The sequence below is a fragment of the Eleginops maclovinus genome, chromosome 9, assembly GCF_036324505.1.
Source record: "Eleginops maclovinus isolate JMC-PN-2008 ecotype Puerto Natales chromosome 9, JC_Emac_rtc_rv5, whole genome shotgun sequence".
Classification (NCBI taxonomy): Eukaryota; Metazoa; Chordata; class Actinopteri; order Perciformes; family Eleginopidae; genus Eleginops; species Eleginops maclovinus.
In genome coordinates this window covers 2,588,525-2,660,613 of record NC_086357.1, presented here as the reverse complement: position 1 = coordinate 2,660,613, position 72,089 = coordinate 2,588,525, and the positions used below count along the sequence as shown (strand labels likewise).

The 72,089-nt window shown below is 41.9% G+C and overlaps 2 protein-coding genes across 3 annotated transcripts; one reads left to right on the top strand and one right to left on the bottom strand.

The window, feature by feature from the left end:
- The first annotated feature begins 30,768 nt into the window (after window positions 1-30,768).
- On the top strand, window positions 30,769-40,851 carry LOC134870066 (kynurenine--oxoglutarate transaminase 3-like). Of its 2 annotated transcripts, none has more exons than XM_063892078.1 (14): window positions 30,769-30,878; window positions 32,571-32,661; window positions 33,072-33,133; window positions 33,491-33,635; window positions 35,384-35,533; window positions 35,636-35,722; window positions 35,847-35,969; window positions 36,066-36,186; window positions 37,513-37,589; window positions 37,665-37,754; window positions 37,842-38,028; window positions 39,896-39,969; window positions 40,068-40,154; window positions 40,250-40,851. In XM_063892078.1, the coding sequence occupies exons 2-14, from the start codon at window positions 32,572-32,574 to the stop codon at window positions 40,304-40,306; spliced, it is 1,350 nt and encodes a 449-aa protein (XP_063748148.1). In that variant the 5' UTR covers window positions 30,769-30,878; window position 32,571; the 3' UTR covers window positions 40,307-40,851. The 2 variants fall into 2 exon arrangements, with proteins under 2 accessions (XP_063748148.1, XP_063748147.1); XM_063892077.1 differs by having other exon boundaries at window positions 30,799-30,934.
- Window positions 40,852-42,198: 1,347 nt separating this feature from the next.
- On the bottom strand, window positions 42,199-49,388 carry LOC134869722 (kynurenine--oxoglutarate transaminase 3-like). The gene is given in 8 exon segments (XM_063891596.1): window positions 42,199-42,218; window positions 42,322-42,448; window positions 42,573-42,659; window positions 42,762-42,836; window positions 42,838-42,912; window positions 48,209-48,353; window positions 48,711-48,772; window positions 49,184-49,388. Coding segments are annotated over 8 exon segments (732 nt in total). The 5' UTR covers window positions 49,325-49,388.
- Between the last annotated feature and the right edge of the window lie 22,701 nt (window positions 49,389-72,089).

Here is a 72,089-nt window from a genome sequence, read left to right as displayed (position 1 = left end):
GTTTCTCACCTCCTTTCCTCCAGTTTCTGAAGCCAGCGTGGGTGAAGCTCTTTTCTGAGTGACCAGATGTCCGAGCATGGTGGGGAAAATGCAGCATCAACTGACACCGAGTATTCCAGCCACGCGTATTGTAAACCACGACTGGCAACAACTTCTTAAAGTTAGCTGGGAGCAAAATGCCCGACGCGGGTAGGACTTCAGCTGAGGCTGCCTCGGTCCCTCTGCTGGGTCTTGGCTTAAATCCACAGGGCCAGGTTTCCCGCCACCCAAGATCGGAGCTACGGCTGTCGGTGAAGCTCTCCCTTGTTATCGGCCTCCGTCCTCCTCCATGGCACTGTGCATCCGCAAATCACCGCCGCCACCACCATCATCCACTCTCATCCACTTTCTGAAAATTAACGTTACAAAACGGTCCATTTTGCTCTGTCACTCGCTAATCTGCTCTGTCGTTAACTAGCCGCTATGCATCAACCGCCGCCAACATGAACGTCAAACGCACGTCTGCGTGCCGTCTGCGTGCAAACTGCCAATCAAATCGCACTACACATCCTAACCCTTGTTACCATAGATACTAAAAAGATACAGACGCTTCTGTAATACGGACCACTACAGCAACGTTATAAACAATTGTTGTCGGACGATTACCTATGATTGTTATGTCTCGGTGGTGTCTTCATTTTTCCTTTATCCGGATTATAGTTTGTAATGCTTATATGTTTCGAGGGCAGGGGGGGCAAATGGGGGGGGCAAAGCCTTTGACTGGAGGGTCTTAAGACCCTGCTTGCCCTCCCCCCCAGCGCCGCCATTGGCATAAACCCAGAGGTGTCAAAGTAACACCACAGACAGAAATAGGCTACCCATCCTCTGCCAATACAACAACCAAATGTATAGATTGAAATCACAGAATACTGAATAGTTTAACTTAACTGTAGGGTTAAAGACAAAAGTCTTACATTAGAACACACAAAAGTGTGCCGGTCGATCCTTGAGGGGTTCAGCTGAGAGTGAGGTTGTCCACAAAGTTTAATCCACAGGCGACAATATGCCTCATCCCCCTCTATTTCAGCCCTGTTCCTGAAGTGCTGATTCTCGGACTGAAGCTTTAAATGAACTAGCTGCTGCTGGCCACGCCCCTTTGTAGCGTCATGATATCCCCTCGTTTAAAGTTTTCTACCGGGAGAAACTCAGCTAAACGCTGCCGTGATTAAACGCCATATAACGTTCCAAACCACATCCAGCATTATTTCTGAAACACTTCAGTGTTTACCACTAGAACAAAGACATTATGTGTATTGTATACAACAACTCTAAGTCCCTCCTGCAGACATCTTGCTGAACACACAGACAGACAGAGGTGCTGCAGAGGGGATTCAGCTCGCCGACTATATGGGGGACGATAGGTTGGGACGTGTCCCGTGGGTGGGACGTTGCCAGGAGTTCAATGTAAAGCCAGCCCACATTTCGGTTATGACGTCACACATTTTGTATAAAAGACATCAAAAGTGCATTTTGCATAATAGGGGACCTTTAATATTTGTACTATCTATATACGTATGTATATTTATATTTTGTGTATGTATAAATCCACTCTTTAAGACAAATAAATACATTTCCTACCAATTTAATAAAAAAGCACAATTATGTTAGTTCAGTCAGACAACTCACTTGTGTTGCATTAATATATTTATTAGAAACAGTATATAGTTGAGTTTGGCATCTAGGCTCAGGCCCCATCACTCCACATATTAACATCGAACATTGAGTGCAGGCCCAGCACCGTGGGAGGGCCAGGCCCTCCCATTTGACATTTCTGCCCTCCCCCCAAAATATCCGTTTTAAAAAAAAAAAAAAGTTTTCATAAAATACATCCTACGTCATATGTAGACTGTTGTGATTTGTGATTAGCCCACATTTAGACCAACCACTATTCAGAACAGATCACGTCCCAATACTACGTCCCTAAACCAATGGCGGCGCTGGGGGGGGGGGCAAGCAGGGTCTTAAGACCCTCAAGTCAAAGGTTTTGCCCCCCCCATTTGCCCCCCCTGCCCTCGAAACATATAAGCATTACAAACTATAATCCGGATAAAGGAAAAATGAAGACACCACCGAGACATAACAATCATAGCTAATCGTCCGACAACAATTGTTTATAACGTTGCTGTAGTGGTCCGTATTACAGAAGCGTCTGTATCTTTTTAGTATCTATGGTAACAAGGGTTAGGATGTGTAGTGCGATTTGATTGGCAGTTTGCACGCAGACGTGCGTTTGACGTTCATGTTGGCGGCGGTTGATGCATAGCGGCTAGTTAACGACAGAGCAGATTAGCGAGTGACAGAGCAAAATGGACCATTTTGTAACGTTAATTTTCAGAAAGTGGATGAGAGTGGATGATGGTGGTGGCGGCGGTGATTTGCGGATGCACAGTGCGATGGAGGAGGACGGAGGCCGATAACATCCCCGAAAATGTCGGGCAAGATTCGGGGAGTGAAGGGAGAGCTTCACCGACAGCCGTAGCTCCGATCTTGGGTGGCGGGAAACCTGGCCCTGTGGATTTAAGCCAAGACCCAGCAGAGGGACCGAGGCAGCCTCAGCTGAAGTCCTACCCGCGTCGGGCATTTTGCTCCCAGCTAACTTTAAGAAGTTGTTGCCAGTCGTGGTTTACAATACGCGTGGCTGGAATACTCGGTGTCAGTTGATGCTGCATTTTCCCCACCATGCTCGGACATCTGGTCACTCAGAAAAGAGCTTCACCCACGCTGGCTTCAGAAACTGGAGGAAAGGAGGTGAGAAACTAACACAACACCATGCAAGTGTTTCTCATAAACTAGCAATGGAAGGCTGGTGTGAGTTTAAGGCAAGGATGAAAAATGGTTCAAGGATTATGACTAAGCTTGAGGCTGGACATGAGAAAACAGTACAAGAAAACAGGCAGTACATGAGAGCAGTCATAGAATCTCTGCGGTTTACTGCTTGTCAAACAATTGCACAGAGAGGGCACAGGGAAGATCAGCAGTCCACAAACAGAGGTAATTTTATTGAACTGTTAAATCTGCTGGGAAAGTTTGACACCATTGTCTCAAAGAAATTGTCCAGTGGACCTGGGAATGCCAAATATGTACATCATGATATCCAGGATGAGCTGATTGATGTTATGGCCAGCATGGTGAGGGAACAAGTGAGCAACGAGGTTAAGCTGGGAGAGCATTTTGCTTTAATGGTGGATGAAACAAAGGATGTGAGCAAAAAAGAGCAGATATCTGTTGCTCTGCGATATCTAAACAATGATATGATTCATGAAGACTTTCTGGACTTTATTTCTGCATAGGGCCTGGATGAAGAGTCTTTACACAAATCAGTTAAACAAACACTGGCTAAGTGTAGCATAGACAAACATGCATGCATTGCACAGTGCTATGATGGGGCCTCTGTCATGTCCGGGTGCAACAATGGTGTCCAGGAAAAGTTTCGCAAAGAAGTGCCACATGCGCTTTACATCCATTGCTATGCACACAGATTAAACTTGGTTTTAGTTGACTGTGTACATAATGTGAAACCAGTTGCAGAATGCTTTGCAACGGTCAAGATGTTGTACAACTTCTTTTCTGGGACAGTGACTCACAAGGTGTTCATGGAGAAGCAACAAGAACTTGAGCCCACCAAACGCACAGTGGAATTGAAAAGACTATCAGATACCAGGTGGGCCTGCCAATATTCTACACTGTGGGCAATAAAAAGAACTCTCCCTGCTCTCTTAGCAACTCTTGTGGATGTGAGCAACCAGACGAATGCTCATAGAGCTACTGAAGCAAGATCACTGATTGGACTGATTGATGCACAATTTGTTGTGCACATCTGTATGCTGGAGAGCATATTCAAGCTCACAAAGAACTTATCTGATCATCTACAGGCCACAGATTTGGAGCTGGCATCTGCCATTGATCTGGTCTTTGCAGTTGTTGATACCCTCAATGACAAACGCAATGCTGAAATGTGGACTGAAATCTGGGAGTGTGCCAGTGATATGTGTGAGACAGTTGGCATTGACATGCAGCGCCCACAGGTAAGGAGAAAAAAACAGCCCCACCACCTGCAGGACTTTGTGGTGAACAGCCAAACAGGATCAAAAGAGCCGCTGGAAACCTCAGAAGACTATCAGAACCACTGCTATTTCCCTGTAATCAATCGATTAATCAGTGAATTGGACAGGCGGTTTTCCTCTGACAGCTGTCACGTTCTAAAAGGAGCAGCAGCTCTTAACCCAAAACACGAGACATTCTTGGACAAAGATACTCTTTTGCCCATGGCTGAACATTATGGCGTATTGATTGAAAACCTCTCAGCAGAACTTCACCAGTTAAAAAGACTGATTGAGAGGAAAAACCAAAGGGGGACGTTGTCAGCACCACCCATGATGTGCTGGTGCTTTTGAGGCCATACAAGGATGCATTCGTTGACCTGTTCAAGCTTGTCTGTATCTCTATGACACTGCCTGTCACATCGGCTTCATATGAGAGGAGCTTCTCCTGCTTAAGGCGTTTGAAAACCTACCTGAGGAACAAAAGCGGAGATGCTCGTACCAGCAATCTGGGTGTCCTGGCAATTAGTTCAAGCAGGGCCAAAGCACTTGATGTCGAGGCAGTGATTAACCGCTTTGCAGCCAATCACAACAACAGGCGGATCGTTCTGTTGTGAGTGACCAGTGAGTACACAATTCTTTTTTGACAGATTTTAATTATGCTACCGGTACTTATTGTTTGCCTCATATTATGTCAACTGTAAGTGTAGTAATTAGCCAGTGTGTCTGTCTGTGTGGTTGTTCCAGCAGTTTCAGTGGAGTCCAGAGGAGGAGGAGAGAGGAGTTGAGAGCAGAAGAGAGGAAGACAGAAGTGGAGAGTGAAGGAGAGGAGAACAGAGGAGTTGAGAAAAGAAGAGAGGAAGACAGCAGTGGAGAGTGAAGGAGAGGAGAACAGAGGAGGAGAGATAGTGAAGATGAGTTTAGAGAGGAAAAGAGGGGAAGAAGAGAGGAAGACAGGAGTGAAGAGATAGTAAAGAGGAGATCAGAGGTGAGACAAAAGATTCAGTGAGTTAAGAGACAGTGGTAAGAGTATACTGTGTTGCACTACACACTGCTACAATTCTGTTACACTAGTAAATCCACATGTTCTCTGTGGTGGCTATGGTTTGAATTGTATTCTTGTGCTTGCTTGTTTGTTGATTCATTAAATACAAGTAATTAAATATGCTTGTGTTTGTTGTATATACACATTTAGTAACGTGCATTTCAATGTAGTGTATTAGCCCGGGAACAGTGGTGTTTGGTGTTCGTTATGTCAGAATTCACTAGCACCCCCTATAAAAAGTCAGACCCCCCCATTGCCCCCCCAACAATAATTTTCTGGAGCCGCCCCTGCCCTAAACCCAGAGCTATATAGATACTAAGAGTTGCGACACTCTCTGATGTGCCGCCAGGGCAGTCACGTTGTTCATGTAAACCCGGATAGTTCCAAACAAACGCCGCGCTGTCATGTTATTCTATGGGACAGACAGCAGCGATTGCATTATTGAATGGTAAATATTAAAGAAAACACACACACATAAGCAGTTTTTCAGCTGTTATTGCACTATTGCATATTTGTTAATGTCAGTTTTGCATTTGGAGAGGCAGGGTGACAACAAAAAGCTGTGTATTACTTAGCTAGATTAGTTTAATTTTTTGGGGGAAAAGCTTAGTGTTCGTGTTAGCATGGGTCACTACTGGCTTTAGTAGTTCTAACTTAACTTTTCCTGTCAATATCATTCATCTGATGATAGACTTCTCATGATTTTCATTTTAACGTAACTGGGCTGTTTTATTGATTCGTGATTTTGCTTATAAATTCCGATTCAACCATTAGCCTACCATCGTGGTAGCGCTAAGAGGTTTGCCGTGTATGGCAAGCCCTTTTAACATTTAATAGCTACATTTGATTATCCAGAATTAACCTTGTAGATATCAACAACGTCTTTCTGACTAGTTGTAATTACATTTTGGATAGTTGGAATTGTCATTCAAGATATCTGTATCTGTATCTGTCAACTCGTCACACATCTTAAATGACAATTGCAGATATCTGTAATTCAGTTTTGACTAGGCAGAATGAAAGTTAAAGACATCTCCAACCTCATTATGACTACTTCAATTTATTGTGCATGACGTTGCTCTATTTTAGATATCCACATAGGCTACATCATTTCCCCTCCCCGCCGTAATCAAAGAAGTGGGTTAATTTCCTCATTTCTATGAATGGAAGAAGAAACAAACAGTCATGGTGTACAAAAGGCTCTAGGCATTTAATATGTTGACTTCTCTGTTTCAGGTTATGGACTGTTACTTTGTTAATTATGGGACCTACGTCACACTGAGCACGACGCGCATCGTTTACGTTTTATTCCGGCGCGCTCTTGGTAGTAGCACATGTCTTCCCGTGTTGCTGAAAGAAACCCTGTTTGTTAAAGTGTGCGTCCATGCGAGAAAACACACACACACACACACACACACACACACACACACACACACACACACACACAAACATATACAAACCCCCTGTAACCATACGTCTGTTGCCCATTGGTGTCTTAAACATCAATACAAGTGGTTAAATCATCCTGTCGTTGTCTCCTTGCCTTCTCCAACGTACACCTCATACCCTGAACATCCTGGCCGTGAATCAGTGTTCTGGCCGACACTCCAGAGTGTGTGCGATGACAAAACTTGAATAGCCCCTTTACTGTCCTACACATCCACTAACCTTCACCCACACATGGCGTTGGCTGAAATAAAAAAAACCACCAGAAAATGGCATGAAATTGAAAGAGCCCTCAACCAGGGGATTTGTCGAGAGAGAACGTTGTTCTGTTGAAAGCTGTGAAAGAAATCTTGGAAGAATTGAACATTTGCTATCACCAGACACAAAGAATGAACTCAAAAGCAGTTTGGCTGAACTGAAAACTCTAATACACGCACATTTCCAGCGTTCCATCTTCTGTTCAATGATCTACAGGCGTAGAAGAACTATAAATCAGGCTATTGTGTGTGTGTGTGTGTGTGTGTGTGTGTGTGTGTGTGTGTGTGTGTGTGTGTGTGTGTGTGTGTGTGTGTGTGTGTGTGTGTGTGTGTGTGTGTGTGTGTGTGTGTGTGTGTGTGGTGTGTGTGTGTGTGTGTGTGTGTGTGTGTGTGTGTGTGTGTGTGTGTGTGTGTGTGTGTGTGTGTGTGTGTGTGTGTCTTATGAAAGTATAGAAGATATAAAGTAAGGTCATATTACAGTGATAAAACCATCTTTTATCCAGCTGGAAGGCTAACTATGAAATAAAAGGCTGTCCCAGTTGCATCATGTTAAAACATAATGTATATCTTCACACAAATGAATTGTTTAGCAATAATTGTTTGTATTTGTTAATTTACTGTATGTATCCATGTGCTTATTTAAGCAGTCATTAAATGTATTGGTCTTGTCCACTGTTATGTCCACTGGTCATAGCAATAAGTAGCCTACTGTATTTTTTGCAATTCCTCAAGTCTCTGAATTTCCAGCATAGCCTACTGGCCTATTCATTAACAATATGCAATTTCAATGCATGTATGATAATTGTTATGTTGATATATACTATAAATTACATATAATAACAATGCTGCTAAAACATTTAAACTTAGTTGACTTTTTCTTTTTGTAGGGAGAAGAGGCAGACCAGCCATTACCAGAGAACACATTGAATTTCTGCTGAAGCAAGGCCATACAATTGGAAATACTGCTGAAATACTGGGATGCTCCTCATCCTTTCTGTACAAGAAGTCAAAGTTGATGGGTATACCTGTCAGAAGTATGCTGTCTGCAATAGATGATGGTGAACTACAACAAGTGTGTGAGGCAACTTCAGGGTCAATATCCTAATTCTAGAAATGGGGTAATTGGTGGTATTTATCTTTAGACTGTATTTAATTCACATTTGTGTGCCATTGTTTTGTGAATATCATGGCAATTTAGATCTTTCAAATATCTGTTTCAGATCATAAGAGCCCTGTTGCACACACAGGGTGTGCTTGTTACAAGGTCCAGGGTGCGTCAGATGTTGACACGGGTGAATCTTACTGCTGCTGCAAGGAGATGGAGCCAAACAGTTGCAAGACGTGTTTATCGTGTACCTTAGCCCAACAGTTTATGGCACATTGATGGGAACATGCGTCTCATAAGTTTATTATTAACAGACTTGTCATACATTTTTATATTTTGAAAAGAACTTCAGCAAGTGAAAAACTGGAGTTTACACCTATATTGTTTCCAGACTACTCTCAATAGTATTATCATTTTCAAGTAATCATTTTATTAGTTTTTCAACCTTTCTAGATGGGGTTTTGTGATTCATGGTGCAATTGATGGATACTCCCGTCTGATTACTTACCTCAACTGCAGCTCAGACAATCCTGCCACAACAGTGCTTTCTCAGTTTTTGAAAGCAACATGCCTCTACGCCCTACCGTCAAGAGTCAGATCTGACCATGGTGGTGAAAACATCCTTGTGGCATTCTTCATGCATCTAGTTCAAGGACTTGAACACAGAGGTTTCATAACCGGAGCATCAGTTCACAATCAGAGAATTGAACGCCTTTGGCGTGATGTACTTTTTCATGTGTTGCAGCACTTTTACCTTATGTTCTACTCCTTAGAGGATTCAGAGCTTCTAAACCCAGATAATGATGTCCACAGACTTTCACTGCATATTATTTATCTTCCTGAGATTCAAAAAAGACTGGAGCAGTTTAGACAGGCAAGGAACCTCCATCTGTTGCGAACAGAAAATCATTACACACCAACTCAACTCTGGACAGAGGGCATGCTCAAAAACATTGCAACAGACAGCACAGCTGTCAACAATGTGTTTGGTGAAAATCCCTACAGCGACCAAAACATTGATGCCATCCTAGCGCGGTATGGAATTCAAACACTGCCTACACTTGACGAGGAAGAGTTCCCAGCTGTAAGTGTAGAGCCACCTCAACTCATCCTCACTCAGCAACAACAGACATATGTGCACAATGCAATCCAACACATTTCTGATTTAAACATAAAATATCAGGCTTGCTGTACTACAATTGTCAGTATTTTGCAAACACGGGTATAGTCCAATTCCAAGCCCAGAGACAAAAGTGTATTGGTTGCAAGCATATATTATCCAGGACAGAAAGACATTTTTAGTTTCAACAGCTTTAAGTAATATTTTCTGTTAAAATAAGGCGGTATGGGCGATGCAGCTGCAGTTTTCTACAGACATTGACAGTAGCTAACAGCACTATTGGTTTTGTGTTTTCTATTGTCTTGTTTGTTTTTTTTGTGGTATTGTTGGCTGACATTATTTGTATTGTTCCTTTCTAGTTCCATTCTGTTATGATTCGTAGAAAAAGGGGAAAAGCATCTAATTACTATGAATGAGATTTAAATGTTGAATAAAACTCTTAATGTATGAAACAATTTCCCAAATTATCCAAAAAGTAATAACGACTAGTCAGAAAGACAAAGTGGAGAAGGATCTAACTATTTTGAATGGGATTGAAAAGTGAATAAACTGGTAATGTATGAAAACATATGGAATGTTTAATGGCTTGAATGGGGATTTTAGATGAACAGTTAACGAGGACAGAGGTTTAACTGGCAAGAATACCCTAACATCAATCCACTAACAAGAGACATGATGGGGACAGGTTACTATGGTGACACTGTTGAGCTTGACGACCAGAGGTGTCTGACAGACGCTGGAGGGACAGAAGTCAGTATGAGTGAATGTGATATAATAATATAAACAGTAGCAGTAAAGGTTTCATTCCGCAACACGTTATACAGTTATGTTCATTATTTCACATTTGCTTGTACTGACTTCTGTCCCTCCAGTGTATGTGCAAACTGTTCTGGTCGTCCTCCTTCACCTCAGACCTCTTTACAGCCCTCCTCTGGTCAGACTGCATCTTCCAGCCCTGACAGAAGCTGTGTATTCATAAACATGTATATAAAGGGTATGTATTTCATTAGACCAACCTCAACAGTCTCACCATAGTAACCTTGAATTACAAACCAAATAAATCTATTGTAAAACCTAAGGAAAATAAATATATGTTTTCAAAATAAATAAAATAACATTTAACATTTTAAATCATTATAAAAAATAATAATAAAAACAAAAGCTAAAAACTACACAATAAATTTGAGTTAACTGAAAAACTCAATAATGAATGGCCTCCAATCAACTGAAGTAAACTGTTACTCATTAAGTGAATCTTAAAAAAAGACTGTGCAGGAGATTCTAAAATTACCATCTGAACCAGTGACTTGCTTCAACACAGCATTCTATCAAATAATATAATATAGCTCAAGTGAAGACTGAACCTCCATTAATACGTTTTACACACATACTGTATAGTGACATCATGCAAGTCCAGAGGTTGGAGCTTGCAAAATTCCCCCCATCATGTATAGTTTGAAGGCTTCATAGGAAGAGTGCAGTGGCAGGCGGAGTACAAGAACACAAGTATTTGCTTCTGGGAAGATTCTGTTGCCCTCATGAAGGAACTGAATTTCTGGACGGTGTGGAAATCCCAGTGGAGGCTCCAGATGTAAACTCCAATACCTTCTCAAGGGTACTGGACTGCATTTCTCCTTCTGTAACACAAGAAAGTGCTGAGGAACAGTAATTCAGGCCCCTTAAACGTATTAATATGTTGTCTAATATGACTTCCCTACAGTTATGAACAAAGTCTACAATATAAATGTGAAGAGTAGAAATCAGCAAATTGCTCTATATGTATTTTAATATATAAAAGAAATGTCAGTAGTGAATGTTATTATAACTGGTACAATAAATAGTATACCTTCAATATCAATTTACCAGTCACGCCAAAAGCATATTGTCATGTTTTCTCTGTCTCTCCTGTTGCTGCCCTGCACAGAGAAGTCCACGTCAAATAAACTGCATAGGTCCTTAGCCTGTAGTAGAATCTCCTCACTGACAAACATGTTGTAGTACACTGACGGACTCTTCCTCAGCTCCTCCAGTAAACCAAGGGTTTTTAACCCCTCAGCAAACCTACACAAACATGCAGGGTGCGATTTGTAGGGGGGGATGGTGAGGATTTCCCCCCCTCTGGTTTTCCTATCCCTACCTCTGCTAAATTATTTTTATCTCCGGTGGGGACAAGGATTTCCCCCCCTTGATAGCGATGAATGCAACTTAACTGCTAGCCTACTTAAACTCTTGAAATCTAACGATCTTCAGTGTCTTTACATCAGAGTAGGCTATTCAGCAGCCTTCTGACAGACGGTGCATATTTCTGAACGTCATCGAACACAAAAACATTGTAACATTTTAGTGCGGGAACTTCGCAGGAAAAACAGCGCTGAACCAAACATGAAACGCGTTCAGAGCAGCATATCATCTTACTTTACAGGACCCATTTGCAGAATTGTGGATAGAAGAGGGCCGAAATGCTGCAGACAATGCCCCGATAGGAAAAACGAAAAAGCCACCACAAATTTGTCACCAGAGCCGACTGTTTACTTTGTCTAGTTTTCCAGACCTGTCCCTGAGTGTTGACAGCACGTTGTGCTATTTAGTGAATTATTTTGAGTGTTTGATTTAAGTTAATTGGAGGGTCTTTTCATGGAGAGCATTGATGCTGTTCTATGGTGCTTTCTGCCTGTTAGTGCGTACGCATGTTTTTGTGACGTTGAATAGAAATCCATGTATGGGTTATTAAAAGTTTTGCCATGTTGTGATGGGGACTAATCCACGGACCCGAAAAAAGGGCCTGTCTACTTTTTGCGTTTTTTTCTCCCTAGTTATGCAAGTTAAAAGTCCAATGTTCTTGTCTATGAATAAATAAAAAAAAACATCCCCCCCTCTGTTTTTTTGTCAAATCGCACCCTGCAAACATGTGACATAATGTGTGAGTTGTCCTGGGCAGGTGACAGTTTCATTTTTCAGACAGGTGAGGCAATTTCTTACTGGTCCAGGGCAGTCGCCAATCTTCCATTCACGAAGAAGTCTGCAGCTGACTGGACCAGGGAGTCCTTCTCCTCCAGGATGGACACATGTCTCAAGGCACCTATGATGCTGAGACTATCTGCTGCCTCTGCTATTGCACAGTTCGCCTCTCGGACTGTTGTTGCTTCCTGTATCTGAAAAGAAAGAAAGAAAGACAGAAAACACAGAATGAAAGACAAAACTAAAGACAAAGAGAAAAAGAAAGAAAGAAAGAAAGTGAGTGAGTGAGTGAGTACAACGTGCAGGAGTCTAGAATCCAAAATTAATAATAATAATAATAATACATTTTTTTAATATAGCGCTTTTCTAAAAACTCAAAGACACTTTACAGAGATACAATTCATAAAAACATAATTAAAAACAACACACTGAAAACACAACCTTCATTTACAGTTTAAAAGCAGTTTTGAAAAGGTGAGTTTTGATCTGGGATTCAAACATTGGGAGGTCGGGGCAGTCACGGATGTTTTTGGGGAGTGAGTTCCAGAGGGAGGGGGCAGCGACAGAAAAGGCTCTGTCCCCCCAGTGTCTGGAGTTTGGTCCTGGGAGGAAGTGAGAGGAGATTTGCGTCTGACGAGCGGAGGCTGCGGGAGGAGTGTGGTGCTGGAGCAGGTCTGTGAGGTAGGAGGGGGCCTGGTGATGGAGGGCTTTGTGGGTGAGGAGAAGGATCTTGAAGTGGATGCGTTGTGGGACGGGGAGTCAGTGGAGGTTCTGCAGGACAGGGGTGATGTGGTCATGGGAGCGGGTGTGGGTGAGGAGACGGGCGGCTGAGTTCTGGATGTACTGGAGTTTATTGATGAGTCTGGATGGTGTACCATACAGGATGCTGCTGCAGTAGGCTAGTCTGGATGAGATGAAGGCATGGATCAGGGTTTCGGCAGCAGAGAAGGAGATGTGATGGGCGGAGACGGGATATATATTTTTGAGGTGTAAGAAGGCAGTTTTGGTGCTGTGCTTGATGTGGTTCTCAAAGGACACGTTGCTGTCGAAGATGACTCCAAGGTTTCGGATATGGGGGGAGGCAGTCAGCATGGTGTTGTCGATGGTGAGGGATAGGTTGTTATTGTTTTTTTTGAGGGATTTGGGACCAATGATGACCATGTCAGATTCATCACAGTTGAGTTGGAGGAAGTTGTTCTGCATCCAGGATTTTATGTCAGTGAGGCAGTTGGTGAGAGTTGAGATGTTTGAAGTGGTGATGGATTTAGTTGAGATGTAAAGTTGCACATCATCAGCGTAGCAGTGGAAGTGGAGGCTGTGGCGGTGTATGATGTTACCTAGGGCAAGGAGGTAGAGGATGAAGAGGAGAGGACCAAGCACCGAACCCTGGGGGACACCTTGGGGCAGGGGAGCAGGGGGGAAGGGCAGTTGTTGATGTTGATGAATTGCTGTCGGTTTGTGAGGTAAGACTGTAGCCAGGACAGTGCAGTGCCAGTGATGTTGAGGGAGGTTTCGAACCGGGAGAGGACAGTGGTGTGGTTGAAGTTGTCGAAAGCTGCAGTGAGGTCAGGGACGATGAGGAGGATGCTGAGGTGTGCAGAGTCTGAGGCGAGGAGGAGATCGTTGGTGATTTTGAGGAGGGCTGTTTCTGTGCTGTGTTGCAATCGGAAGCCAGATTGAAAGGGTTCAAACAGGTCTTTGGAGTTGAAGTGGGCTTTGAGTTGGATGGAGACTACACGTTCGAGTATTTTAGACAGAAAGGGGAGATTGGAGATGGGCGGAAAGTTGGACGTGATGAGTGGTGAAGGGGGGGGGGGATTGGAGGGTGGAGGCAGAAGATGCAGATGAGGTGATCAGGTTGCTGTAGATGTTGTTGATTTTGGTTTGAAAAAATGAGAGGAAAGAGTTGTCGGTTGTAAAGGATGTTGTTGTGGTGTCGCTTGGTTTCAGGAGTTTGTTAATGGTGGAGAATAGAGCCTTTGGGTTGGAGGAGCTGGAGTGAATGAGTTGGGAGTAACAGGCGGACCGACCGTTGCTGAGGGCAGTTTTGTATTCTTCCAGGTAGTCTGTGCATATTTGGTGATGTTCTGTTAATCCAGTTTTCTTGCAGAGTCTTTCAAGTTGGCATTTTCGGGATTTCATTGTGTGGTGTTCAGGATTGTACCAGGGTGCGGAGTGAGTGAATGTGACCATTTTGGTTTTTATGGGAGCCAGCTGGTCGAGACAGGAGGAGAGTGTGTTGTTGTAGAAGTGCACAAGATCAGAAGGATTGTGAGACATCAGTGGGGGGGCGGCGGATAATATTGTAGAGATGGCAGCAGAGAGAGCGTTGGGGGAGAGAGATGTTATGTTTCTGAAGCGTATTTGACGTTTTTCTTTGGGGGCAGGGACTGGTATGTCAATATTGGCTTATAAGGATACCTTCCCTATACAAATTAGATGTCAATAGTTGTACACTATGAAAGGAAGTGTTTCATAAATATTAGCAAGCAACTGGAGGGCTGTGTCATAGTAGACTGTACATTCAATGTATAACACCTTTCTCCTGCTTACTTTCATTAACTGTTGCCTGAAGGTATGGTCCCCAACTTCATCAACCGTGGACGGGGGTGTTGGTATCCCACAGATTTGATGGAACAGTCTTTCGGAGAAGAAATGTGGACTGACTTCTCCATGAATGACACACACAGCTATCATTTGTGCCACCCATTTGTACAGTTTAGTCTGCAAATGCTTCTTAAAAATGTAATACCTTAAAATGCTATGATTAATATTAGTGCTACTATGAATAATAACTTTTTATTGCACTTTTCAAAACATGTAAAAAGAAGTTTCACTACATTAAAAGAAGAAGCAGTAAAGAATCATGGAAAAATCCTAACCAAGAATTAACAAATCAAAGTAAGACGATACACAGACAATAACACAAGATGAAACCTGGCCAACACATAAAAAAACTAACAGAATAAACACAATAAAACAGACAGGACAAATAAGGGAGAGCAATCCTTTTTAAATGGGTTTCCTTGTTTACATTTCTAGAATTCTGCCAGTTGAATGAGTACAGTCCTACGAATTTGGGCTTCCTTACCTTGAGTATCAAGAGACAACTGCCGGTCTTTCTCATGTCCCTCAAAGATGTTTGACTGGTGGACGGCCCTCATCAACAGCCTTAGGTACTCTCTTACCAGGCCGCCTTCGTCAATTGCCCCTTCAGCATTGTCATCTTCATCCACAAACACAACATCCAATTTTGCTTCAGGGTTCAAGTACCTACGTTTGAACGCCCGCAGGCTACACAGTAAAGCATTATCCCTGCACACATTTATTTGGTTGCTTGTTGGACAGAAGCTTCCATCAACTTTGCTGACCAGTTTTTTCAATATGGTCTGTAGATCAATCCTGCAACCAAAGAAGTTCATTCATTTTATTCCTATGCCAAATATGTACCATGTTTTATAACAGTTTTAACCACCTGATTAAATGTAACAGGATATAAGCATCACACTGACTTTGGTTTAGTGTGAGCTGACAGTGTAGCCTGCGGGCGAGAGGCTGGGTACACCCTGGACAGGTCGACAAAAATAACAGCACAGCAATAAAAGAGAATTACAATTAAAACACTGCAAATAAAATCATTCAATAAAATCCCCAATAAAAATATTCACCTTGTGACACATTCCTTAACAGAAGTGATGTGTAACATGTAAGGTTTATTGAACAAATTATTTTTCAAATGCATTTTTTACATAACACAACAGAGAACAGTTTTTGTTGGTCTCCCTTTTTAGCCAGCGCATCAAAGTCTGGAGTTAGTTTTGTTGTGGCGATTCTCAGGATGGATCTGAGGTGTTGGTCTGTTAACTTGGATCTGTGGCTGGCTTTGTTGATGTTCATGATGCTGAACGTCTGTTCACACACGTAGGTCGAGCCGAACAACGCCAGCATCTTCTTTGCCGTCCTCCGGAGGTTTGGAAACGCGGCTTCATTAAGTGAAGCATAAAAGTAATTCAGCTCAAGAGTTGAACTTCTCTTTTAAGACAGGGTCAGACTGCAGATCGATTAGTTCCAGCTGCAGCTCCTCTGGTGCTGTTTCAGGGTCTTGTGACAATGGGCAAGCCACCAACTGAAGCGACTTGTCAATTTTTTCAAAATCAGAAAACCGACGGCAGAATTCTCCGAGCAGCACATCCAGTGACTCGCTGTATTTCTTCACTTATGCGCCGGCCTCTTTCAGCGTGGCTAGTGTGGGAAAATGAGTGAATGACTTATTTGAAATTTGCCTGGAGAATAAAGCCAGCTTGGATTTGAAGCCTTTCACGTTTGTGTACATGTCGTGCACAAACTGATCCTTCCCCTGTAGCTTCACGTTCAGCTCATTCATATGTGAAAATATGTCCACAGTAAACGCAAAGTCACAAAGACAGTTCTTGTTACTCAGCTCAGGAAATTCGTCGGCCTTCCCCAGTAACCCCAGAAATGTACCAATCTCCTCTTTGAGCTCCCACACACGTTGAAACACTTTGCCCAAACTTAACCAGCGGACACGGGAGTGATAAAGTACCCAGCAAACAGGGTACGTTTATGACGTCCCCCATTGGTCCCCACCACAATGTTCTCTGCGGCACGTTACTGGGACGTTATTGACGTTCAAAGCAAGTTCTAGTTTGGTCCATGTATCTACTCTGGACTGGTTATAATGAACACGCCTCTACTGATGTCCACAACGACTTTATTTTCTCCTTCAAGATACGGAACACCTTGAAAACGTGTGCACCTAGTTAACCAATAGTAGACAGTTACACAGTTCTCTCTCGTCTCTTTCCCACAATTCTCAGCTCACATCACTCAAACAGGAAGTGACCTCACAACAACTCAACAAAATCCAACAAAGCGTCAGCTACACTCCCACCAAATTACCTTTGATTAGTACAACTTAAAGGACTTATGAAACGAATTTTAATTGTTGGAATTTCACAGTTTTGGGTGCTGATTCTAAAGGTTCTAAGCCTTGCGATTAAAATGAGATATTGTCTGGATAATAATTTATCCGGGAAGTCATGTTAAAACGGGCTCAAAAGGAGCCACATTTTGTCTTTTTGTGCGAATTCATTTTTTATGCGTGACGTCATAGGGTTGACACAGAAGTTCTAGTAGTCTAACTGTAATGGCGGCGTCTATGGCTAAGACATCAAAGCACGGTGGAAAATATTGTGTTGCTGGAGGGCCAAATGGTGTTAGTTGCAAAAATAGCAGCTTCACTGAAGGCATCTCTCTGCACATGTTTCTGAAACAAAAAAATACTGGAACTGAGGCTGACAAGGAGAAGGCAAAGACAAGAGCACGGTGGATACAGTTTGTACGGAGGCATCGTCGAGATTTTGAAGTGTCCTCAACATCTGTGTTGTGCTCCGTACATTTCCATCACAACTGTTTCACAAAAAATGTGGAGATCGCGGGATTGGTTGGGAATAGGAGACGTCTTTTAGCTGAAGCTGTTCCAACTATAGACATCGCTGGACCTGGCTAACGGCTCATCCTGGTAGGCACCAACATAGTCCGACTCCACAGACTCACCATCTGTATCTGTAGGCCTACTAGAACTATCTGTCTCGCTCCTTTCACTTATTTCGGAAATTTCCAGATCTGACATTACTGGACTTGTTTTTTTAATATACATATAATAGTGTTCGCTTACTGTTCGCTTCTGAGAAAATACTCTTGAGCCTGCGTCAAAGCAAAGCATCTTCCTTGTCAACCGTTGCCATAAACAAAATGAACTAAGGTAGATGTAGCTGGTTGATCGATACATTTCGGCATAATAATGGGGATAACGCCATTGTTTATTAAGCTTACATTAAAACCATGTTATTATCACACAAGTTTTTTTTAATTGGCTGGATTTCAAAGTGCCACTTCGTTAGGTTTCAACGTGTCAAAGACAGCGCAGCAGAATGCCATACCTGCGAAACCGGCATGTTCAAATCTTTTCCAGTTTACCACAGCAAACATACACTATTGTGTCATTTGATTGATAACATCTTAATAATAATAAGCGTGTAGTAGAAGCGATGGCTGTTTTGTGCCCGCCGATCCTGTGCCAAAAATGGTAACTTTCTTTCATTTCCATTAGCCTACCCATAGCCTACGGGAGGTGCAGAGAGCCTCTACAATATAGATATTAAATCGATTTGTGTGGCTTAAATTCAACGAAAGTTTTTCCACATAATGTTAGAGGTGTGTTCTTTCGACCTGCTGATGTTTGTATCAGAATTTTGGTTCCTTGATGAGATATAGGTCCATCAAATGTATGTTGTTTTCGCAGCCAGCCATACCAGCAAATAAGGGAGTCAACCCTATGACGTCACGGTCACATGGCCAATTTCGCACCCAAGGCCACATAATTCACACTTTTAAATGGCCGTTTTAACAAGTTATGCCCGGAAAATTTAGTTCAAGTTGGATTGATGGTTTAAGAAAAAGTCAAAATTTCATTTGAATGATAGATGAAAATTCATTTCAGTTGCACTTTAAGATGTGGAATACACTTACACTCTACATTAAATAATAAAGGGTAATTTCCAAGCTCTGGTCTGTTGTTTCCTTTAACATTCCGACATTTGAAAATTAACCGTATGATTTCCACAACAAATAAATTCAACACAGATAAACAACAGCATTCATCTCTCAACACATAAAGAATACCCAAATGAGAATGAACCACAGTATAAGGACCACTTTTAGCTTAGAAATGAGACATTCAATCAATGTCTAACCTTTTCCCCCTTCTTGGCTACTCTTCACTAGAACCACTAACTCCTGGATGGGTCTCTGAATGATGGATGGCTGGTTGAGGCGTTCACCCTTTTTGAAGGCATGTTGCTGTGCAAGCTTGATAAGAGTCAGTGTGGCTTGCCTCCTCTCCTCCACATTTAAAGGTTCTGTGTTCTTGGTCAACCGCTGGATGGGAGCAATGACATTGACCGCTGTGGTCCATCTTGAGAACCGTATCAGGTGTCCTTGGATGTCAAACTGCCTTGCGGCCTCAGTTTTCAGCACCTGTGTAATCCTCACCTCCGGATCCCCCACCAGCAGCTCTGATGGAATCTGGTTTGTGGTCATATCTCTCTCCCATAAGAACTTAGGACCAGAGAGCCAATTTGAGTTGATGAGGTCAGCCACCTTGACGCCTCTGGAGGCGTGGTCAGCAGGATTCTCTCCTGTGTCGACGTAGTGCCATTGCCTTGTGTCAGTGGTTTCTCGAATTCTCTCGAAACGGTTCGCAACAAAGACATGAAACCTTCGTGCTTCATGGTTGATGTAGCCGAGAACCACTTGAGAATCTGTCCAATAATACTCCTCATCAATCTTGAGCTCTAGCTCTTCCCTTAACATGTCGCTCACAGCTGCTGAGGTTACTGCAGCAGTTAGCTCTAACCTTGGTATGGTGACTATTTTGGTTGGCGCGACTCTCGCTTTGCCCATGACCAAGGAGCAGTGCACTTTCTCTTTGCTCAACAACCTGATGTAAGAGCACGGCAATACCCTTGGCTGCTCGCATCACAAAAATGATGCAGTTCAATTCTCTGAACCTCACCATAGTTATCAGGTATGAAGCATCTTGGAATCTCAATCTTCTTAAGGTTTTCCAAATCCTTCATCCAAGTCTCCCACCTTAGCTTCAAATCCCTGGGCAGTGGTTCGTCCCACCCCGTACCTCTCTGACACATCTCCTGCAGCACTCTCTTTCCATCAAGGATGAATGGAGCTAGAAACCCCAAAGGGTCGTATAAAGAGGCCACGATTGAGAGAATCCCTCTTCGTGTCGCTGGTTTCTCATCAAGTGTCACCTTAAAGGAGAAGCTGTCGCTTTCAATGTTCCATCTTATACCCAACACTCTTTGCACTGGCAAGTCATCATGGTTGAGATCGACATTCTTTACCTCCATAGCACGCTCTGCTATATTGATGGAATCTAGTACCTCTCGGTTATTGGAAAGGAATTTGTGGAGGTGCATCTTTCCTTTAGCACACACAGCTTCCTTCACTAACTCAATTGCCTCACCAACTGATTTCACGCTTATGAGGCCATCATCAACATAGAAATGCTTCCTGATGAAGCTAGCCGCAGAGGGGCACTCTTTCTCATTTGGACTGGCAAGGTGTTTCATGCCATAATTGGCGCAGCCAGGAAAAGATGATGCTCCAATCAGGTGCACCTTAATGCGGTATTCTGTGGGTTCTGAGTTTGTGTCCCCGTTTTCCCACCAGAGGAACCGCAAATAGTCTCTATCTTCTTTGCTGACATGAAACCTGTGGAACATTTTTTCCACATCGCACATGACTGCGATGGAATGTTTACGGAAACGGCACAGTACAGCTGTGAGACCATTTGTAAGGTCTGGTCCTGTTAGCAGATGATCATTCAATGAGGTGCCTTCGTACTTTGCAGAGCAGTCGAAAACCACCCGGATCTTGTCTGGTTTCCTCGGGTGGTAAACCCCTTGATGTGGGATATACCACATTTTCCCAGGCTCTGGTTGGGTGTCTACTTTCTCTGCATCTCTATCCTTGAAAACACCTTCCATGAACCTCACATAGTCGTTTTTGAACTTGGGATCTCTGTCCAGTTTCCTTTTGAGGTGCTTCAGCCGAGCCAAGGCCAGCTTCTTATTGTCTGGGAGGTGAGGACGTACTTTAAAGGGAAGAGGCATCTCAAGGTGGCCATGCTCGTTTTGCTGGATTCCTCCTTTTAAGATCTGCAGGAAGGAAATATCATCTTGAGATATGCTTTTGTCGCATGATTTTGTGTCTGGGTATCTCTTGAGCTATGTTGACAAGGTGTTTCCATTTGTTGGCTGTTTGATTAGTGGGGATATGCGCGCGGTCAAGAGGAATGAAGTCTCTCGTGTAGGCTGAAGGTAAGTTGATGGAAATGTTTGAGGAGAAACCCCTGACTTTGAGATCACATACTCTTTGACTCTTCACAATTGAATCTTTCCCCATCATTGTGCTTCTCATCTCTGCTTTGCTTCTGCTGGGAAAGGATCTTCATGCAATGGTGTTGGGTGACTCTTTCTGCATATGCCACACATGGCTCTGTTTCTACAGTCTTTAGCATTGTGACCTTTTCTCAGACATGCGAAACACAGCTTATTTTCATGTATGCATTTTTTCTTTTCTTCTACAGACATTTCTGTTAGCCTTTTGCATTTGTGTATGGAGTGGTTTTCTCCACAGCAAATACACTTGCTTATGTCTGAGTTTTGTAATGGTGTGCTCCACTTCCTTGGTTTTTCAGCAACTCTTGACCTGATTTCATCTAGGTCTGGTGATGTGGAGCTCAATGAAACTGGGGCCTTCACATTTGTGGCAAATGTGTTTGCTTTGGAGCGCTTCATCTCTCTTGCTGGTGTCTCTGCAAGGTGCCTTAAAGTGTGCAAGGATGACACTGGATTACATGCAATGTGTGCCTCTTTAGCGTTGAATGAAGCAAACTCATTAAAGCTTGAATAGTCATGGCCGCGATCCAACTGCTCTGTGACGTAGCGGTTCCACCTGGATGTCGCCCATTCAGGAAGCTTGAGCAGCATTTTGTGGTTCTCCTCGCATTCATTCAGAACCTGTAAACCCTTTACATGAGACATGGCATTACTACATGTTTGGAGGAAATCGCCGAATTCTCTCAGCTTGACATACTCATTTCCACCAATCCTTGGCCACATATTTAGCTTCTCTCTAAAAGCCTGTTGCACTACAAAGAAATGGCCATATCTGGCATTCAACCTATCCCATGCTTGTTGATAGGCTTCCTCGTCTTTCCTGTAAAAGCTGCCCTCAAGAAAGGATTTTGCCTCCCCTGCTATGTACTTTTGCAGGTAGAACAGCCTATCTGCAGGGTTGGAGCATCGTCCCTCTATAAGAGCTTTCACCTGAGAATACGGTAGGTTCTGGGGTTGGAAGGCGAGCGAGAGTTAATGATTCTTGTAATGCCTGGACTAAGGATGTCTCATTTTTTGCAGCTTGCTGTTCTTGACCTGGAATGGAGTGAGTGAATGGGTTTGTATCATTTGCTTTGCTGCATACATGACTGCATGATCCATCCTTTCCCTTTGTCTCTTCTTCAGTGTAAACATTTAGCTTTGCTTGAAGAACATCAATGTTCAGCTGCTGACGTTGAGCTTCAATGGCAGCTTCCATATCAATTTCAGCTCTCTTTGCCACCAACTGAGCAGCTGTTTCTGCCCTCTTAGCCGAAATGCTAGGTGATTCTGAGAGATGGTCAGAATGGTGGCAGCTGCGTGCAGTAACTCTGGAGACTGTGGATCCATATATGGACCTAGCATATTCATTGTCAAGCAGCATGCGTAACCTTGATCCTTCTGCCTCAGCATCAAACTCACCTCCTTCTTCAGTGAGACGCAATCTCATCAATTGCAGACTTACTAAGTAAGTCAGCTGAGCATGCATCAACTTTTCTCCAAAGTTCTTGACTTGGTGCAGTTTGGAGTCGGATGCTATCGTACAGCTCCTTTATCTCGGAGTCAAGCTTCTCAGCTTCATCCATCATGTTATACATGTCACCTTCAGAGCACACTTGCTTCAACCTTGTACGAATGCCTCTTGCATTATTTTTCCATTTCTCATATGTTACTTTAAACTTCTTATCCATTTGAATTAATTCTTGCTCTTTCAGTTCTTGCACCCCATACTCCTGCAGCACCTCCCACAGTAACTCCCTGGGAACCCGGTCATACGCCTTCTCCAAATCCACAAAGCACATGTAGACCAGATGAGCATACTCCCGGGCCCCCTCCAGGATCCTTGCGAGAGTGAAAAGCTGGTCCGTCGTTCCAAGACCAGGACGAAAACCGCATTGTTCCTCTTCAATCTGAGGTTCGACAATCGGCCGGACCCTCCTTTCCAGCACCTTAGAGTAAACTTTCCCAGGGAGGCTGAGTAATGTGATGCCTCTGTAATTGGCACAAACCCTCTGATCCCCCTTTTTAAAAAGAGGAACCACCACCCCGGTCTGCCACTCCTTCGGTACTTTTTCTGTTTTCAATCAAGATCAAAACTAAGATGAAATTTAGTAAGAAAAACCAAAACAAGGGGAAAACCAGTGATGTCAATTTGGTACATCATTTTCCAGTTTTTTAGTTTGCCAGTTAGAACATTCATGTCCTTGGACGCTTGATTTCAACAATAAATGAACACACATTAAAGTTGTGCAACGTGAAACAGTCAACTCAACAGGCACCACGAGTCCTGAAATATTGTTTTTCACTTTCCTGAAAAATGAACAAATATGTAATTGTTTGGATGGATTTAATTGCTATTACTAATAATTAAGAGGTATGGACACAACCAAGCTGGTATGCTTTAACTTGACATTAATACACTAGCTAAACAATAGGAAAAAAGTAATCAGAACAGAGAGACCTTACACATTTGCCACTGAGAACAACCACAAAGCCGACTTGTTATGACGAGTAAACTTTAAGTAAGCCTATCTTAAGCATAACAATCTATAATACCTTATTTGTGTTCTCCAATACAAAAAAAAGGAAACAATCCCAGCTGAAACGTTTTTCAGCCCATTTTGAGAAACGTAAGCATAAGGATTTGTAATGTTTTTAAAACACACTGATACAATGCTGATAAAACATTGTACCTGCTGGTTTGTATACTGCTAAGTTATGACCCCATTAAAGTTTTGAGGCAATAATATGTCAACTGGCAACTTTTAACAGTTAACAGTTACATGTTTTATTGGTGATCACCTCAATAAACAGATTAGGACACACGTGTACAAAATACAGTGAATGATATTTAGTGTGCGTGTGTCTCTGTGAAATCAGGTAGCGCTCTGTTGTCCCGCATTCTGTCCAGCGGGTACCGAAAGCACTTTTTCACTGGCCTCTGGCTGCCTTGATGTGTTTTCCCTATAAAAACAACAACAGCAACAAACAACATTATCAGACTTAATATCATTATCAGAGTCAAAAGCAGAACTATGCAGAGATACTTTAGATTGCCATGAGTTAGATTGACATTACCGTGATCAGACTACTGCCCATATTGTAAGGATCGATTCAAGACTAAATATGAATATGTTACATTCATGTATATTTACAGATGGTCATTCTTAGGGTGGATTCTGCCTTACAGGTTAAAACAACACATAAACATCTGGACTCACATTCATCAAAGGTAAATCCAGTGCCTTGCGAAAGTATTCAACCACCCTGAAAGTCATCACCATTTTCTCACTTAGAAAAGATACATGTCATTTCCTTCTCCGAATCTGTGAAACATACTAAAGCATAACTGTTTAGAATGAAAATGCTGGTTGAGAAAGTATGTGCAAGTATCTTTTGTAAACCAGACAATGGGGATGATTTTCAGGAGTTAATACCCGAGTCATTTTGCTTTAGCTGGTTGACAAAGAAGATGTTGATGGTATTACTACCAGGGGCATTGCGACAGGGGAGGCAAAACAGTCGGTTGCCTGGGGCCCCGAGCTGGAAGGGAGGGGGGCCCCCTAAATACAGCTACATTACTCCACAGCAACAACAACTGCGTGAGAGAAACCCCCTCGAAATAAATGATTTTGTGCAGGACACTACAATGACAATGGTTAAAAACCCCCTTCGGAGCCCCATACCATTAACCTGCTACTAAGAGCTTCAAAAATACAGCTCGGCAGCACCTTAAAATGTGATAACCTATTGTTAAACTGTGTACCCTCACAAAACTAACACAATCAGGGTGAACAATTATCAGTGTAAAAGATGCTGCTGCTTGGGACTGGCTGAATGTACAGGGGAGAGTGATGTCTTTCCTACCAATTGTACCCTGAAAGACAAGATGAATAACTTCAGAAATCATGAACAACGGTCATAACATGACAGTACCTTGGGTGCACTTACACTTCCAGAGAAAACAAAACAATGAAGAACCAATTGTGAAGAACTAAAATTCTGAGACAGAAAAAAAAAAAAATCAAGAACTTCCCAGATAAATTATTTTGTTGTACATGGATGCTAAGAGTGACAGATCAGAAGATGCTCGTTTGGACTCCGTCCAAGAGATACATCCTTGCCATCTGACATGTAAGTAGTCTACATATATCTAAATTCATTCATGACATGGCATTGTAATACATTGAGTTACATGTTTTCGCCTACATAATCTTATAGCCTATTAGTATTGTTGCTAGCTGAGGGAGAGAGATCTGTCTGTGTTCTTACAGCTCACAACTCCACCAGGTTTGAGCTCAGACACCACAGGAGCACAAGGGGGTTGTAGTAGTTGGTGCTTATGTGCCTTATTTACATAACATACATTAGATTAGAAGTAGATTTTATGTGCCTTCTCACATCTAATGCTTAAGGCTTAATATTTTGCTTGGAGCATATTTTTATAAAAGATTGACGTCAACATTTCAAACGTGTCAATAATAACAGAGCCACTAACTTCCTAGAGGGTGTTGTTTCTTCCAAGCTTTTGTTTTACATCTGCCCACACTGGGAGACATCTTCAGAACCACAGAGCCAGCAGTATTCTGAAGGATACAACTCACCCTGGTCATTATCTTTTCTCTCTGCTGTTTTGGGAACTACACAGCGAATTTAGTTGTACAATAATGTGCAATGACAATAAAGGCATTCTATTGTATTGTATGCACCAGAGCCCACACTGCTAGATTGAGGAACAGTTTCCATCTATAGTAAATGTTCTTTTATTCGAAGCCCAGGAGTCGATTTAAAAGAAACGAAGTGAAGCTCCTCTTGTAAGTTTTAAAAGGAGTATTTAATAAAAGGATGCAGCAGTAGGTTTTACAAAAGTTTCACAGCTGTGGCTCAATAGCCCGGTACACGCGTCCACAGGCCGCTGAATGAGTGGAGCTCATCTGTAGTTACTGTCTGGCAGTCCGGAACTAAGAGATCGATTTCACAATACAAACATGTTTTATAGAACCATCCCTTTCCGGTCATACAATAAACAACTTCAAAATAAGACGTGCTCCGGTCTCGTGCTCTCATTGGTTGGTAGCGGGGGGGCTGGATCCTGTTGGCCTCTTGTTACATGGGGTTCTCCGGATTCTTCTATAGGCTGACGTCGTCGGGGCGGGTCCTCTTATGACGTCACCGTCGCCATCTTGTTAGTGATGTCCTGAAGCTCTCAAGTACAGTATTCTATTATGCAATCCTTCTGAAGTTTATCAGGTATTAAACACGCAAAAATATCATTGCAGCATCACTGAGTGAGAGGTAGAGGCGGTGTGTTTAGTATGCAACTCCACGCGTCCTTCTCCCTCTACTCATATATACAATACAATATTAGCTATATGCTATCTGAGGCTAAAAACAACATCCGGTAATACTACCGGAATTGGACAAATATGATCCGTCCAGAAACAGTGAATTATCTTTTAATATTCCGCTCCAATATATTGATTATTTCTAACACATCCCACAGCAATAAACCTCCTAAAGCAATCTGCCAAGACACCACAGACTATAAGACTATATGAAGCTGCTACCTTACCTGCACTGTACTGACATGTTTTCACTTAAATTGCATATTATACATGGCAATGAAGGTTATGTTTTATATATAATAGTGTACTGACCGCACTGCCACTTTAAAGTCACTACTTCATGCACATACAATATGCTCAATGTAATGCCCTCGCAGCGCGTTTCTATGCAAAGCTAGACAGGTAGCTAACAACTTGAATCCTCCAATAATCACAAGGCTTTGTCTTTTCTTGAAGTTTACTGTAAGATTCTCATTGTGAAACTAGAAATATAATACAGAAATAAAGCATACATTAGTAAATATATTACTGATATACAAACATTAATTCAATTAGTCTCCATCTAATACACACACTCATACATACACAGTATCTGTATGTCATCTTTAAAGAAAGGCAACACACTCAATTTTACATTCAGACACATCTAAGGACGAGACCTATGCACATACACCATACGCACACTGTCTGACTTCTTTTCACAAACCTATTTACACTTGATATTTTTCACATGCAATTCCTTCTATGTAGCTTGGTACTGCACACTGAATCTGGTTGTAAATTTATATTAGCATAAGCCCAACATAAAGAGGTGATTAGCTGGCCCAAAACCACATTCCTTACAACCTCAGATGCCTCCTGTTTCTGAGGAATTCTTACTATTGGTTTGAATAACAGTGTGAAAGTAATGGAAAAGGGGTAGAACGCCTAATTTGATAAGAACCTTCCATTTTTCGACCGTACGGAGATAGCCGACCCCTGGATCTATTGTGTCACGTGACAGGGGTCGGCTATCTCGTGCTCTATAGGCCGTATAAGTACCCTGAGATGATGGTTGAGTTTGTGGGTTTTGTCAGTCGGACGGAGTGATATTGAGTTTTGAGTAGAGAGAGTATTGTGTAGCTTTGTGTAGTTTCGCATAGTTTTGTAGTATATTTGTTAATAGTGTAAGAAATGTTCGTTTATTTGAAGCCCAGGAGACGGTTTAAAATAAAGAAAGCAAAACTCCCTTAAAAGTTATAAAAGGAGTGTTTAATAAAAGGATGCAGCGGTAGGTTTTACAAAAGCTTCACAGCTGTGGCTCAATAGCCCGGGACACGCGTCCACAGGCCACTGACTGAGCGGAGCTCATCAGTAGTTACTGTCTGGCGGTCCGGAACAAAAGAGAGCTCGATTTCACAATCCTTACATGTTTTATAGAACCACCCCTTTCCGACCATACAATAAACAACTTCAAAATCAGACGCGCCCCGCTGTCGTGCTCTCATTGGTTGGTAGCGGGGGCTGGATCCTCCTCTATAGGCTGACGTCGTCGGGGCGGGTCCTCTTATGACGTCACCGTCGCCATCTTGTTAGCGAAGTCCTGGAGCTGTCATCTACGATATTCTATTATGCAATTCTTAGGAGGTTTATCAGTTATTAAACAGGCAACTGTATCATTGCAGCACCAATGAGTGAGAGGTAGAGGCGGTGTGTTTAGTATGCAACTCCACTGGTCCTTCTCCCTCTACTCATATATACAAAACAATATTAGCTTTATGCTATCTGAGGCTAAAAACAACATCCTGTAATACTACCGGAAATGGACAAATATGATCCGTCCAGAAACAGTGAATTATCTTTTAAAGTTCCGCTCTAATATATTGATTATTTCTAACAATAGTAGTGTTAGTTATTTATGAACCTTAGATTAGTTTTATTGTAAATAGTTTTTATATTGTGTTTTAGTGTTAACGTTATATCGTTTAACACCAGTGTAACATTAACGTTACATTAGTTTTGACTTTAGGTTAGTGATTAGTTTAGGTGCCAGCCACCGTCTGACTTTCAAGGTGAGTAAAATTATCTAAGGTCAAAGTTTCATGAGGATGAGTTAAGTTTTTCTTAACGTTAAGTTATTTTGCCTAAATAGCTAACATTAACGTCAGCTTGATCCATGTAGCTCGCGCGCATTTATGGCAACGGCATGGTTAGCTGTGACTAACGTTATGCTTCTACGTTAGCTGATCCATATGCTATTAACGTTAAGTCTATTTATAAGTGTGCAACCTATAATATAATATAAAAAAGACTTGTGTTGGACTTAAAAAAAGCTTCTTCTTTCTAGCTAACTAGCGTTTGCTGGTTAACTTCCTAACTTAACGTTAGCTAATTAGCAGTGATGGAATGCAACTCAGTAGGCAAGTTACATTTAGGCTACTGTTAGAAATAATCAATATATTGAAACGGAACATTAAAAGATAATTCACTGTTTCAGGACGGATCCTATTTGTCCAATTCCGGTAGTATTACCGGATGTTGTTTTTAGCCTCATATAGCATATAGCTATAGGGATAGAGGGAAAAGGACGCGTGGAGTTAATACTAAACACACCACCTCTACCTCTCACTCATTGATGCTGCAATAATACTATTGCGTGTTTAATAACTGATAAACCTCAGAAGGATTGCATAATAAAATATCGTAGGTGAGAGCTTCAGGACATCGCTAACAAGATGGCGACGGTGACGTCATAGGAGGACCCGCCCCCGACGATGTCAGCCTATAGAAGAATCCGGAGAACCACATGTGACAAGCGGCCAACAGGATCCAGCCCCCCCGCTACCAACCAATGAGAGCACGAGACCGGAGCACGTCTTATTTTGAAGTTGTTTATTGTATGGCCGGAAAGGGGTGGTTCTATAAAACATGTTTGTATTGTGAAATCGAGCTCTTTGTTCCGGACCGCCAGACAGTAACTACTGCTGAGCTCCACCAAAGCCCGTCTACGGAAAGCCCCTTCACTCTCTATTCACCCCCATTGTACCGAATTTGGCTGCAGTTCACCTAGGGGGCGATCGCGGGCGAGTGCAGAATACATGGACCCCTATGGAGCTAGGCGGCTAGCTACATCATTCTCCTAGCATATCGTCTACAAAATCCAAAATACTACTGTGGTTTCCGAGAGGTCGACAGGGATTTTTCGTCAAAAGTGGAATAATCTGGGGGTCATAGCCTTTTGTTTTCTTACAGGTTGGGCAGTTGCGACCCAGGTTCTGCTAGCATCTGGCTAATGAAAGCCGATTGGTCAATGAAGAACTCACGACTGGTTACGACCGAAGAATACGCTTTGTGGTACCTGTCCACAGAACATCAACAACGATTTGTAAATTATGAGTATCAAATAATGTCACACCTTTTCAAAACATGTAGAGCCGAGTTCAAATCAGTCCCACGGAGCCAAATCAGCTGCGATCGTATGCAGCTGTTGCTGCGAGGGAAAGGAAAGGGAAGGAGAGACACAAGGTGCCGTAAAGCAATTTATCACGCATGACGTCATCTGATTTACAAAAACCTAATTTTAGTCAAAATCAAGCGAATATAAAATACTAGCTATGTGTCGTTTGTGAGGATTATCCATTCCATGTTTAAAAAACTATAGCAGTGATTTAAAAAAAAATTATATCCAAAGAAATGTAGGAATCTATGGGTGGGGCTCCATAGGACCACATTCATTCTGCACTGGCCCACCAGCGCCCCCCAGGTGCAGTACCATACCGGAACGGTTTTGAGAGTGAACGTTCTCGTCAATATTAAAAGTTCTCTGGCTCCACTCAGTCAGCGGCCTGTGGACGCGTGTCCCGTGCTATTGAGCCACAGCTGTGAAACTTTTGTAAAACCTACTGCTGCATCCTTTTATTAAATACTCCTTTTAAAACTTACAAGAGGAGCTTCACTTCGTTTCTTTTAAATCGACTCCTGGGCTTCGAATAAAAGAACATTTCTTACACTACTGAAGTGTTTTTCCCGTACTTTAATATTATATTCCATTTTATGTAACTTTATAGTTCTGCTCCACGACATCTTCAATTCTGTAATTCTTACCTTTCCGATGGATTCGATCTGAATGCAAGGAATTGAACCTCCAGTTCTCAAAGATTGTTTTTATGTATAAATATTTATGGCTATTTCTTTGGCATCTATGGTTACTTGTATCCTCTATTTATGAACACACTTTTTGTTATAGTATTGTATATTGATATGGAGTGTAAATATGTTCATTGACATTTAATTAAATTATTGCAGTGCATTGTCATTGCTGCGACCTCTGCTTGTATAATTGTTTCTCTTGTTATTACTGCAGTGAGAGATGTTATACGTATGTATGATGACAATAAAGATATTCTGATTCTGATTGTATGTACCCTTTACGTTAAATACTACCAGTCCGATGTTCGACAACCGTGAAGGCAGCACGGCTGTGCAGCTCTTGGTGCAGTCTCCAGTCTCCTCCTCCTGACCTCTCGCTGCTCTGTGTGTTTTGGCATTAAAGGGCACCGACAAGTAAGTTGTGGTAGCTGACCTGGTGGTGCCTTAACTTCTAACAGTACTCTTACATGGTACGTGCTTCTTAAATAAGGACTGAACGCATTTGCGGCCATAACCTTCTATCATTGCTAGAGAAAGCTAACACAACACTCAGCTCGTCCAGCAGTAATGTTGTTAGCTAAAGCTAGCTAGCATGTGTTAGCCTTAGCAAGAGAAATAGCTGTTCAGTGTTGTTCGGCTGTAGATAACGGTAACACATGCTTACTGTTGTTCAGTGGAGCAATACAAACCTGCTGAGGGTAAATAACAGCGTAAGCTTTCTCTTGAACTGGCACTCTTTTATCAGTTCACAAGTCCAGAGAGTTTAGAACAGTCCAGTCTTGACCTTTGGTCAGCAGGTGTCTTTATTAGTGTCGCAGTGTATTTACTGTCTGCTCTATAACCAAAGCACATCTTATATTCCATCAAACACACTGCACTATAGTTATCTCAGTTCCAGAAGTGATCTGGTACTTGATTAAAAGTTAAAATACCAGATTGTAGAAATACTCTTGCAATTAAAATGTTACTCAAGTAAAGGTACAAAAGTATCAGTTAAACAAGTATAAGTACTCATTATGCAGATTGACCCATTCCACAATCATATATATGATGTGTTTTGAAACTGTACCTAGTTACTTAATAGTATGTCTGTTTTCATAGTATTTCAATGAAATGTTTGAATTTAATATTACTGTTGTGTCTGTCTTTCTCATTTTCGATCCAAATGTCTTCTGTTTGTGTTGTAATTAGTTTTGCTACATTTGCTTTTTCGTATAGAATTAATTTAAGAATTGTTGTATAACGGCAATAAGCAATAGCTGTGACTTTGAGTGCATGTGTATTCTCTGAGGGCTCCCTATTATCTGAAGCTGTGTGAGGACACTGCAGGTTTACGACAAGCCAATGGCGCCATCTGCTGTGTTAGTTTAGCAGACTTTAATAAAATGTAAATAGTCGGAATATGCTACATATTTGCTGGAGCCCAGAGTGATTTTTTCAGATGCATTTTGAATGACTACCAGTACAAAACTCATATGTCTTTATTTACACTGAATATAAAGAGCGTCTGTATTTGAACAGCAACTTTCATACAGGTGAGTGTCTTCACAGATAACTGAACATGTGAGGCAGGACAGGTGAAAAGATCTGAAAATAAAAACAATTCAACAGTATGAAAGTCCCAACATGGGAATATATAGGAAGAAGAATAACAGCTAACAGTTAAATCAGAGCAATTTTCAAATAAAAATGAAGATGAAATTCCATACAATTTGACAACAGTTAAATTAGAACAAAATACAACTTTAATACGATAATGTAAGAGAGTAGTTTAATATTACCATAGAACACAATTTTACAACTAATAAATAAATGAAGTCATTCATAAAATAATAAAATATAATTCCTTATTACAACTCAAACTCAGCGAAGTAAAAATGAATAATAAAACAATAAAATAGCATATTACCACTTATAAAGAGGAAAATAAGCACATCATTAAATACAGTTAAAAGGAGATTTAGAAATTTAAAAATGACTAAATAACAATTATGAAAATCTAAACAATGTCTTTAATTCATTCTGTATCAAAGACCGGGTTCAATATTATACTTTTATGCTATGGATTTGGGTTACTACATTTTTTAGTCTTTCTTTTATGTGCAGAATGAACGCAGCACGGCATGTCCTGAAGTGCTACAGGTTTGCATGCCATTCAACTACGTTAAACTGCAGCAGGAGCTTTTCTACTTCACAGGTAAGTCCACCTTAAAACTATCAATTAAGACTGCTCATTTATTTGTGGTTGGTGATGAACCATTTCAAATCAGACACTGTTGAAACATTTCAGATGCTTAGGTCGAGAGGTGGGGATGTATACGAGTTCTAGTGCTCTGACTTAAGAAGCTCAGTATGTGAACATCCGGGCAATGAGGGCATAGTGCAGTTGGGAAGGGGCATAATAATGCTTTAAAAGTATGCACCATTATGGCCACAATGGTTAGAAACTGCTGACCAAAGTCGTGGTGTGTTAATGTGCACTGGCTGCTGATTTGTTGTAGTCCCACCACACAGCTTTGTGGACCTGCAAGGCTGCAGTTGAGATTGCTAAATGTAAAAGAACACCGAGTCAGATATTCATTAATCTATGTTGGTTTTGTGTTGCAGTGTAAAATGACAACACGGCACAAGAACTCCAAAAGAATCGAGGGACTGGACAAGAATGTCTGGTAGGTGAAAAATAAAACATTTCTCTCTTTGGTTCAGATTCGATTCACATTTTAAACCATTTTGTTATTTGATAAAAAGCCAAACATATTGCTGGTTTTAAACAAGAGCTTGATCAGTCTGTCAGTGAGGGTGTTAAGTACAGTAGAACTATATATTTATGCTGTTGAATTTTAATTTGACATTTGCTCAATTTAAAGAAAGTGGGGGATGTCTTTGTACTACCATAGTTCACTTTGTCTCTTTCATTCTGGTGTGTTAAAGGGATAGTTTGATGTTGGGTTGTATGATGTGCTTATCCGTAGTTGCATGTGTTATGTCATGTAATAGCCTATTTTCATATATGTATTTGTTATCAGGGTGGCGTTCACTTCAGTGGCAGCGGACCCGTCCATTGTTAACCTGGGTCAGGGCTTTCCAGATATCCCTCCTCCTTCTTACGTCAAGGAGGCTCTAGCAGAGGCTTCTTCAGTGGACCGGATGAACCAGTACACCCGAGGCTTTGTAAGGTCGCATTCACACCTAATAGTCAGCTTTTTTGGTGCGAACCAGACCAACGTTTTTTCTCCGAAGGTTTGGTACGCGTCCACACAGGCAAAACTCAAACAGACTATTAACTGTGAACAAAAGTCATGTGCAAGGAAATGCTGTTCAACAATTGGTCAGACATTAAGCGGGTAAAAAACGCAAATCCAGGCAATTTCTAGCATAGCCTCCACCATGGAGCATCGGCAGGTTATCTTTATGCTGCTGTTAATCTGGAGAGATATCAACAGACTCTAGCAGACTGCACACGATTATAACATCAGACAACAAGCGCTAAAAGACATAACAAATAATGACAGACGTCCTGCAGTAAGGAGGAGGTTTCATCGGTGACAGGGGGCTGTGATCAGTTTGTTTTATGTATTTTTGATGCAGCTTTTCTACTTTTACACCACATTGTTCAACACTCCAGTGGAATCCATTCTGCTTCATTGTGTCGCTAAATATTTTGAACACCTCCGTGTTCTTGTGCAAATGCTACACTTCTTATGTTTTGGCGCGGACTGCATTCACACCAGGGAGGAACCGCTCCAGAGTTCACTTGCAAGCGGCCCAAGAACACCTCTTTTAGGCAGATCAGAGTCTAGTTGTTTAGTTCACATCAGAGGTCTGGGACTGCGTTCACACCAACCCAAACGAACTGCACCAAGGGGTTAAACGCACCAGGGTTCAATTCAACCGGACTAAACAAGGCTGATGTGAACACGACCTAAGACTAATAAACTAAGTGTACACACGATCCACTACTACAAACACAAAATGCTTTTAGTACCCGTTATTAAACTATTTTGTATCCGTTTAAAAAGGAAAAGTGTTGCTTAGACAATAGAGAAAGAGTTTAATACTTACTGTATTACCTCTAAAGGCCCCTTTAGACTGGGATTTGTGGATCTATATCCCAATCGTTAAAAACAGCATTATAAACCAACTGCAATGTAGCTATCAGTAATTAGTATGACAGTGCTTAGCTGTAATTTTGAATACTTTTAGTGATTAGGCTGTACAGTGTTTTTTTAATCTAAATTTGAGACTTCTATAGAGGTTTTCAAATGAAGCGTTGAATATCTGTTGTCATATTTAATGACTTCTTCTACATAACAAAAACACCGTTGTCATTATATGGAAATTGTCATTTTTTTGTACAGTTACATCGCTGCTAGACCACCCCGTTACCCGTCACCCCGGGTGCTGCACAATAGCTGCCCACTGCTCCTAGTACTAGGATGGGTTAAATGCAGAGGACCAATTTCACTGTGTGTGCTCTGCTGTGTGCATGTATGTGACAATAAAGAGGGTTTCATCCTCCGATTCTAAAAAAGTTAGTACAGGTGCAGCAAACCTCAGAACAAAGAGTTTTTAAACCCTGACAAATATGGATTGAAGCAGGATATTTTGTTAGATAAATACATTTTGTTCCATCTTTTTTCTATGAAGGTCTACTGAAGTCGGAATCAATCTTACCACTCACCAATGGAAACAATTCAAATTTTAATTCTAATAATATAAGTGCAGCCTCATCTTCATCTGCAACTGTGCAAAAAATGTCTTTACACTCAATGAATGGGTTATAAACACAGCTTTGAACTATTCGGTACAGCCCTAAGTATCTTACATTTTTTATAATACAGTATTCCGTAACATTAGCTACTGCCAGAATCACACTATTTACTGAATATGTTTAAACCTGTTTAAACTTTTCTTGCCAGGGTCACCCATCTTTGGTGAAAGCTCTGTCTCAGGTCTATGGGAAGGTCTGCGGGCGCCAGATTGACCCCTTCCAAGAGATCCTGGTGACAGTCGGGGGTTATGGCTCCTTATTCAGCACTATGCAGGGACTGGTGGAAGAGGGAGACGAGGTGAGGACTGATGTCTCCCTCTCAAAGAGGTGTTTAAAGCCATAAACATTCACAAACATGCTGTAATTGCAGTATATTTACGTACACTGTTTCGTTCCTGAGGTCATCATAATCGAGCCTTTCTTCGATTGCTATGTCCCCATGGTGCGGATGGCGGGGGCCAAGCCTGTGCTTATACCGTTACGCCTTGTAAGTTTAACATAACACCTGTCATACTTCTTCCGTTTTTACAGTAGTTACTTAACTTACTGCATATGTTGAGGATGTTAGGAGAGATTTGGAGCCATGACACAAAATATCTTCTACATTTCAGAAGTCTGGGAAGAAGACGGGAACAAGTGCCGACTGGTTTCTTGATCCCAAGGAGCTCTCAAGTAAATTTAACTCCAAGACAAAGGCCATCATCATCAACACCCCCAACAATCCTATTGGGAAGGTAAGTCTACATCAGTCCGCACTTGTTATATCTGAGATGTGTAAACGCTTACTGACATGATGGGAAAACAAAGCTCTTCCTGTCCTCTCCCTGCAGATCTTCTCCAGAGACGAGCTGCAGATAATCGCTGACCTCTGTATCAAACATGACACTTTGTGCTTCAGTGATGAGGTTTATGAGTGGCTCATCTACAGAGGACATCAACATGTCAAAATTGGTGCGTTCAACACTTGAGGAAAAAATTAGACAAGAACCAATGACTGTCATCCATTATATACTGTATATCCTTTCCTTTACAAAAAAAGATGAACATCCAGCTGCTCTGGCTTCACTTGCTAGGTTACTGTTAACTTGGGATTTAACTGGGGTTTAAGGCAATTGCTAATGCTGTACGGGTCGGATTGAGGTGGAAAATCCTCGGATCACGGTAACTTTGTACTAGAAACAGTACGGCCATTTGGCTTAGTGCGCCACTGAGCAACCTATTTAGGAATGAACAAAAGCCCTCCAACACAGCTCTTTATAAACCCATAATAGTAACTGTGATGGAAACTTCTGAAGCAATGGAGACGAAACTCAGAGAGACACGGGAGAGCTGGAACTTGATGGCAAACACTGAAGGTTTATTATGACGTTAACGGCCGGAGAATTGACAAGACATTTGCTGCAGCTACGAGGTGACACGGCGGTTGCCCGACCAATTCTGAAGAACTCTACTACAATAAGAGGTTTTAACCAGTTCAGAATGTATAATCAACATTCCTCATCAGCGAGACCAGACAATTATGGACCCTGAATCTAACTAGAGCTGTCGTCCCTCGAAAAGAATGTACGCCAGGGAACCTACATTCTAGATAAGAAGGGCTTCTAGACGTCCCTGATCAATAAACTATCTCATGTTAGCTTGTGCTGGGTCATAGACTGGCATCAACAAAGTGCCCAAGCTGCCCCTCCTTAAGGGAGATTATAGCACCCCGAAAGACGAAGAACTAAGCCATGATAAACCAGACAGAGGAAGGAGAAAATTATGAACTGTGTCAAAGGTTAAATATTCCCTAATACTAACTAGAAATAAAAACTTCATTAGTCTGCAGAATCAAACAGCAGGACAAAACTAAGCTCCATAACTGCCCACAATACAGGAGGAAGGAGAAAGCAAGCATTAACTTGTTTATAGTTTGTACAGTTCTACATATAACATAGCATGATGTTTTGTTCTCAATATTGACATTTAAAAAACATTGTTACTGGCCTAAGCAGATGATACAGCTGCAGAAAAAATGAAGAGACCACTTCAGCATTATCCCTTTCTCTTGTTTTATTATTTATAGACATGTCTTCGAGTTAAATTCATTTTAATTTTATTTTATTGTATTCTATAAACTACTGACAATTTTTACTGTGTTGGAATTCAACAGACTCTGAAATGGCTGCCGTACATGTAGAGATAAAGATAGAAGAGACATTTGGAGTGGTCTCTTCATTTTTTTCGGAGCTTTATATCATTCTATTTTTAATTACCTGATGTTTCCTTTCTCTACAGCCACTCTTCCCGGTATGTGGGATCGAACGATCACTATCGGCAGTGCAGGGAAAACATTCAGTGTTACAGGATGGAAAGTAATAAAATCAGTGTACTTTTTGTAATCTTGAAGTGTTCCTGCCCTTCATGACGTGGATGTTCTTGTCTCCTAGCTGGGCTGGTCTGTCGGACCGGAGCACTTGATAAAGCATCTCCAGACCGTCATGCAGAACACCATGTACACCTGCCCCACACCGCTACAGGCAAGGGTGCCGCTCTAACAATGTTCTTCACAAATCATTTAGGAATATTTCACTCTGACACTTGTATCTGTCTCCCCCACCCCCCAGGAGGCGGTGGCTCAGGGCTTCCAGAGGAACTTGGAGCTGATGGGGCAGCCCAAGTGCTACTTCTCCTCGCTGGCAGAGGAGCTGGAGGTGAAGAGGGACCGCATGGCTGCCATCCTGCAGGCAGCGGGGATGACTCCTGTCATTCCAGAGGGGGGGTACTTTATGCTGGTGGATGTCACGTCTCTCAGTGAGTTACTCGAGCTTTTAACTGACATCTGTAACACATTTACTGCTGCTGCGTGCTAGATTTGTGAGGACAAATCCAGCTCTGTAGCTCTTTCCCACATGCAGCAGTGTTAATTTTGGCAGCTATTTTAGATTTAGTCTTAGTCTCGGAAATGGTTATTAGTTTTAGTCACATTCTAGTTCTTTTTATCCTTCATAGTTTTAGTCTTGTTTTAGTTGAAGACAACTCAAAACGTTTTAGTCCAGTTTAAGTCGATGATAAATCATAACATTTTAGTCAAAACATGTTCCCTCTTTAAACTAATTCAGTTAGGCAAATACAGGTATCTGAAATTGGAATCAATGGGACAGTATCAAGTGTTGAAAAGCAACATTCAGGGCCGGTCCTGCGCTATTCTGGGCCCGGGAGCAACACCCCCCCCCCGAGAACCGTACGGCGAGACAAGTGGATTACATGACATGAAAACCTAATTTGTTTCCAGACATTTTGATTTAGCCTAGGCTACCAACTAACCGAATGTCGATCTCACGTCTTGAGGCTGCTATTACTCCCACTGGGGGGAGGGGGGACTTTTGATACATTTTAAAAGATAAATAGTTAACAGCCAATAAGGAAACTGCCAGAAGCAAACATACAGGGTCTCTTTGCGCTGTAAAGTGAGACACACTCGGCGATACACTTAACGCAGGATCAGAGCGAAATCTTCATTTTTATTTTTTTGGGCCCCCCTCCAGACCGGCCCAGGTGCAATTGCTCCCGTTGCTACCCCTCCATCAACAATTCACTCTCTTAACACTTTGTGTAATATCTGGATTCCTTCCCTTAGTAAGTTGGATAGCTCTAGCCTAGATTCTCACATTGATGCGATGCTGCTGTTCTGTCCTTGCTGATCCGCTAAGGTGCATACTATCTGTATACTAATATAATACTATTATCATTCAAATATATGACGTCATAACCGAAATGTGGGCTGGCTTTACATTGAACTCCTGGCAACGTCCCGCACACGTGACACGTCCAAACCTATCATCCGCAATATACAGTCGTGAGCTGAATCCCCTCCGCAGCACCTCTGTGTGTCTGTGTGTTCAGCAGGATGTCTGCAGGAGGGACTTAGAGTTGTTGGATATAATACATATAATGTCTCTGTTCTAGTGGTAAACACTGAGAAGTGTTTCAGAAATAATACTGGATGTGGTTTGGAACATAATATGGCGTTTAATCACGGCAGCTTTTAGCTGAGTTTCTCCGTTAGAAAACTCTCTGTTCAGACCGAGAGCTGCATGCGCTCCAAAGGGGCGTGGCCAGCAGATGACAAATGACATTCATAAAACTCAAGATTTTCCTGGGTGGACTACTACTGAGCCTCAGAAATATAGCAAATAGTGTGAAATAGCTTTTAAATCATAATTGTTATTTTTTTTAAAGGCGATAGAAGCTCTGACATTTCTAAAGCTAATTCAATCAGGAGAGACTTGTTTTGACACTATGTATTTATTGCCAAGAATACACAGATGAAGTAATGGTGTTTGGCGATTAGACGAAGGGAATTGATGGAGGTCAGTCTGAAGAGGATTGGTTTGAGCTTGACCTGGACCCTGGTTTCGGAGGAATGGGAGGTGGAAGGGGTAGAGGAGGGCTGCGTCGAGTCACCTGAAATTACAACTGTGAGGGGGGAAAGCAGATTTAAGGGTTTAACGATGCGCTGTGATTGGCTTGTGGGAATAGAGGCGAAGTGATAGGTTTGGCCGGGGAGTGACCGCCCTTGATCGCTGATTCAGAGAGAGAGCGTAGTGAGATGGAAATATGTGACGACGGTCAATTCATTATAATAGCTGCTGCTGTTTGATGTCCCTTCTCTCTGCAGATCAGGACCTGTCACACATGGAGGACGATGAAGCCTACGACTACAAGTTTGTGAAGTGGATGATCAAAGAAAAGGTAAACGATTTAGTTTATTTTCAATCAGCTGTCTACAATATCACATTTAAGCCATCGCATTTTATTGTTGTTCTTAATAATAATTATATTTCATACAGAAACTGGCAGCCATTCCCGTCACAGCGTTTGTTGGAGAGGAGTCCAAGAAGCACTTTGAGAAATATATTCGCCTTTGCTTCATTAAAGTAAATACAAACGTGTCTGACACGGGAAGACAGAGGTGTATATTCAGTTGGTTTGTCTTGTTCAGAATGCTCCTAACCTATCTTTCTCCTAACAGCAAGACAGCACTCTGGACGCAGCAGAGGCCATCTTGAAGAACTGGAGGAAAGTTTGATATGATGAATTTTCTGAAGACTTCAGCGCGATATCAAGCAGGAGGATCCACTCTGAGGTCACACTGAGGGATGAGATGTGACTGTAAGCTCAGAAATGAGTAAAGTACTAACAGTTAACCGTTAGAAGCTAAATGCTCTTCTACATTTTCACATGGTGTCACAGCAGGTCCTGTGTGGGACTGTGTTGTGAAACCGGTTTATGGAAGGTGTTTGTTTGTGAAGTTATGGTGTTTAAATGTTTTTGATTTGTACATAGACACAGGGCCAGCCCTGGGCATAGGCAGTATAACTTTTTTTTTTTAAACTATTAACGATGTCTGAAACTACGCCTTCATTTCAGCAGCCATAACCTATAGCGCATGATTTGGGGGAAATCATGCCTAGGGCAGCACAATAGTCAGGGCCTGCATAGACACTAATTACAAAGCACTTAGTTGGATGGTACTGTTTGTGCTGTTTGACAGTTTCTCCTTGATAATAACAAATAATGCATATTTTTGTTTCATGAATAATATTTCAATAAAAACCAATGTGATGAATAAAAGTATTGATTTGGATTGTTCTTTTTTAAATCATGCGTTTTTCACTCTTTAACCCAATTTGTTTGTTTTTTCATGAAATGCAACTTAAAATGTTTGTATTATTACATTGATGACACATTGAAAGTCGCTGTGGATAAACACTTAGTAGTTCTTTGAAGGACTCTGAGGCCCAATTCCAAACCACACCCTACCCACTCCCACTCCGTGATGGAGTGAACTTCGTCTGTACTCTCACTCGCAGCTGAACGAGGCTCCCTTCTTTCAGCTGTAGGGTGTAGATACAGCAACAAACTCCCCTGTCTCTGGCAGAAATAGGAAATCCCCTAACTTTTTTTTCAAATCAGCCTCTCTTGGACAAAAAATAATAAATAATAATTAAAATAAAACTCCAAATTGAAAATGAAAATCTGATCTCTATAAGCTGCTTAGTTTTGCAATACTCCCTACAGTAAATACACAAAGTGTTATGATAAAATGCACACATTTACCGTTTTCTAGACTAAAACGTGTATGTATGATCCTAAGTAAAAAAAAACAAAACAAGGTAAGTTGTTGATATTAAATGAAATCTTGTTGTGCACTTTAAGAAATGTTTGCACGGAACTTTTTGCATAAAGGTGTTTCATGACAGACACACTGCGTTTAGTCGGTCAGGTAGAGCAGCAGGTGAAGTCAGGTGCGATGCAAACTCCATGTTGGAGGGCTTGATAACCCACTCCCTGTCCAAGCTCGTTGGATTGGACCGGGACTTAATGTCGCGGACTCTCAGCGCAAAAGGAGGGTTAGTGTGTAGGTGTAGGGGCAGTTTGGAATTGGGCCTCACATATCTAATCTCAATTCTGTATTTCATCTTGGTTAAGTTTACTTAATATGTCAAAATGTCTTCCTGCGGCTGACCTGTGTGAAATTGTTCATCACAGTGCTTAACGAGAAAAAAGAAAAACATGATTTAATAATTTTGAACTGACATTTGAATCCTGTTGATCTCAGCGTCAGATGTTCGCTGATTTAAACTGTTTACATTTAATTTCGATGTGTTGTTGAGAGCTTTGTAAAAGATCTGTTCTACCGCTGTTCTGTTTGAAGGGTCTAAGGGTGACAAAGACATGTCACACTTGAAAAACCACAGGTTAGATCTCTGAATTCCATTTAGCACGGTTTAGACTTTGGTGCAACAACATGAAGTTCTTACACTGTCGGGCCAAAAAACAGGTCACCACCTGGATTTAAGTAAGCAAATAGGTAAGAGATATTGGATAATTATTGCATGGGTGATTATGTTTCAGCTGGCAACAAGTTATGTTGGCAATGCAATGCAATGTTAGCGTAGTTTCCTTAGCCTATACTGCCTATATGCCCAGGGCCGACCCTGGTTAAGAGAAAGACGCAGGACCTGCTGTGACACCATGTTAAAATGTCGAAGAGCATTTAGCTTCTAACGGTTAACTGTTAGAAGCTAAATGCCCTGTTACCCTGGGGCACATTCTTTTTGTTTGGGGTGTTGATGATGATGGCCTTTGTCTTGGAGTTAAATTTACTTGAGAGCTCCTTGGGATCAAGAAACCAGTAGGCACTTGTTCCCGTCTTCTTCCCAGACTTCTGAAATGTAGAAGATATTTTGTGTCATGGCTCCAAATCTCTCCTAACATCCTCAACATATGCAGTAAGTTAAGTAACTACTGTAAAAACGGAAGAAGTATGACAGGTGTTATGTTAAACTTACAAGGCGTAACGGTATAAGCACAGGCTTGGCCCCCGCCATCCGCACCATGGGGACATAGCAATCGAAGAAAGGCTCGATTATGATGACCTCAGGAACGAAACAGTGTACGTAAATATACTGCAATTACAGCATGTTTGTGAATGTTTATGGCTTTAAACACCTCTTTGAGAGGGAGACATCAGTCCTCACCTCGTCTCCCTCTTCCACCAGTCCCTGCATAGTGCTGAATAAGGAGCCATAACCCCCCAGTGTCACCAGGATCTCTTTGAAGGGGCAAAATCTGGCGCCCGCAGACCTTCCCATAGACCTGAGACAGAGCTTTCACCAAAGATGGGTGACCCTGGCAAGAAAAGTTTAAACAGGTTTAAACATATTCAGTAAATAGTGTGATTCTGGCAGTAGCTAATGTTACGGAATACTGTATTATAAAAAATGTAAGATACTTAGGGCTGTACCGAATAGTTCAAAGCTGTGTTTATAACCCATTCATTGAGTGTAAAGACATTGTTTGCACAGTTGCAGATGAAGATGAGGCTGCACTTATATTATTAGAATTAAAATTTGAATTGTTTCCATTGGTGAGTGGTAAGATTGATTCCGACTTCAGTAGACCTTCATAGAAAAAAGATGGAACAAAATGTATTTATCTAACAAAATATCCTGCTTCAATCCATATTTGTCAGGGTTTAAAAACTCTTTGCTCTGAGGTTTGCTGCACCTGTACTAACTTTTTTAGAATCGGAGGATGAAACCCTCTTTATTGTCACATACATGCACACAGCAGAGCACACACAGTGAAATTGGTCCTCTGCATTTAACCCATCCTAGTACTAGGAGCAGTGGGCAGCTATTGTGCAGCACCCGGGGTGACGGGTAACGGGGTGGTCTAGCAGCGATGTAACTGTACAAAAAAATGACAATTTCCATATAATGACAACGGTGTTTTTGTTATGTAGAAGAAGAACAGATATTCAACGCTTCATTTGAAAACCTCTATAGAAGTCTCAAATTTAGATTTAAAAAACACTGTACAGCCTAATCACTAAAAGTATTCAAAATTACAGCTAAGCACTGTCATACTAATTACTGATAGCTACATTGCAGTTGGTTTATAATGCTGTTTTTAACGATTGGGATATAGATCCACAAATCCCAGTCTAAAGGGGCCTTTAGAGGTAATACAGTAAGTATTAAACTCTTTCTCTATTGTCTAAGCAACACTTTTCCTTTTTAAACGGATACAAAATAGTTTAATAACGGGTACTAAAAGCATTTTGTGTTTGTAGTAGTGGATCGTGTGTACACTTAGTTTATTAGTCTTAGTTCACATCAGCCTTGTTTATCCATCCATCCATCCATCTTCTCCCGCTTATCCGTCAGGGTCCGAGGTAACAGCTCCAGCAGAGAGCCCCAAACTTTCAATTCCCTGGCCACATCAGCCAGCTCTGACTGGGGGATTCCAAGACGCTCCCAGGCCAGCGAAGAGATATAATCCCTCCACCTGGTCCTAGGTCTACCCCTCGGTCTCTTCCCAGCTGGACGTGCCTGGAACACCTCCCTAGGGAGGCGCCCAGGTGGCATCCTCACTAGGTGCCCGAACCACCTCAACTGGCTCCTTTCAACGCGAAGGAGCAGCGGTTCTACTCCAAGTCCCTCCCGGATGACTGAACTTCTCACCTGATCGCTAAGGGAGATGCCAGCCACCCTGCGGAGAAATCCCATCCCATTTCAACTTTACCCCAAGTTGAACTCCTTCACTTGGGGTAAGGCTTCATTCCCTACCTGGAGTGGACAGTCCATCGGTTTCCTGCTGAGAACCATGGCCTCAGATTTGGAGGTGCTGATCCTCATCCCAGCCGCTTCACACTCGGCCGCGAAACCGATCCAGTGAGTGCTGAAGGTCACGGACCGATGAAGCCATTAGGACCACATCATCTGCAAAAAGCAGAGGTGCAATCCTTAGCCCCCCAAACTGCAGACCCCCTCCCCTATGACTACGCCTCAAAATCCTGTCCATGAATATCACAAACAGGATTGGTGACAAAGCGCAGCCCTGGTGGAGGCCAACCATCATCGGAAATCGGTCCGACGTGCTAGCAAGGACCCGGACACAGCTCTCGCTTTGGGAGTACAGAGATTGGATGGCCCTGAGTAGAGACCCACTCACCCCATACTCCCGCAGCACCTCCCACAGTAACTCCCTGGGAACCCGGTCATACGCCTTCTCCAAATCCACAAAGCACATGTAGACCAGATGAGCGTACTCCCGGGCCCCCTCCAGGATCCTTGCGAGAGTGAAAAGCTGGTCCGTCGTTCCACGACCAGGACGAAAACCGCATTGTTCCTCTTCAATCTGAGGTTCAACAATCGGCCGGACCCTCCTTTCCAGCACCTTAGAGTAAACTTTCCCGGGGAGGCTGAGTAATGTGATGCCTCTGTAATTGGCACACACCCTCTGATCCCCCTTTTTAAAAAGAGGAACCACCACCCCGGTCTGCCACTCCTTCGGTACTGTTTCCGACTTGCACGCAATGTTGATGAGACGTGTCAACCATGACAGTCCCTCAACACCCAGAGCCTTCAGCATTTCTGGGCGGATCTCATCCACCCCCGGGGCTTTGCCACTGTGGAGCTGTTTAACTACCTCAGTGACTTCCCCCCGTGAGATTGGAATTGATCCCCCTTCATACTCCAGCTCCGCCTCTAACATAGAGGACGGAGTTGTCGGATTCAGGAGTTCCTCAAAGTGTTCCTTCCACCGCCCTAACACACTATCAGTTGAGGTCAACAGCATCCCATCCTTACTGTACACAGCTTGGATGGTTCCCTGCTTCCCCCTCCTGAGGTGTCGGACGGTTTTCCAGAACAACTTTGGCGCCGACCAAAAGTCCTTCTCTATGACTTCTCCGAACTTCTCCCACACCCGCTGCTTTGCCTCGGCCACGGCTGAGGCTGCTGCCCTTCGGGCCCGTCGATACCTTGCAACTGTCAGGAGTACCCAGGGATAACATATCCCGGAAGGCCTCCTTCTTCAGTCGGACAGCTTCCCTGACCACCGGTGTCCACCAGGAGGTTCGAGGGTTACCACCCCTTGAGGCACCTAAGACCTTGACACCACAGCTCCCCGTCGCAGCTTCGGCAATGGAGGCTTTGAACACCGCCCACTCTGGTTCAATGTCCCCAGCCTCCACAGGGATGCCTGAAAAGCTCTGCCGGAGGTGTGAGTTGAAGGCCTCCTGGACTTGGGACTCCTCCAGACGTTCCCAGTTCACCCGCACTACACGTTTGGGCTTACCAGGTCTGTCCAGAGGCTTCCCCTGCCACTCGACCCAACTCACCACCAGAAGGTGATCAGTTGACAACTCTGCCCCTCTCTTCACCCGAGTGTCCAAAACATGCAGCCTCAGGTCCGATGATACGATAACAAAATCGATCATGGACCTTCTGCCTAGGGTGCTCTGGTACCACGTACACTTATGAGCAGGGTGCGATTTGACAAAAAAACAGAGGGGGGGATGTTTTTATTTATTTATTCATAGACAAGAACATTGGACTTTTAACTTGCATAACTAGGGAGAAAAAAACGCAAAAAGTAGACAGGCCCTTTTTTCGGGTCCGTGGATTAGTCCCCATCACAACATGGCAAAACTTTTAATAACCCATACATGGATTTCTATTCAACGTCACAAAAACATGCGTACGCACTAACAGGCAGAAAGCACCATAGAACAGCATCAATGCTCTCCATGAAAAGACCCTCCAATTAACTTAAATCAAACACTCAAAATAATTCACTAAATAGCACAACGTGCTGTCAACACTCAGGGACAGGTCTGGAAAACTAGACAAAGTAAACAGTCGGCTCTGGTGACAAATTTGTGGTGGCTTTTTCGTTTTTCCTATCGGGGCATTGTCTGCAGCATTTCGGCCCTCTTCTATCCACAATTCTGCAAATGGGTCCTGTAAAGTAAGATGATATGCTGCTCTGAACGCGTTTCATGTTTGGTTCAGCGCTGTTTTTCCTGCGAAGTTCCCGCACTAAAATGTTACAATGTTTTTGTGTTCGATGACGTTCAGAAATATGCACCGTCTGCCAGAAGGCTGCTGAATAGCCTACTCTGATGTAAAGACACTGAAGATCGTTAGATTTCAAGAGTTTAAGTAGGCTAGCAGTTAAGTTGCATTCATCGCTATCAAGGGGGGGAAATCCTTGTCCCCACCGGAGATAAAAATAATTTAGCAGAGGTAGGGATAGGAAAACCAGAGGGGGGGAAATCCTCACCATCCCCCCCTACAAATCGCACCCTGCTTATGAGCATCCTTATGTTCGAACATGGTGTTTGTTATGGCCAATCCATGACTAGCACAGAAGTCCAGTAACAAACCACCACTCCGGTTCAGATCAGGGGGGCCATTCCTCCCAATCACGCCCCTCTAAGTGTCTCCATCATTGCCCACGAGTGCGTTGAAGTCTCCCAACAAGACTAAGGAGTCCCCTTCGGGAGCCCCATACAGGACTTTCAGGGTCTCCAAGAAGGCCGAAAACTCTGAACTGCTGTTTGGTGCGTAAGCACACACAACAGTCAGAGTTTTCCCCCCCATAACCCGCAGGCGTAGGGAGGCGACCCTCAACCGGGGGCTTGTGGGTTGAGTCTAGTCCGTCGAGACTCTCTGCTTTCACTGCCACCCTTCTGGCAGCGCACCCAACCCCATTGCTGTTTCCCGTAGGGGCTGGGACCGCGGGACGGGGAAGCCGAAGTGTTGCCCATGTTGCTTTTTCGGGCTGTGCCCGGCCAGGCTCCATGGCAAGCCCGGCCACCAGACGCTCGCTGACGAGTCCTCCTTCTGGGCCTGGCTCCAGAAGGGGACCCCGGGCTTCCTCCGGGCCGGGTATCCTGCTTTCAGCCTTGTTTAGTCCGGTTGAATTGAACCCTGGTGCGTTTAACCCCTTGGTGCAGTTTGTTTGGGTTGGTGTGAACGCAGTCCCAGACCTCTGTGAACTAAACAACTAGACTCTGATCTGCCTAAAAGAGGTGTTCTTGGGTCGCTTGCTAGTGAACTCTGGAGCGGTTCCTCCCTGGTGTGAATGCAGTCCGCGCCAAAACATAAGAAGTGTAGCATTTACACAAGAACACAGAGGTGTTCAAAATATTTAGCGACACAATGAAGCAGAATGGATTCAACTGGAGTGTTGAACAATGTTGTGTAAAAGTAGAAAAGCTGCGTCAAAAATACATAAAACAAACTGATCACAGCCCCCTGTCACCGATGAAACCTCCTCCTTACTGCAGGACGTCTGTCATTATTTGTTATGTCTTTTAGCGCTTGTTGTCTGATGTTATAATCCTGTGCAGTCTGCTAGAGTCTGTTGATATCTCTCCAGATTAACAGCAGCATAAAGATAACCTGCCGATGCTCCATGGTGGAGGCTATGCTAGAAATTGCCTGGATTTGCGTTTTTACCCGCTTAATGTCTGACCAATTGTTGAACAGCATTTCCGTGCATGTGACTTTTGTTCACAGTTAATAGTCTGTTTGAGTTTTGCCTGTGTGGATGCGTACCAAACCTTCGGAGAAAAAACGTTGGTCTGGTTCGCACCAAAAAAGCTGACTATTAGGTGTGAATGCGACCTTACAAAGCCTCGGGTGTACTGGTTCATCCGGTCCACTGAAGAAGCCTCTGCTAGAGCCTCCTTGACGTAAGAAGGAGGAGGGATATCTGGAAAGCCCTGACCCAGGTTAACAATGGACGGGTCCGCTGCCACTGAAGTGAACGCCACCCTGATAACAAATACATATATGAAAATAGGCTATTACAAGACATAACACATGCAACTACGGATAAGCACATCATACAACCCAACATCAAACTATCCCTTTAACACACCAGAATGAAAGAGACAAAGTGAACTATGGTAGTACAAAGACATCCCCCACTTTCTTTAAATTGAGCAAATGTCAAATTAAAATTCAACAGCATAAATATATAGTTCTACTGTACTTAACACCCTCACTGACAGACTGATCAAGCTCTTGTTTAAAACCAGCAATATGTTTGGCTTTTTATCAAATAACAAAATGGTTTAAAATGTGAATCGAATCTGAACCAAAGAGAGAAATGTTTTATTTTTCACCTACCAGACATTCTTGTCCAGTCCCTCGATTCTTTTGGAGTTCTTGTGCCGTGTTGTCATTTTACACTGCCACACAAAACCAACATAGATTAATGAATATCTGACTCGGTGTTCTTTTACATTTAGCAATCTCAACTGCAGCCTTGCAGGTCCACAAAGCTGTGTGGTGGGACTACAACAAATCAGCAGCCAGTGCACATTAACACACCACGACTTTGGTCAGCAGTTTCTAACCATTGTGGCCATAATGGTGCATACTTTTAAAGCATTATTATGCCCCTTCCCAACTGCACTATGCCCTCATTGCCCGGATGTTCACATACTGAGCTTCTTAAGTCAGAGCACTAGAACTCGTATACATCCCCACCTCTCGACCTAAGCATCTGAAATGTTTCAACAGTGTCTGATTTGAAATGAGTTCATCACCAACCACAAATAAATGAGCAGTCTTAATTGATAGTTTTAAGGTGGACTTACCTGTGAAGTAGAAAAGCTCCTGCTGCAGTTTAACGTAGTTGAATGGCATGCAAACCTGTAGCACTTCAGGACATGCCGTGCTGCGTTCATTCTGCACATAAAAGAAAGACTAAAAAATGTAGTAACCCAAATCCATAGCATAAAAGTATAATATTGAACCCGGTCTTTGATACAGAATGAATTAAAGACATTGTTTAGATTTTCATAATTGTTATTTAGTCATTTTTAAATTTCAAAATCTCCTTTTAACTGTATTTAATGATGTGCTTATTTTCCTCTTTATAAGTGGTAATATGCTATTTTATTGTTTTATTATTCATTTTTACTTTGCTGAGTTTGAGTTGTAATAAGGAATTATATTTTATGAATGACTTCATTTATTTATTAGTTGTAAAATTGTGTTCTATGGTAATATTAAACTACTCTCTTACATTATCGTATTAAAGTTGTATTTTGTTCTAATTTAACTGTTGTCAAATTGTATGGAATTTCATCTTCATTTTTATTTAAAAATTGCTCTGATTTAACTGTTAGCTGTTATTCTTCTTCCTATATATTCCCATGTTGGGACTTTCATACTGTTGAATTGTTTTTATTTTCAGATCTTTTCACCTGTCCTGCCTCACATGTTCAGTTATCTGTGAAGACACTCACCTGTATGAAAGTTGCTGTTCAAATACAGACGCTCTTTATATTCAGTGTAAATAAAGACATATGAGTTTTGTACTGGTAGTCATTCAAAATGCATCTGAAAAAATCACTCTGGGCTCCAGCAAATATGTAGCATATTCCGACTATTTACATTTTATTAAAGTCTGCTACACTAACACAGCAGATGGCGCCATTGGCTTTTTGTAAACCTGCAGTGTCCTCACACAGCTTCAGATAATAGGGAGCCCTCAGAGAATACACATGCACTCAAAGTCACAGCTATTGCTTATTGCCGTTATACAACAATTCTTAAATTAATTCTATACGAAAAAGCAAATGTAGCAAAACTAATTACAACACAAACAGAAGACATTTGGATCGAAAATGAGAAAGACAGACACAACAGTAATATTAAATTCAAACATTTCATTGAAATACTATGAAAACAGACATACTATTAAGTAACTAGGTACAGTTTCAAAACACATCATATATATGATTGTGGAATGGGTCAATCTGCATAATGAGTACTTATACTTGTTTAACTGATACTTTTGTACCTTTACTTGAGTAACATTTTAATTGCAAGAGTATTTCTACAATCTGGTATTTTAACTTTTAATCAAGTACCAGATCACTTCTGGAACTGAGATAACTATAGTGCAGTGTGTTTGATGGAATATAAGATGTGCTTTGGTTATAGAGCAGACAGTAAATACACTGCGACACTAATAAAGACACCTGCTGACCAAAGGTCAAGACTGGACTGTTCTAAACTCTCTGGACTTGTGAACTGATAAAAGAGTGCCAGTTCAAGAGAAAGCTTACGCTGTTATTTATGCTCAGCAGGTTTGTATTGCTCCACTGAACAACAGCAAGCATGTCATTTCAACAACCAAACCCAGTGGTGTCGCTGTGCCCCGATAGGGGGCTTGTCTGTTTCTGTGAAGAGAAACTTTTCTCCCTCTCGTTTGCAGCTGGACCCTATAGACAACCTCACTCAGTCTCTCCAGGATCCTGCACCTACCCTTCTTTCTCTTTGGGTTATACACCCTGACCAATTCGCCAGCACTGAAATGACGTCCTTTAGCATGCATATCGTAGTTTCTCTTCTGTCTAGCCCCTGCAGTCTGTAGCTGGCGCCTGGCAGTCATGAGCAGACTCCAACCAGTCCTGAAGTTTCCTGGCATATTCGAACCCTGGTGGGTCCACAGGAGCATCGGGGGGCAAGCCCATCATCATCCCGGCCGGCGTGCGCATCTCCCTACCCAACATGAGGAGAGAAGGGGAGCAGGATGTGGAGTCTTGGGCAGCAGACCGGAATGCCATCAGAACGAGGGGGACATGGGTGTCCCAGTCTATTTGGTGTTTAGCTGTCACTATGGCAAGTTGTCGAGCCAGTGTGCGGTTGAACCTCTCTACGAGGTGCGGGTCTTATGGGAGCCCAGCTTTTCACACATAGCCTTAAACACTCTGGACCCAAAGTTCCGGCCCTGGTCCTGATGACTTCCGGTGCCCACGAATCTGCTAAACATACCCTCCACCAAAGCATTCACAATAGTCTCTGACTCTTGATCTGGTAGGCTGTAGGCCTCAGGCCACTTAGTGAAGTAGTCCATGGCTGTGAGGATGTAGCGGTTACCTTTTTCTGCGCGGGGAAAGGGCCCAAGGACGTCAATCCTGACTCTCTCCATGGGGCACCCTACCGGAAACTGCTGGAGCTGGGCATGAGATCTGTTAATTGGGCCCTTACTTGCAGTGCAGCTGTCGCAGCGACGACAGTAGTCTTCCACATACCGTCTGTGCTGGCCCCAGTAAAAAACTCTGTCGCAGCCAGGTGGCAGAGCGTCTTAGAGATCCCAAAGTGACCAGATCCTGGAACTCCATGCATTGATCTAAGCACTGCCTCCCGCAGGGTCCTTGGCACAACCACCTGCCACCGTGTGTCCCCTGCAGCCGGCTCCTTCCATTCTCTCCGTAGCACCCCATCACACAGGCGCAGGGCTTCAAACATCGACCATAACCCTTTTGTGGCACGAGAAAATGCAGACACCTCTTCCCACAAGGGCCAGCCCGATGTCAACATCCTCCTCCTGATCCTTTCTTCATTGAGCAGCCTCTACAGCTACAAGTCGATCTGTCGATGCCCTGCCTGGCCCCGCCACTGCACATTTCACCTCAGCCTGTAGACATCCGATCTCCAGTGTCTCTCTTTTCACACAGTAGCGGCAGTCATCACTGTAGCATGGGAGCCGGGAGAGTGCATCAATGTTGCCATGTTGCGCACCAGGTCTGTGAACAATGGTGAAGTTGTATGCTTGTAGCTCTTCAATCCAGCATGCCAGTTTCAAGGTTTCAAGGTTTTATTGGTCATATGCACAGCATATACAACGTATATGTTGGCAATGAAAATCTTATATCCCATGCTCCTCCAACAACTCAACATACATGGTGCAAATAAGATAAATAAAATAGTGCAAAAAGAGAGAAGAATATTTACAATAACAACAATAAAGATTTGAGGATGTGAAATATATACATATGTGGAATACATTGAGAGTATTTAAATACTTTACACTGTTGAATGAGGAGGTGTGGACAGATGCATATATTATGTATAGCAGATGTATATGGCAGATATGTATGATATATAGATATGTGTACTATAAACAGATATGTATGGCAGATGTGTATAATATACAGTGGGGCAAAAAAGTATTTAGTCAGCCACCAATTGTGCAAGTTCTCCCATTTAAAAAGATGAGAGAGGCCTGTAATTTTTATCATATGTGTACCTCAACTATGAGAGACATAATGAGAAAAAAAAATCCAGGAAATCACATTGTCTGATTTTTAATGAATTCATTATAAATTCCTCAGTAAAATAAGTATTTGGTCACCTACAAACAAGCAAGATTTCTGGCTCTCACAGACCTGTAACTTCTTCTTTAAGAGGCTCCTCTGTCCTCCACTCGTTACCTGTATTAATGGCACCTTTTTGAACTCGTTATCAGTATAAAAGACACCTGTCCACAACCTCAAACAGTCATACTCCAAACTCCACTATGGCCAAGACCAAAGAGCTGTCAAAGGAGACCAGAGACAAAATTGTAGACCTGCACCAGGCTGGGAAAACTGAATCTGCAATAGGTAAGCAGCTTGGTGTGAAGAAATCAACTGTGGGAGCAATTATTAGAAAATGGAAGACATACAAAACCACTGCTAATCTCCCTCGATCTGGGGCTCCACGCAAGATCTCACCCCGTGGGGTCAAAATGATCACAAGAACGGTGAGCAAAAATCCCAGAACCACACGGGGGGACCTAGTGAATGACCTGCAGAGAGCTGGGACCAAAGTAACAGAGGCTACCATCAGTAACACACTACGCCGCCAGGGACTTAAATCCTGCAGTTCCAGACGTGTCCCCCTGCTTAAGCCAGTACATGTCCAGGCCCGTCTGAAGTTTGCTAGAGGGCATTTGGATGATCCAGAAGAGGATTGGGAGAATGTCATATGGTCAGATGAAACCAAAATAGAACTTTTTGGTAAAAACTCAACTCGTCGTGTTTGGAAGAGAAAGAATGCAGAGTTGCATCCAAAGAACACCATACCTACTGTGAAGCATGGGGGTGGAAACATCAAGCTTTGGGGCTGTTTTTCTGCAAAGGGACCAGGACGACTGATCCGTGTAAAGGAAAGAATGAATGGGGCCATGTATCGTGAGATTTTGAGTGAAAACCTCCTTCCATCAGCAAGGGCACTGAAGATGAAGCATGGCTGGGTCTTTCAGCATGACCATGATCCCAAACACACCGCCAGGGCAACGAAGGAGTGGCTTCGTAAGAAGCATTTCAAGGTCCTGGAGTGGCCTAGCCAGTCTCCAGATCTCAACCCCATAGAAAATCTTTGGAGGGAGTTGAAAGTCCGTGTTGCCCAGCGACAGCCCCATAACATCACTGCTTTAGAGGAGATCTGCATGGAGGAATGGGCCAAAATACCAGCAACAGTGTGTGAAAACCTGGTGAAGACTTACAGAAAACGTTTGACCTCTGTCATTGCCAGCAAAGGGTATATAACAAAGTATTGAGATGAACTTTTGTTATTGACCAAATACTTATTTTCCACAATCATTTGAAAATTAATTCATTAAAAATCCTACAATGTGATTTCCTGGATTTTTTTTTCTCATTCTGTCTCTCATAGTTGAGGTGTATCTATGATAAAAATTACAGGCCTCTCTCATCTTTTTAAATGGGAGAACTTGCACAATTGGTGGCTGACTAAATACTTTTTTGCCCCACTGTATATATATATATATATATATATATATATATATGTATATGTGTGTATGTATGTACTATAAACAGATGTGAGTAGACATTCACAGAGCTCAGGAGTTCAGCAGTCTTATAGCCTGTGGTATAAAACTGTCTCTGAGTCTGGTGGTATTGGTCCGGATGCTGCGGTACCGTCTGCCAGACGGCAGCAGACAGAACAGATTGTTGCTGGGGTGATGGGGGTCCTTTAATATCCTACCGGCCTTCTTCCTACACCGCTGGGTGTAGAGGTCCTCCATGGATGGCAGCTCAGTTGGCCTTCTGGCTCTCTGAAGGACATCAGCCACTGTAATGCAGAATGATCAGTCCGGACTGTTAAGTGGAGGCCCCCTAGGTAGTACTTGAAGTGCCGGATGGCGCTGACCACAGCAAGCAGTTCCCGTCTAGTGACACAGTAGCGGCGTTCAGCCTTGTTAAATGTTCTGTTGTAGTAGGCCACTACTCTCTCTCCTTCTGGTGTCAACTGGGTGGTAGTGACGGGCCATGATTGGCTCTGTATGCAATGTTAGCGTAGTTTCCTTAGCATTCGCCTATACTGCCTATGCCAGGGCCGGCCCTGGTTAAGAGAAAGATGTATGCTTAAGGACGCCACTAGAGAGTGCCCCCCACCAATTCGGCGACCTAGACGGGCGCCTAGTTCACCTATGCCTAGGGCCGGCCCTGACTGGGGAGGCCCAGGAGCTGGTGGAGGGTTTGATGAGTCCAGCCCGTTGCATTTCCCCCAGTGCTTTATCAGCTGCAGCTTGCCTGGCCAGAGAGAGGCGTCGTGGTCTCATCCTAGTGGGCTGTGCTTCTCCAGTGTCGATGTTGTGTTCGATGAGATCTGTCCGGCCGACCCAGGATGATATCTTCCAGGTTCGCGACCCACACTGGGCAGCGAAAAGACTTCTTTCCCACCCCCATAGTCACAAATGTCCCTCCCACAATCGGAGCTCGTTCCCCAGCAACTGTCTGTAATTTCACGATGGTGGGGTAAATGGTTGTTTTATTTCTCACCATTTCAGGTTTCACCAGGGTTGCTGAAGAACCTGTGCCAACCAGTGCAAAACAGTCTGTGTCTGGGGCATAACAGCAGTCTTCAACCCAGGTCCGGCCCAGCATGATCATTCGCTCCAGCTGGCCATCAGCCCCCTCTGTTGGTTGTATCATTCCTACTTGGTTAATGCGCTGTGATGTTTCCTCATTTGAAGTGGGACGGACACAGAAGTAGGGGCCTGCGTTGTCCCAGCTGTGTTGTGAGGGCATTGGCGAGACAAACTATCATTGTAATCAACAATATCGTAAAAAAATGTCATAATGTGGGCTAATTTGCTCCCAAACCTACGCCTTCTGCTTGAGTTAATCTCCATCAGAAAGTAGTTCCTAGAGAGTAGTTCCCATGGTAACGATAGCCGATCAAACACTCTTGCTACCCCGTGGCAGAATCCTCTTTTTGGGGCTTGGATTCCAAATCCATTCGCATAGCTAGCAATAAAAATGTAGCAACCAACCAACTTGCTTGACATTGTCATGAGTCATGAGCTAATGTTAGCCTACATTTTTCCACTTCCTGAGACCAATAAAGAACACAGCTGTCAAAGATGATTCACATTTATTTACAGTAGGCTATTTACAGTTATTGATATAATTACAATAAATAATATATTATTAACCAATGTATTGAAAACAATTATTGAATTAGGCTATTTAAATATCAATAGTAATCACTGCGTGGGATTAGCGGAACAAATAATAGTAATAATAATAATAAAAGCTTGTGGGCTTAATGATAACAACTTTTGAAATGTTTGATCAACTCACCTGCCGTATCTCGTTTTAACGAAAGATTGTGGAGTGAGTTTCCTCAGGCCCTCCTTCCCAGCTAACTCACGACCAGACGGCAACGTTGCCTACAAGTCGCCATTTGGTCATGGCGACATTACTTTCTGGCAACTTTGTGGCAACATCGCCACGACGTTGCCTACAGGAAGTTGCCATTAAGTAACCACATTACATTGCCGCAACGTAGTGGCTTGGTCATTTTACTAACTTGCCACCAGTGGCAGCTGGTGGAGTTTTCTCCAGGGGGGGCTATAACTCCAAAATGTATACAAATATTTTAAAAAAGCATGCATACATGTACTAAGGTATCAAACGAGTGTATTTACATAAATGAAAACAACAAAAACAACATTATAGATAGATAGATAGAAGTGCAGAGAGAAACAAGTGCGATATATAGAGTATGTACAGTATATGCAGTTAAGAGTGATTATGTAAAGATAAGGGCAGTATAAAGAGGTGGGAATAACTGGCATAGTATAAACAGATGTAGTATGAACAAATATACAGATGTGCTATATTACTATACAGATGGCCAATATACATATATACTAAATATCTATCTATCTATCTCTCTATCTATCTATCTATCTATCTATCTATCTATCTATCTATCTATCTATCTATCTATCTATCTATCTATCTATCTATCTATCTATCTATCTATCTATCTATCTATCTATCTATCTATCTATCTATCTCTATCTATCTATCTATCTATCTATCTATCTATCTATCTATCTATCTATCTATCTATCTATCTATCTATCTATCTATCTATCTATCTATCTATCTATCTGTCTATCTATCTATCTATCTATCTATCTATCTATCTATCTATCTATCTATCTCTCTCTAGATATATCTCTATATCTATATATTTAAATAATATATATCATATATAACATGGACAATACACATACTTTATGACAGAAGGCTGTGACGTCAGCCCCGCCGCCAAATCCAGCTGCATTCAGCTCGGGGCGCAGAAGAGGTGCGCCCCAACATCGTCCTATCTCTTGTATTGAAGAGGAGCTACTGCGCATGTACAACTTTTAACGGGTCTATGGGCAAAGATTCCTGCGCCCCAGGGCGGAAATACGTCACCAATCAGACAATGTCAACGAACGAAACAACTTTACTTATCATTAACTATGAAATATTTATCTTGCACATCTAAAAAATATATATACATATATTTCGAAATATTTTCATTTTATTATTTCATTTTTATTTCATTTTTTTAATGTCTTATTCAAGGAAATGTGGTGAGAGGTGAGTGGTGGGGCGGCGCCCTAGCGCCCTCTATTGGCCAGCCGCCGCTGGTTGCCACTTGGTAGCGTGAGTGACGTTGCGGCGACGTAGTGGTGTGGTCATTTACTTACCGTGATGTCAAGCTTCAGAATAGGCTCAATGAAAATTCAATGCAGACACTGTTAATTGTGAAATTTCCCAAATAGATGGAGTTTAAAATGATTATTTTGTTAATATAGAATTGGAAAGTAAAAATAGTAAAATTGCTGGAGGGTCATAGGAGAAAAAAACCCAACACAGTATAATTATTTATTTTCACAGTACACTGTAAAAACTGGTATTGGGGGGTCAATTAATATTAAATAAATTATACGAAGTAAATTATACACAATAGTTTGGAATCACATTAAGATAATTCAAACAATTTTGAATGATTTATTAATTACATTTTACTTAGTTTTGTTTGAATAAAATCAGATGTGGATTACTGAGTGGAAATTAATGGTATATTTTTAGTAGCGTAAAAAATGCAAAATATTGATAAATTCTACTCATTTGGAGGTCGTCAGCTCTACTGCCTTAAGGCACTTCCGCCCCAGGCATTTTGCGCGGGCAGTTCATCATCTGCGTCAGCCACACTTCATTTCTTGATTGCCAAGTTACCAAAGGTAAGACCTGCTTATTGTTGTTAATTAACGCTCATTTTTAAAATCACGTTGCTGTTGCAGCTGAACATCGTTTTGCGTTATTCTAAGGTACCAAACATGCCAACTTTACTGGCTAAACCAACTTTTCAAATGTAGCTAACGTTAGCATTAGTGATTCAGTCAGTCTGTGTTGTTCAAATGTAGCTAACGTTTGCACATCAAAATCAGTCACATTGACCCGATGACACATTTTGAGTTATATACACTGTTTGAAAGAGGGGATTCCTAGCTTTCCAATGATATGAGCATAGCTTTTGTACTCCACATATTAAGCAAGATATTTCACATTATATAATGACTGTCACCGAGTCATCATTTTGAGAAAAAGGCCTCAAAGTTTCCTCTTCTGTGGAATCCATCGATCTGATTGATTAATAGCGGCTGATATGATGAAAGTAGTACGGAGGGGAAATACTTTCGCTTGGATTACTGGTCTGGGGGAAGGTGGTGGTCATGTGAGTCTGTAGCCCATTTGATTTAAAATGGGCTTGCAATTTCGGCAGAATGTTTTATGATAGGGTGATTAAAAAAACACACATTGTTATTTGGTCTTGTCTGGTCTGTTTTAGTGTGTCGCTATTACTCATATGTAGCCAATGCTAGCGGCATGTAACCGTTAGCTAGCATGCTGCTAGGCGCACTGTAAAAATAAAAAGAAAGTGTGTTATATCCTCCTGACCACCTGAGGGAGACAAAGTACAGACAATAGAAAGAAAAAAGAATACACATAACCACATTTAACTTTGTGATGCAGAAGTGTTTAACAGTGGAAGAACAGAGACACAGGCTGCAATAAAATGCAATAATGAATTTATTAGTACATTTCACTCATTTATAAATACAACTGAAGCTAACGTACATGAGACACAGGACTCAAACATGTTGGAAATGATGTTTAACATTATAATTACATGTACTATCTAATGGGTTATTCCCACTGCTAATTCATACATAAAATAACCACGCACATAGTATGCATGTACATGTAGAGCATATCAAAGCGGCATCATTGTCCAGCATAGGAAAAGGCTGGGGGGGAACACATGCCAAAGTGCTGTCATACCTAAGGCACATACTTAGTGGTTAAATACTTAAAATATTTTTCTAACAATAATCTCAGAATGATCTTAAAAATAGGGGATTGTTTAAAACTGGGGAAGCTCCAAACATATTACAGATACACTTCTGTGCAGAGCAGCTCCAACCAGCTCTATTTTTTAATTCACTACACTTAAATTAAGGTAACACTTAACAAGTTATAAGATGCAGCCTCATCATTTTATTTATAACCCAACCCAGAGGATCAAATTACAAGACTGTTTTTGTTCCATAACCATGACACAGTTCAGGGAAAGAGAAATCACTCAGAAATGTGTATGCAAAGAAAAAGGATCTTCTGTCCGCGCAGACAGGTGTAATGCATTTCTGTGGTAATGCATATACCTGGTGCCTGGTTTCCATGACATCATGACGCTGTATCAATTCAGAGGTCCACACAGTGATGTACATGTTAATGTGGGGGTTAGAGGGGCCATTCCTCACCTTCTCCCTGTTGTTAAGAACAGAGACACTCCCCAGCGAATAATACGTATAATAGAATAATTTCATGCCAAGTAGGTCGGAACGTTAACTATTAACTCTGAGGCTACAATTAAAAAAACATTTCTGCAGATTTTCTCCTTCAACAACTGAGGTGAAATCATACTGCTGTTTACTATAGCAGCTGGAAATATATTTATGTTTGGTAATTATTGTGTCAAATGCATGAGCCTTCCTTAACCATTTTTCCAATAAAGGAGCTTCCTCTATACTAAAGTGATCCTCTGTCAAATCTGAAAGAGGCCCTATTCTGCTTTTTGGGGTCTTCTCTTTCCTGTACTATGTTCTATAGGTTTTATTGCATGTACTGTAAATTATCTGCAAAGGCTAAAATCACTATTATCCCCCCAGAGGGAGTTTCTCTCCCACACACTCCCCGCCCCCTCTGCCTGAAATGCCTCCTTTGGACTCCTTTGTTTACTTCTATAACATACTGACATCACTACGTAAAACTCATGTTCCTATTGGCTAGTGCTCTAACACATAGCACGTGACAGTGTAAGGGGCGGGACATCTCTAAGCAGTTGACCAATAACAACAAAACCGGCCAACTAACCAATCAGAGCAGACTGGGCTCTGGTTTCAGACAGAGGGTGAAAAGAATAAATACTAATATACAGCTGAACATGAGCAGAATATGTCCTCTTTAAGATTACACAACGTTTTTTGTACTCAGTATTTCACTTTATACTTCCAATTATTAAATAATGTTTAATAAACTGCTTTTATTCAATACTACAATGTCTACACATGCTCTGCTGCAAATTGAAAACCCACCTATTTTGCTTGTACCACTGCCAAAACATAAATCAGTAAATTAATGTTATGAAAAGAAGTAGCACATCAGATTTTAACTGATGCACCAGAAGAAGCAAATATATCTGCCACCTTCTTGTTGTTTTGAGTTTGAATCTGTATGGTTTGTTGTTCATTGTAAGTCGCTTTGAATAAAGGCATCAGCTAAACGTAATGTGATAATGTAAACTTTGGTAAAATTCACAACAAAATACGTTGATTTCTGTTTCAGTCTTCCATTTAGAATAATCTCAACTGAAGAAACTGAAACGTTGACTTGAATTAAATGTATTGTCAACAGATTTCACACAACTGTATTAAGTTATTTGAAAGCAATAATATTAAGTTGAACCTAATATTTTAGAATGGTTGCATTGTTTGGATGGATGATTGGAGTGCTGGGGAAACTTAAGGATGATCAGGACATGCTGCGAGTGTTTCACTGTCTGTACATATTGGTAACATTTTCAGCACATATTACTAATAATACTGCAATACGATGATAACCCTGACAATTTTGATCTCTTTCAGTTTGCAATATTCATTTGACTTCATATCCTTTCATGTTTTCATCTCTTTTGACCGCCTAGACACACAGTCACTATTTTCTGATTTCCCCTTTGCACAGTTTCTTTTGTACCCACCAGTATCTAGTTTTAACTGTACACAAAATGTTGTGTCAATTGAATTGTTCATGTTTATATATAGTGCAGCATAACACTGTAGTGTATTATAAAAGCTGGAGCTGGGAACACAACAACTGCTTGAAAAATTTGAATAGGATTATTCTAGGCTGCAGTTATGAGACACATATAGTGTGCAGTTAACAGATCCCTGTGGATTAGATGTCTGTCTGCATATTACCGTCATAATTTATGTTAAGTATGATTATTTTGCCAATAATCTAATGCCACGATGCTGCTACGGAGGCAGATTTGGGTTATTGTTGCCCTTGAAATGAGAGCAGATGTTTGTGGTAATAAATGCTGCCTCTAGGTGGCCATGTTGATCATGGTCTGAGCCACAGCTGACCATTGTTGTTCTTCCGGCTCCATGACCACATTTTGCCAGACAGCTTTATGAGTCTGATGAAGACCGGGTAGAATATGGTCAAGGAAGCATTATCTTTTTAAAATCACATTCATTTAATAAATTCAGTCCCTGTGTTGAGGGTCAAACAAGAGATCTTTAATATCAAAAAAGAATGTCTGAAAGGGGCCCTATTATCCTCATGTTCAGGTGTATATCAGTGTGTAGAGTCTCTCCTGGGACATGTCTCCATGCTTTAATGTTCAGAAAGCTCTTTATTTCTCTCATACTGCCTGTGCTGCAGCACCTCTTTTCACCCTCTGTCTGAAACCAGAGCCAGTCCGCTCTGATTGGTTAGTTGTGATAGGTCCCGCCTTTTCGCTCATCACGTACAATATGTTGGAGTGCTAGCCAATAGAAGCGTGGGTGTGACATAGTGATGTCACTATGCAAGGAAGTAAACAAAGGAGTCCAATGGAGGTGTTTCAGGCAGGGGGGAATGTTTGTGAGATAAACTCCATTCGGAGGGAACACAGGGATTTTAGCCTTTGCAGACCATTTACATGCACTAAAACATATAACACACTAGAAGAATAAGAAAACACCAACAAGCATGATAGGGCCTCTTGAATGGAAGCAGCGGCGGTTAAACATTCCTCACTTTTATTTTATATCATTGGAAAAGCTCTGAACATGCTGGATTGTACATATCCCATAATTCACTTCAATGGCACAGCTGCTGTTTGTGTTCCAGGCTGTTGGTTGAAAATGAGCCAAGATAACCCCGATGACATCACCATGACATCATCATCGTCAGTTACCTAATTTATAAAATTGGGGGCGTGTGTCTCCTTTAATAATTCTTGGAGTAGTTCCCTAAGTCCAGGAAACAAAAACTGTTGTTTAGAGCATCATCACAAGACAATTGTTTGTCATTAAAACCATGTCACAGTATAATTACATGTACAATAGAACATAGAAAATGGCCTGGAGGGATCACAGATGCTTCAATCATCATAGACAATCATAAAGATCTTTATATCCAACCAATTCCACAGCATCTCACAACATGCTGTATTGTGCCTGAGACATAAATATCTGTGAGAATGCGAGGGGTGTAGCACTGCCCCCCCCCCCCCACACACACACACACACCCATGTCCGCTCCCACACAGGCCATATGGCCGTTGTGCCCGGCTCTACTGCCAGTCCTGCTCTGTGCACACGGCCCAACAGCTTGGTGGACACATAATTAATTTGCTTAGGCGTCTGCCATTTATTTCCAACCTACATTTTGTTAATTGGACAGAGGAGGTTAAAATCCAATGAGTGTCTGTGGGTTTGTTAAGGCCACTAATTGCGCTGAATTTACAAGATAGAGGTTGCTTCAGGGGGTGCAGGGACAGGATAATATCGGAGGGGTCAGTGGGGAGGAATGTGGTGAAAAATCATATGTTTTTATTAATGCTTTCAGTAGGGCATGTGCTGAAGTCTGCAGAGGACAAATGCTGAGGACCACAGATGTAAATGTTGATAATCATCATTTAGAAATGATGAAGACATGCTAATGACAGACTGATCCGCCCAAAAGCAAAGACACTTTTCTTCATACAGATATGTCTTACATGGGTTGCATTGCTTATAATGTGTCATACATATTGTGCTGTGTTGGGAACAGCATTATAGAACTTGACCTACACTCCCCCCCCCCAACCCCATTCCCCTTCTCTTCCTGGTTGCATCACTTCATTTTGCTGCTATTTATTTCACCAAACAGTAACGGTGAATCAGACTTATAATGTGAATATAATCAACTTAACTGCAAATGTTATTAAGCACAAATCTCGATGATGCCTAGTTTTATATTTTTGAAACATCAAAAGATGATGAAAGCTGTAATCATAATGATCAGAGAGATGGAGAATATTTATAAAAAGAAACCAATTAATTAGAAATCCTGAATATATAATAGATCTCTCATTGTAGTACGTTTTTATTTAAAATGGTTCCTTTGTACTGAATAATTCAAAATGAGTCAGATTGCAAATAACTAGCGGAAAAATATTAGAAATGCTAAGGATGCACTGAAAAATCTAAAACGTTGACTTTCATTAGATGTATTATGTCAACAGATTTCACCTATTATTATATTAGTATTAGGTTAGTTATAATAATAATACATTTAAATAAAAAATTGTAGGTTCAACTTAATATCATTGCTTTCAACTAGCCTAATACAGTTATGTGAAATCTGTTGACATAAAACATCTAATGAAAGTCAACGTTTCAGTTTGTTCGGTGCAGTTGGACAGAATCTTATCATCCTGGTGTTTCTTTTAAGTTTGCATCAAGATGTCCTTCTCCTTGAGACATGTGAGGTATTTAGGAGTGAAAGTGTGGTGCTGAGGCGTGGAGGCGGTGCAGGAGGGGTTAATGACAATCCCAGTGATTGCACTCATTCAGGCTTTAGAGATGATCCAGTGAGCGGGGCCTGCAGCAGCTGTGCAGAGGGGCTGCATGGTGCCCCCCGAGCCCAGCAAAACAGGGCACGTTGTCCACGGCGGCGATCCCTGCTGTTGTTAATCACCTGCCCCCCCCAACTCACCCCCCTCTCTGCTGCTTCTCTCCCTCTCTCTTCCCCCTGCACTGATTTGCAAGCGCAGATTAATCAGAGCATGGGGGCCTTGATGAAATTTTGCTGTTATTGTTCCCAATTTTAGCAACATCTTTTATTGTCTTCATCATTCATTTACAGGAGGGGAGACGGGGGGACTATGTCAATTATGCAAATGATGTTGCACACTTTTGCAGATTACTTCATTCCGTTGCCATTGTTTGGGAGAATTTAATTATTAAATATTATTATGCTCATGTTTCCTTCAATTTGGCTGAGCTTTGTTTCAATTCGATCCCTCCTCCAGCTGCTCATCGCTCCGCTCACAGAATCAAAGCAGTCTGGCTCACCAAGGCCAAACAAACTCCATCACTTTAATGATTCTGAAGTTCCTACCTCGCTCTTATCCGTGGGTTTACAAGTGTGATTGGAAAAAAAAAGCAGAGCACATTCAGTTTAATGACCAGGAATTGAATTCAAGTTTATTCAAAATTGACATTCAATTATGTAGCACCTAATGATATTTTAATCTCTTTTCTTTAATTCCCAGGAATTGGCTTTTCAAAGGCTTTGTCTGGCAGCAACACAGACGGCCTGAATAAAGAATACAGATTGGTATTAGATCCCGGTGATGATAGGGAAATGAAAGATTCCACAGTTCACACACTCAGAGGAAAGGCACTGTTCACTTATTAGACGTTTCAATCCCCGGTTCTGGAAGCCATCACTGCCATCTTCCCTCCCTCCCTTCCCTGACACGATAAGTTGGATATTTAAATAATGCAATATATTTTTAGCTAATCAATTGGTTCAAACTCTTACCTGATACTGCTTCAGTTTATTTTAGGTTGTGGGAAATGTCAGTGTAGATGTGCTGATCATGATTTGATCACACCGATTGATCCCAGGTTTTGCCCAATCAAAGCTAAGTTATTAAATATGTGTACCACAGTGCACTGATAGGGAGAATGGAAATAACTGCTGGGAAACAGGACAGGGAATCTGAAACCAAATCAGAAAAATATTCTTCAAGTAAGATAAACCATTATAAAATATATGAAATATAAATAGTCATGTATTAGTTTTTTAGCTCCAACATATCACCACCAGACTTCACATTCCAGGAGATGGTGCTGTGGCACACAATTAATCCGCATTGTTTTTCACATGCAGCTTAATCTGGTTGATTTCAATTACAAGAACATGACCTTGTTCCTTAATAAACCTTCCTGGGAAAAAATCTATTTAAATTAACAAACACACTCAACAAACTAGAGCTATGAAACCAGTAATCAGATCTAAAACTCAATGAACACACATTCAGTCCTCTCCACAGAGCCGACTGCAGGAAGTCAGGGGAGTGGCATGGTAATAATCTCAAACCATATTGCTTATTAAAATAAATGTCAACAGCTATTAGAAAATGGTTTTATGTGGAAAGTGTGATGGCCATATTTGAATATTGCTTTAAAAAAAACTATTTGAGATGTATCACAACAAGGCCGACAATTTAGGATTACAAAACTGTTTCCAGAGTGTGAGAATAAAGACACATTTACTCCATGATAACTTCTGCCTACTGTTAGAGAAACTTTAAGAGGAACTCAACTGATCACATGGTTCATCACATGTATGCTGTGAGCAAAAATAACTACAGTATGTAAGAATAAAATCAGCAACACAGGTGTAATTAGAATATTTAAAGATGTCGTTTTCATTGTGTGAAATCTATAGAGCAACAATCTCACATGCATAACAACTCAACATTCATACACACGGGTGACATTTAAATGACACAACTTTGACCGGTTCAGGCAATAAAATCAATGCAAAGTCGCAAGTTACAGCTTTGTTCTTGTCAACCACGCTAAAGAGAACATATTATGATTTAATAAATTGCCCTAGCTAACATATTATTCATAATGACATGCTTAACTCTGTTTTGTCCGTCATCTAGCATCAACGCTTAATCAACATCCCTGTTTCTACGAAAAATAAATTCTATAACAAACTTAACAAGCAACATAAAAAAAACGTCATCTTTATACTTATATATTTAATTGACTTTTATTTGTAATTTGAAAGGCCTTACTAAGATTTGTGGGTCCTGCTGCATCACTCCCTCCCTTTTGGCTGCCCCGCCTGAGAGATCTTATTGGACTCCTGGGACACTGTTTATCTCAGCACAGGTTACTGGTGGTATTATACACCAACTGCACCTTCGACTTGACGAATTTAAAGGGATAGTACGGGGCCATGAGCCTGCCTCTTGTGAAGGGGAGCGGCTGCTTGTCGGGGGGGTTGGGGGCTGGGCCTAGAAAACATGACCCGAGGAGCACTTTCCCGCTGATTACTCATTGACGTTTCCTGCCTCGTGGGATACTTCTATTTCTGACAGTCGCTCCGCAGTGGGTGTGTTGGGCGGCGCGTCCGGCGCCACTCGTCATGTCGTCCGTGGCTGTGGCTGGGAGGAACAGCTGTCTGTGTTAACGAGGCCAGCGCCACGCAGACCAGCGAGGCCCGAGCACCACTCGGGCTCCATGAGGCCCCGGGATACGTAAACAATGACTTAATGAGAATGCGTGCCATTACTGTAATTAACACAGCTCACGTCAAGCACTGTCAGAGTTTCAGGAAGGTCTTGCACTACATCCAAAAGGCTGGCATGCAATGACCAGAGGCTCTCCCGGCAACATTCAGAAAACGCCATATAGAGCATAAACACACCCAATTACAAACGGGACATGAAAAGATTAGGATCCGCACTGTATAATTACAAGAACAAGCATAGATGTCCTAACACAGAACATTTAACGGTTATGGTATGATCTGTTTACTTTTCATAATATAACTTTGAAATGTTGCAGTTTTTTTGTACTTTTTCTGTAAAATCACTCCTCTCACTGACACGTGCAGTTTGTATCTAACAGCTGCCGCAACTGTCAGCAAACAGCATGCACATTAATTGTTAGTTGTTAATTGTAAAAGTTAACCAATATAGTTATGTTACATTATATTATGACCTAAAATGATTCTATAATGACAAATACATTGAATAACGAAAACATAATAATCTTAGTATGCTGTTTATTTCATCCCCAAGCAGGATGGATTTAGCAAGATATGGTTTTATAATCAGAGCATGTAGAATTAACAGAGCCACAATAAATATCAATTTACCAGCAGTATCACACACAATCGCTTCTTACCTGAGTAGAACTATGTTGGACTCATTGTATCACGTCCGTTCAACCTTTTCTCATTGTATTACCATAGACACTGAACACTTATATTGGAACTCAATCTAGCCTTTTGTTTTATTTCTCTGGATAGACAGCCATCACTGTGAGCTTTGCCAAACTGGGGAAACGGCATCTATTGCACATCAGGTAAGTGCTACAGTCCTTTGCTGCAATTAAGTTTAGATATTTTTTTCCAATATCTGGATTTAGACACAGCACATATACAGACACATATTTCTGGCACACTGTGAACACTTAAGCCTTCAGTGGAAGTGATGAGTCAGCCCTGTGTGATGTGAGACGAAACTACACGTCTGAAACTCACACACTGCTTAAGTGTTCACATTGCACGATATGCCAGTGTACGGAGGACAGTATCCAAATTGAGAAATGGCAGGAATTCAGCATCGCTAGCTAGGACTGTAATCAGTGGCGGCTGGTGAACATTTTTTTTGGGGGGGCGCAGTTGGGCGGCACGGTTTTAAATAGCACTTTTTTAGAGGTTTAGCTTAAGACAGTTGGTTAGGTGGCTGCGGCCACATTCGTGCTTCTTACATTTTTGTGTGAAGTGCTTTAGATCCTTCATCCCGGTTGTAGTCCAAAGTGTTTCAGTCCCAGGACTTTGAAATAACAGACAAGGGAAACAAAAAAAGGCATTGCTCACTGTACAACCAGCTAACCAATTCCGCTTAGCATACAAGTTTGAGGAGAAAGTCCGAGTGTAGGTTCTCCCGCGATCAGTGGTCGTCTGTTGAATGTTTAAATCCGGACGCTCGGGTCCCAAGTCTTTCAATTTCTTCTTTTCGACATCTGATAGTCGATGAAACGGTGTTTTAAGTAGAGCTTGCACGGAGTTCTCAGCCATCGATGTCGCCATATTCACTCAATCTAAGTTTCAGCTAGCTACGGTGCTGCTCTTTACGCTTGTGGTTAGGGAATGATAACGATGCTGATTCGCCGAAATAGTCCAATCGCGTATCTAAGAATGTCACATTGAACTAAGAAACAATGCCATTGGCTGTGGGCGCAAAGATTAGCGCCCACAGATCTAAGTTTCATCCCCCAATGAAAAGCTATCCTTGCTAAAATGACTGAGAAAAGTATAAGCTCTCCTATAGACTCCCATGTTATCGGCGCCCACGGACGGTAGCCGACCTGCCTATTCTCAGAAAAGGCGAATGGCAATATATTATGTCCGGACACATTTTAGCGGTTCTTGACAGTGGTCTCTCATACACATTTAACCCATAAACACGGTACATTTCTTATTTCAATTATGTTGTATATATAACGTTTTTTAACTCAAAAAGTCAGGGTGGGCGGCGCCCAAGCGCCCACTATTGACGCACCGCCACTGACTGTAATACTGCTAGCTAGCAAGCAATGTTATGGTTCTGGTAACAAATCATTGCAGACTGCTTGATTAACAAATAAACACTTGTGTACAAAGTGTGAAGAAACAGGCAAATATGGCTATGAAGAGAAATGGAGGACATGTTATAAATGTGCCACAACAGGTTAAAAACCCTATAATGGCATTTGTTGTAGGATGTTTGCCTTGAATGGGTTACGTGCTGCTATTCCGACATACCTCTACTCCGACATTGACGTCTAATTGTCGGAGTAGCGGCATTTCCAATTTTTTAAAAAACGTGCCAATACTCCGACAACATTTTTTCCATTGTCGGAGTAGCGGCACTTTACTTTTTTTTCAAACATTCCGACATGGTGCGTTGGGTCTGCATCGCTCCACTTAAGTGGAAGCATTCGGAGCGGTAGTTGACACCGTCAGACACGCAGGGCCCCACTCCTCCCCCATGGACGCTTCTGATAGCCCTCCCGAATCCACCGCCACTGCTCCTCCAAGTCTCTCCATCGTCATCCCATCAGCTCCGGTCTACAGCTCCGCAGAATTGGGAGCAGCCTCGATGGCTTGCATAGCTTTAACTTTCTTTGAGCGACTCCCTTGCAGATCGGATGCAGGGCGATCGGACAACAACGAAATTGAGTGCCAACCAGTCAGTGCATCCATTACAACAATAGGCTATAGTATATTATACAAATAAACTGAATATGTTAAAAAAAAAAGTATGTTAAAAAGACACACCAACAAAAATGAAAGAAAGACGATGCCCCGACGCACCTGGGTAGACTGTCAGAATGGCGGTACTAAGATTGTGTCGGAATAGAGGCATGTCGGAATAGGGGTATGACGGAATAGAGGGTGCACCCCCCTTGATGTTGGGGTACGTAGACCTAGTGAAGAACGGCATGATGGTATATACTTTCGGTTGCAACTTACTTTTGAGGTAGTATATTAACAATTTTTAGATGTATTGGATGATGATTCCCTCTGTTACACTGGATTGGTCTAATGCCTCGGTTGATCCGGGAGGACTTAAACTAAATGAGAAATAGGATATGTAGTGTGGATAAAGGAACATATACAGTATGAAATGCTCTAGGCTTTGCTTTGTCACTTTGTACTGTACTTATGTGAATGCAACATAGTCAGTCGGAGCAGTGTTTGCAGAGAGGCAACATTATTAACAGTTAATCATGGAGGGAGGCTGTCAGCGGGGGTGGTGGCAGTTTTTATAATGGCCTAATTTCCAGCAATCGCAGACTAATTATCTGCATTCAGAATTGTTGTGAATTCTCTTTGTGACTATGGGTCAACTTTTAATAAAGAGTTTATAGTGCAGGGTTGAGTCGTTGGGTTATTTGTTAACATCATAGGCCATAAAGCTGTGCCATAAGTGCAGCGTGATTAAAAAGACACATTCTTATTAGAAGCCTGTTTCATGCATTGTACTGTTGTGGATAAATTACAAATAATTACAAAGATTAACTTTTACTTAACCGATTAACTTAAACGTTTGAAGTTAAGTAATATATACAGTATATTTTATACCTAAGATAACTTATTTTGTGTATATTAAATGACTACATTTTCAAAAAACATAGACTGAATTAAAAAGAAAGATACTCTTTACCATACACAGGTAGCATGATTATTATGTGTTTTATTATCTTAAGCTATTATTAATTAAAAAGCAACTATTCTGTTCACTTTAGCAACTGAAAACTGACGGCTGGTTGCCTCTTCTAGAAAGTTTTTTTGTGCCCTATTATAATAATGTCATATTCTCAGAGATACTATTAAGTCATTATTCTGTCTGATATATAAGGAGTCTGATTGGTCAGAAAGTGTGCAATTTGTTCTGAGGTCTGCATATGATGTAAGGGCAATAGCAAATGTCATGTATTGGTTTAAAGATGTTTGAGTGAATGTGTTGCAAAACGACTGGACCACTTACAACAGGCTAAAACAGTTCCATCCAGAAAAACGTGCCGCAGCTTCAGAAACAAAGCAAATAAACGTAACACAAATGTCCCAAAACACATGCAAATGAAGAAGACCCTACATTAACAGTATAAACACTGCAGTGAGAAAATGCAGCTTTACTGTTTACCAAATGTGTGGATCTGAGGAGTGTGGGGAACTAACAGGGGCTTTGTATTGAAAGGAATCTGGTAATAAAATACATATTATGATACATGGGTTTCAATTTGAACAGTTTAAATGTAGCTTACGACTATGGACGAATATTCCAATACTTATATTAGAATTCGCAATTTTACATTATATCATTAAGTTGAAGCATACTACATAATCCTCAATACCGGACGACATGCTAACGAGAGTCATTTGGAGCTGCCCAAGGACACTTCAGCATGTTGACTGCAAGGGCTGGGGTCGAACCACTGACCCTCTGATTTGAGACACGTTTTTCGCCCCATGCCACAGTCAACCAATGACAAGTGAATGAACTCATCAGCTGTGGAAGATCATGAGATGTGGATAAAAGGACAGGAAGTGTCATATGTGACCTTGAGAAAAGATTTCCCAAACAAATGGATTATAGTAATTGAGTAAGGGCTAAATGTTCCCACACTTTTAACCCTGATAACAAACGTAAATATAGTCCTGAATTCAAACTCAAGCCTAAAATGAACTCTCTAATAGCTTCATGCAGAACTGAGTGTAATCACCATCATGGAAAACATTTCACCTCTGAACACAAGGATTGTGTTTAACACACACATCACACACACAGCATTGAATGGAGCAGTGTGTTCATGTCAACACTTGATGACTGTGCAGCTATCAGCCGCTGCTTCACAGATTATGTCTTTTTAATTAGTGTTGAATTATTGAGGCTTACACAGCCTGTGTTTGCTTTAGGTTGTGGGGGTGATTGAGCCACAGAGGGGGGTGTGGGGGGGTGCGGCCTCATTTTCCTCATTGGGCTTATTCTGGTCCCTCTATGCCCTTTTTCACTTGTCTATCGGAGACATGAGTTTGTGTTTTTAGCCTTTGGTCGTGAACGAAAATGTGACACAGCTTGTCTGAAAGTTTTACATTTTGCTCCGTCTGTATTTCACCAAATATAATTAGCTATCAGGGGAGGGTAAAACAGTGTTCAGCAGTCCGGTTCACACCTATAACCTGTGTTTTCATCACTTTTTTATTGTGTTTATAACAATGGGTGAAATGTGTGAAAGGACGAAACTCCCATTCTGTTCTGTGGGACGGGAGGACTGCCTTTCCTTCTGTCTCTATCTCTCATTTGCTTTATCGCTCTCCCTTTCCCCCCCTCACATTCTTCCCTTCAGAGAAAAGAGGGCTCCGCATTAATGAGTCAATGCGGAGCTGTATTATGTTTAATTAGGTAGTTTATATAATGAGGTGTTCATTTCTAATGGAGGGACATGCTGTGAGCAGCACATCTGCAAGAATAACTCAGGCAATCAGCGGCACGAGGACCCATGGAACTGCAAATGAGACTTAC

Excerpts from the sequence above, each read along its gene's own strand:
- LOC134870066 (XM_063892078.1), top strand. The coding sequence starts at position 32,572 with ATGAACGCAGCACGGCATGTCCTGAAGTGCTACAGGTTTGCATGCCAT. Across the intron at positions 35,534-35,635 it reads TGGTGGAAGAGGGAGACGAG|GTCATCATAATCGAGCCTTT; the intron begins GTGAGGACTGAT and ends TTCGTTCCTGAG. Across the intron at positions 40,155-40,249 it reads TTCGCCTTTGCTTCATTAAA|CAAGACAGCACTCTGGACGC; the intron begins GTAAATACAAAC and ends TTCTCCTAACAG.